This window comes from Gymnoscopelus microlampas (genome assembly GCF_963454915.1).
Source record: "Gymnoscopelus microlampas genome assembly, chromosome: 16".
In the NCBI taxonomy this organism is placed as follows: Eukaryota; Metazoa; Chordata; class Actinopteri; order Myctophiformes; family Myctophidae; genus Gymnoscopelus; species Gymnoscopelus microlampas.
This window is the reverse complement of record NC_139953.1, coordinates 49,337,911-49,409,999: the sequence shown is the minus strand read 5'-3', so window position 1 is coordinate 49,409,999 and position 72,089 is coordinate 49,337,911. Positions and strand designations below refer to the sequence as shown.

The following is a 72,089-nucleotide window of genomic DNA, read 5'->3' as shown; positions in this document are numbered from 1 at the left end:
ACGTGCTGTACTAGGGATAATTTTTGGTTAAAACAGAACTTATCATTTGTAAAAAAAATAAGAAAAAAAGTAATAATAATTATCATTACACTATTCTCTTTATTTTAGATCTCCCTGCTGATCTTGGCAGCAGTTTAAAATGTACGCTCTGTTTGCTCACCCTCCCCCCCACCGTCTGTGAGCTAATGGGGGCCTGCCCCTCCACCTTCCTCTCTAAGCAGAACACAAGCAGCATGTAAGTATACTCAAGATGCTTTCATGGCACCTTTAAATGTTTTGATTTGATTTATTTGGTTTATTTTATTTAGCACAATTGTAAAAGCCAGTAGAAAATATATGCACAAGAATACAAAAACTGCCGGTTATTGGCTTAGGAATGAGACAAAAACAGAACAATCCAGTGAATTCAAGGCCTCATGGGGTGTGTAATTGATCAATCTGGGAACCCATCGCCAAATAAAAAAGGAAAGACAACGCCCTCTGCTGTTTTTTGGGGCGGTGTAACCGCCCCCTATAAGTGAGTTTTGGACACTGAACAATCCTGCACCGTGATTGGCCAATAGTCTACAACGCAGTCTACAACCCTAACCCTTCCACAGTCAATGCAAATCTATACTTTTGCAAAGTCAGCCAATCACATTACAGCTAGTGTCATCACCACTAGCTGTAATGTGATTGGCTGACTTTGCAAATTCAGGACTGTGATTGGCTAGCGAAACACATGACACATGTGCAGCCCTATGAATAGCAGTATGGACTTAAAGAAAAGTCATTTATCCTTTTTTTTAAGTGAGTCATGTTGTGATGACCACACACCGCCCACTTCACACTGGGTGTGATTTTTTTTTAAGTGAATCACTTCCATCACTGTGATGACCATTGTGACCACACCGCCCACTTCACACTGGGTGTGATTTTTACTCTTTCACTTAGCTCTGGGGGGAGCAAAATGGAGCACCCGTGCGCAAGGAAACCGGGGTTTTGGTCTGCCTTCAGCCTTTCACTTCCGGTGGTGCGACTATGTTTTCATTCCCACTAACAATATTTCTACACAGAATACTAACCCCACTTCTCCCAGAGAACATGGATGGTTTTGGTTATAAGCCCACTTGTTTCTATGATGAAAGAGCAAGTTAAAATGTGAATATCTTTCCGTGGTTTTGTCGGCTTCGAGGATGCTATTGTTAAATGAGTTTCGGTTTGTTTCTAGTGGGGAAGGATCGGCAGACACGTAAATCCCGCCCACTACATTTGATTGGGTAAAGCACGGCCTGCTTCCTGATCTGAAGGCACGCCCACTTGTAGGCCAGTGCGTACACGATATGACGAACCCCCCGACAGATTCAAGCGGAGAGCAGAATCTGTTCTTGAGAGATTAGTAATTGATAGACAATAAGAATTGTTTTGGGTGAACTATTCCTTTAAAGACTAATGTTTTAAAACAAGTTGACTGTACAGTATTTGCTTTCCTCCTCTCTAGCTGTAATGGAACAAGCTCTGACCATGAGAAAACTGTGGAAGAACTGAAGCAATATATTGGAGGTATATATTCATGTTTTACAAACTTGTCACAGTCTCTCAGGGAGACATGTAGGTTTTCCCAGAGTTCACAAGAGTCCCAGTGAGAAAGTTGAGCTGCTTTCAACTTCAGCTACAAAGCTACAAAGCTACACAGCTATAAATGCTGTTTATCTGCCAGTGTGAACACAGCATAAAGGTGCTGTACTAGGGATAGTTTCTGGTTAAAACAGAACTTCTCATTTGTGACTGGGGCCAGAGAAATGTTCCTCAACTCGGCCGTTTTTAAACAGTAGAAACAAAGAATCTACTTCCATATTAACACAGTTTGAATGTTGAAGGTTTCCATTCCAACAGATAGCTGTTTTAGATCGATTGTTTCAATGGCCCTATTGTCTCAGGTTTCACCCTCTGAGCACCGCCCATCTTCACACCGTGTGTCTCTGTGTTTACATGTTGGCGCCAGTGTTGCCAGGTCTGCGTATTATAATGTTCCCCCAACATTTTATTTGAAAATAGCAGATCTACAAGCTCACAACGCGTCACATCGCGAGCAACGCGCTGTGAGCGTGTAGATCTGCTATTTTCAAATAGTCGACGTAAACAGTAGGTTTAAAATGCTCGTGTGTCCCATAGTCTCTTCTTTTGGGCTTGTTTTCCTAGACCTAAAAATATTAATAATAATAATAATTATTACACTATTTTAATTGTTTTAGATGTCACTGCTGATCTTGATTTTGAGTTCTCCCACCGCTTCTGTGGAACCTGTAAGACCCTCATCAAGGACCTGTTGGAAATCCTGGGGAACAACAGATCAAAGGTGTGTGGTGAACAGCTTGATGTATCAGTCATAACCTGAAAGTGTAATGCAGATGTTAACTGATGTGTGATATGAGTGAAGTATGCAGGTTTTATTCTTTCTCCTCATGATCCTTTCTGACCCAGCACCACAAATAAGTCATGTGTGTAGCTGTCACTGCAGTGTGTTTTTTTAAATATACACTGTTATAGCTATTTGATTGTTTTGATTTCAAACTGAACCTCTCTATCTGTCTCACAGGCCGCGATAGAGAGTGCCCTGCACAAGGTGTGCAAAAAGTATTTCTCAGGCTTGAAGAAGAAAGTCTGTGACTACCTTGTTAAGAAGTTCACCCCAAAGATCATTAAATTACTTGAAGACCACCTTACACCTACAGCTATCTGTGAGAAATTGGGGCTCTGCGGCAACACCCTCCGTAAGCACTCAAGCTGATTTCAAGGCACCTAAAATTGATTAAAATGTTACAAACATGTTTTGAGGCAAGCTCAGTGAACAGGACCTGTTCTGATCATGTCATTTATATTTGGTCTATACATTCGATAAGGTAGAGGTTGATCACTCACAAGTATTTATGATTGACTTCATGTTAATGCTGCTGATTTCAGCCCAGCTTTATGAGCTGTTCCTCATGGACATGATGCTGACTGACCATGACGATGATGTGGAAGAACTGAACCAACAGCCTGGAGGTATTGTATATTCATGTTTTGAAAACTTGTTCTAGTTTGTGTTATTGTTTCCGCCAGGAGACTATGTTTTCGTTCTCGTCCTTCCGTGTGTCCACCAAGCTAACATTGGGCAAGCTTCACGTGACACGTGACAATATGTTGAAAGGGTGTGCTTTGATTGGCTAGCGAGACGCATGATGAAATAGAGGTGTGTCACTTCAAAAGATCATTTATATCTTTTGAAGTGAGGTAAGACAGGATTAATCAGGAACAGTACATTTTCTAGTTATTATCTGGTTCTGACCAATTAGGTGAATTAAACCTTATATATACAGTACAGTGTGAAATGCTGGTCCTACTATGATGCCAATTGAACCAATTAGAAATGCAGCCTCATACAGTCTCTCAGGAAGACATGTAGGTTTTCCCAGAGTTCACAAGAATCCCAGTGAGAAAGTTGAGCTGCTTTCAACTTCAGCTACAAAGTTACAAAGCTATATGCTGTGTATCTTTGTATCTACCAGTGTGAACGTGCTGTACTAGGGATACTTTTTGGTTAAAACAGAACTTATCATTTGTAAAAAAATAAGAAAAAAAGTAATAATAATTATTATTACACTATTCTCTTTATTTTAGATCTCCCTGCTGATCTTGGCAGCAGTTTAAAATGTACGCTCTGTTTGCTCACCCTCCCCCGCACCGTCTGTGAGCTAATGGGGGCCTGCCCCTCCACCTTCCTCTCTAAGCAGAACACAAGCAGCATGTAAGTATACTCAAGATGCTTTCATGGCACCTTTAAATGTTTTGATTTGATTTATTTGGTTTATTTTATTTAGCACAATTGTAAAAGCCAGTACAAAATATATGCACAAGAATACAAAAACTGCCGGTTATTGGCTTAGGAATGAGACAAAAACAGAACAATCCAATGAATTCAAGGCCTCATGGGGTGTGTAATTGATCAATCTGGGAACCCATCGCCAAATAAAAAATCACACCTGTGTGAAGGTAGCGGCGCCTTTGATATATTTTGTCATAGATATGTGTTTCTACTAGAGAAACAATATTAAATCTCTGTAAATTCATTTCAAGGCTTCCAGTGGCACTAAATAGTGCCATTGGAAGCGAATCACCAAATGCATTCCAAGGTAAGTGGCAAAAACTGATCTGTCATAGCTGATAGATTGGGTACCTAAAAAAGAATGTGGTGTCATGAATAGTAACATAGTGATGAATAGTAACATAGTGATGTCATGAATAGTAACATAGTGATGTCATGAATAGTGACCAATCAGAACGTTGACGGACCTGACCAATCAGAACGTTGACGGACCTGACCAATCAGAACGTTGACGGACCTGACCAATCAGAACCTTGGCGAGCCTGACCAATCAGAACGTTGACGCAAAAGCCAGGTATAGAGGGCTAATATCCGCTCCCGCCGCTAAAAAGGAAAGACAACGCCCTCTGCTGTTTTTTGGGGCGGTGTAACCGCCCCCTATAACACCGACCAATCCTGCACCGTGATTGGCCAATAGTCTACAACGCAGTCTACAACCCTAACCCTTCCACAGTCAATGCAAATCTATACTTTTGCAAAGTCAGCCAATCACATTACAGCTAGTGTCATCACCACTAGCTGTAATGTGATTGGCTGACTTTGCAAATTCAGGACTGTGATTGGCTAGCGAAACACATGACACATGTGCAGCCCTATGAATAGCAGTATGGACTTAAAGAAAAGTCATTTATCCTTTTTTTTAAGTGAGTCATGTTGTGATGACCACACACCGCCCACTTCACACTGGGTGTGACTTTTTTTTTAAGTGAATCACTTCCATCACTGTGATGACCACTGTGACCACACCGCCCACTTCACACTGGGTGTGATTTTTACTCTTTCACTTAGCTCTGGGGGGAGCAAAATGGAGCACCCGTGCGCAAGGAAACCGGGGTTTTGGTCTGCCTTCAGCCTTTCACTTCCGGTGGTGCGACTATGTTTTCATTCCCACTAACAATATTTCTACACAGAATACTAACCCCACTTCTCCCAGAGAACATGGATGGTTTTGGTTATAAGCCCACTTGTTTCTATGATGAAAGAGCAAGTTAAAATGTGAATATCTTTCCGTGGTTTTGTCGGCTTCGAGGACGCTATTGTTAAATGAGTTTCGGTTTGTTTCTAGTGGGGAAGGATCGGCAGACACGTAAATCCCGCCCACTACATTTGATTGGGTAAAGCGCGGCCTGCTTCCTGATCTGAAGGCACGCCCACTTGTAGGCCAGTGCATACGCGATATGACGAACCCCCCGACAGATTCAAGCGGAGAGCAGAATCTGTTCTTGAGAGATTAGTAATTGATAGACAATAAGAATTGTTTTGGGTGAACTATCCCTTTAAAGACTTATGTTTTAAAACAAGTTGACTGTACAGTATTTGCTTTCCTCCTCTCTAGCTGTAATGGAACAAGCTCTGACCATGAGAAAACTGTGGAAGAACTGAAGCAATATATTGGAGGTATATATTCATGTTTTACAAACTTGTCACAGTCTCTCAGGAAGACATGTAGTTTTTCCCAGAGTTCACAAGAGTCCCAGTGAGAAAGTTGAGCTGCTTTCAACTTCAGCTACAAAGATACAAAGCTATATGCTGTGTATCTTTGTATCTACCAATGTGAACGTGCTGTACTAGGGATACTTTTTGGTTAAAACAGAACTTATCGTTTGTAAAAAATAAAATAAATAAAAAAGTAATAATAATTATCATTACACTGTTCTCTTTATTTTAGCTCTCCCTACTCATCTGAGTGTAACATGTTTGCGCTGTTGGCGCACCTACCCATTCTGGTCCTGTATGTGGGTAGGGGCCTGCCCGGGCTTACCCTCCTTCTACCTCTCTAAGCAGAACACAAGCAGCATGTAAGTATGATCAAGATGCTTTCATGGTACCTTTACATTTTTTGATTTGATTTATTTGGTTTCTTTTATTTAGCACAATTGTAAAAGCCAGTACAAAATATATGCACAAGAATACAAAAAATCACACCCAGTGTGAAGTGGGCGGTGTGTGATCATCACAACATGACTCACTTAAAAAAAAGGATAAATTACTTTTTTTTAAGTCCATACTGCTATTCATAGGGCTGCACATGTGTCATGTGTTTCGCTAGCCAATCACAGTCCTGAATTTGCAAAGTCAGCCAATCACATTACAGTTAGTGGTGATGACACTAGCTGTAATGTGATTGGCTGACTTTGCAAAAGTATAGATTTGCATTAACAATGGAAGGGTTAGGGGTATACAATGCGTTGTAGACTATTGGCCAATCACGGTGCAGGATTGGTCAGTGTCCAAAACTCACTTATAGGGGCGGCTACACCGCCCCAAAAACTGCCGGTTATTGGCTTAGGAATGAGACAAAAACAGAACAATCCAATGAATTCAAGGCTTCATGGGGTGTGTAATTGATAGACAATAAGAATTGTTTTGGGTGAACTATTCCTTTAAAGACTTATGTTTTAAAACAAGTTGACTGTACAGTATTTTCTTTCCTCCTCTCTAGCTGTAATGGAACAAGCTCTGACCATGAGAAAACTGTGGAAGAACTGAAGCAATATATTGGAGGTATATATTCATGTTTTACAAACTTGTCACAGTCTCTCAGGAAGACATGTAGGTTTTCCTAGAGTTCACAAGAGTCCCAGTGAGAAAGAAATCCTGACATTTCAGCAACGTTCTACCAGGCAAATAGATGAAACAGAGATTGACAGTCACAACAGAATGCACAATGTCCGTACATAACTCAGTTAGCCGTATGTAACTACTGTAAGTTACTTGAGCACAACCAAGCAGTGGTGGAAAGTTACTAAATACATTTACTTAAGTACAATGTTGAGGTATTTGTACTTTACTTGAGTATTTCCAATGTCCAATACTTCTACTCCACTACATGTATTTGAAAACTTTACTTACTAGTTACTTTGTAGATTTTGATTATTATTACAAAACATCCATTAACCACTTCAGCCCTATATACATATCGGCCCTTTGAAAAAGCCGATCTACAAGCTCACAATGCGTCGCGATGCGACACATTTTGAGCTTGTAGATCTGCTATTTTCAAAAGATTTGTATACATTTTAAAACTTGAAATGGGACATACTGCACAATGAGTACTTTTACTTTTGGTACTTTAAGTATATTTTGATGCCAATACTTTTGTACTTTTACTCAAGTACATTTTGAATTCCGGACTTTTACTTGTAACAGAGTATTTCTATATTGCAGTATTGATACTTTTACTTAAAAATTGAGTAATTTTTCCACCACTGTAACCAAGTAACTTTATGGAAAACGTAATGTTTAATGTTTCTTGACAAAACCTCAATGAGATTGTTGATACATATTGTGTGAAAAAAAACTGCTCCACCACCCGCTGATTTAAAATCAACATCAACTAAAATTGCATGAACCTGAAAACCAGCTACTATCTAAAAAAGAGACATTCAATAATTAATGCATTTTCTGGAAGAATGTCCATTTACTTATATTAAACCTCATATTTAGCTTTTTTGTTTTTGATGCATTCCTGAGACAATCATTTGATGAGCGGGTGTATTTCCAGTAGGAGACACAAGAGACTACTTTGAGTCTCCTACCCGGATACATTAGCATCTTTCCACCGGTCATCAAATTATTGTCTCAGGAATGTGACAAAAACAAATAAATCTCCATGAATTCAAGGCTTCATGGAGTGTGTAATTGATAGAAAATAAGTCCTTTTTTTTGGGTGAACTACTCCTTTAACCACTTAAGCACCATAGACTTCATTAGAAAGAATCAAGAAATTAAATGAAATTATCATGAAGATTGATTGATACGTATGCTGTGAAAAACACACCTCCTGATTTAAATTAGAAGAGACATTCAATAATGAATGCACTTTTTTTCTGGAAGAATGTCCATTTGTTTATATTAAACCTCATATTTAGCTTTTTTGAGACAACCACTTATCTGTCTGTCTGTCTGTCTGTCTGTCTGTCTGTCTGTCTGTCTGTCTGTCTGTCTGTCTGTCTGTCTGTCTGTCTGTCTGTGTGTGTGTGTGTGTGTGTGTGTGTGTGTGTGCGTGTGCGTGCGCGCGCGCACGCGCATGCATGCATGTGCGTGTGCGTGCGCGCACACACACACACACACACACAGACAGCATGCGTGCATGCATGCATGTGCGTGCGCGTGTGCGCGTGCGTGCATGCATGTACGTGCATGCATGCCTGCGTGCGTGCGTGCGTGCGTGTGTGTGTGTGTGTGTATGCATGCATGCATGCATGTATGTACATGCATGCCTGTGTGTGTGTGTGTGTGTGTGTGTGTGTGTGTGTGTGTGTGTGTGTGTGCATGCATGTATGTATGTACATGCCTGTGTGTGTGTGTGTGTGTGTGTGTGTGTGTGTGTGTGTGTGTGTGTGAGGGGTTTGATTTGTGAACGGGGGTAGCATTGTCTTTAAGCCCCATAGACTTCATTAGAAAAAAATCAATACATTAAATCACATTTTAATTTGAATTATTTTAGATGTCTTTGCTGCCTTCGACGATGATGAATGTGGCAGCATCATGTGTTCCCCATGTAAGTTTGTCATCAGTCATGTTCTGAAGGAGGTGGAGAGCAATAAAACAAAGGTGAGTTGTGTGCATGTCTTGATGTATCTGGCTGTCATAGCCTGAAAATGCAATGCAAATGATCACTAAATATGTCTGCAGCGCTGTAGCTGTTACACTGTTTTGAACCTCTGTATTTCTCACAGGAGGGAATAATCCATGCACTTGACAACGTGTGCTCCACGATGCCCTCCTACTTTCAGAAAACGTGTGAGCGTCTGGTTGTGATTGACACTGACGAGTTGTTTGAGACATTTAAACAGAATGTTACTCCCAAGGCTATCTGCATCGCGCTGAAGTTCTGCAAGGCCAGCATGTAAGTGTGCTCAAGATGCTTTCATGGCTGTTTTGATTAGATGTATTTGGTTTCTTTTATGTTAGCACAATTCTAAAAGGCAGTGCAAAATATATGCACAAGAATACACAAATAAAGTGTCACGAGGACGTAAGAAACCCAGAAGGGCATCTGGGGGCTTAAAGGAGTAGTTCACCCCAAAAAATGATGTATTTTGTATTAATTATGGAGAGTTTACTTTTTTTGTCGCATTCCTAAGACAATAATGTGATTCCACCGCCGGTTATTGGCTTAGGAATGAGACAACAACTGAAAAATCTGAATTCAAGGCTTCATGGGTGTGTAATTGATAGAAAATAAGACATTTTTTGGGTGGACTATCCCTTTATTGACTAATGTTTTAAAACAAATTGACTGTACAGTATTTGCTTTCCTCCTCTCTAGCTGTGATGGAACAGACTCGAGGGACGGCGTGACCCAAACACCGTAGACGGCACGCCATGGCCGAGTGGCATCGCCATAAACCACTCCCACTGACCTTAACATCTACGTTACTGTTCTCTGACGGCCGCTGTCACTTTAAAGTGACAGGCATCTAAACATAGTGTTTCTATTTTAGTGGTGAAGGGATGGTATAATTCAAGGGTCTTCAACAGAGGGTCCGGGACCCCTAGGGGGTCCTCAGAGATACTGCAGGGGGGGGGAATCTTTGTGTGAAAGGACTTTTCATTTTTTACTTTTACATTAACCACTTGAACCCTCGCAGTCCTATTCTGGGGGGGGGGGGGGGGGGGACATTAGCCGAAAATGGCAGATCTACAAGCTTGTAGATCGGCAATTTCCGGCGAAAGGGTTGTTGTACAGGGGAAAAAAAGAGCAGACCGAGTACCGAGTGTATAAGGTCAAATTTACTAAGTATTGAGGGTTTAAGAAGTGGTTAAATGTCACATTTAACATGAATCCAACACGTGGTGGGGGGTCCCTGCTTCATCTCTCTCTCTGGTAAGGGGTCCTTGGCCTGAACAAAAACGTTGAAGACCCCTGGTGTATTCACATTAATGAAGTAAATGAATGTCTTGATTGACCGTGGCTGTGGTGGTGTGTTGGTGCGTACGGGTGACAGAGGGGATGAAGAGAGAGAGAGAGAGAGAGAGAGAGAACGACTATATCTTCTGTATCCATGTTTGGGGATGGGGTAATGGACAGAGCTCAAATGTTTTAACGACTATTAAAACAGGCTGAAAACCCACCTCTTCAGGAAACACTACCCTTCCTCTGTGCCTGGCTTACTTGTTGTTAACTAGTTGTACGAACTCTTGTTTTATTGAAAGATTGATAGAATGCACTTAATGCTTCTGGTGATTAGTAGTTTGGTTGTTGAATACACTTATTGTGAGTCGCTTTGGATAAAAGCGTCTGCTAAATGACTGTAATGTAATGTAAAACAATGTTTTAAAAACCAGAAAGAAACTGATGGATCCTGTCACGCCAGCACACACTAATGCATAGCCTATATATGCAAATCTAATGTCTTTTCTTCTTTCTGTTTTTATGTCTTTATTCACTATATGGCACTAGAATAAAGAAATGCATACAGTTATGTCTGTCTGTTATTGTTGGGTTGTGTGTGATGTGGAAAAAGTACTCAAATGTTTTCCTTCAGTAAAAGTATCAATACTGCAAGAAATAACTCTGTTACAAGTAAAAGTCTGAAATTCAAGACTTACTTGAGAAAAAAGTACAAAAGTATTTGGTATCAAAATGTACTTAAAGTACCAAAAGTGGAAAGTACTCATTATGCAAACCCCCCCCCCCCCCTCCCCCCATCTAAAAGTATGTTGAGACCCCTGTACCAGATTTGTGTTCAAATGTTTCAGAAAATATTCAAAGATAGTCACTTTTTTTCCAAGATGTCTTTGTGTCCGATGCTCATATGTGGCCTATAGTCGCTTCTTTTGGGCTTGTTTTCATAGTCCTATTAGTTGCTTATTTCTCTCGCAAAATCTGGCAACACTGATTGTCCCTTCATCAGGAAGAGGACTCTTTCTGCTCCACTTCAGCTCCGATGGGGCTTCAGTCCTCTTTCCTCTACCAAAGTGGTCTTGCCCTTTAACTCTGAGAGTGTACAAATGGAACCAAATGGACCCGTAAGGGTCCATTTGGTTCCATTTGTACACTCTCAGAGTTACAGACCTGTTATGGTCATTCAGGGCTAGCTCGTTATGTGTTTCTGGTAATATTATTGCCCACTCATTTTGTATGTCCGTTGCAAGAATTTTGACAAAAAAAAAAACAGCCAGCATGGTGATGACGTCTGGGAAGTAGAAACATAAGTTTCCCGGGCTGGCTGCCGTTCTGTTTTAAAATATCACAGAAACACACAGAAAATGGCTGACCGCTTGAATGTTCTCATCAAAAAGGGGTGTTTTCTGCACTTCATGGTGAATATCACGGCTTCACTTGTATTTTAGAAAACTTACCGTGATGTTTATAAGCTTCAATTATAAACCAACATGACCTGTCTATCTTGGGAATTACACTTGCTACGGCCAAAAGTCTTAGTCTAGGCAGAATTTCTAGAATGTGCCAGAAAAGTGTTTTTTTTTTTTCAAAGTGCTGAACTGAAGGCAAATCATGTTGATTTTAGGCGTATTTCATTCAAACTCCTCTTGTGTGTTGGCTAGTGAGGTGCGGCCTAGTGAGACGTAATGTACTTCAACAAGGACAGCTGACGTACAAGCTCACAACCGCGTCGCGGATGCGACCGCTGTGAGCTTGGCGGTCTGCTATTCTCGGCGCGTGCAGTGGCGTGCACAGACATTTTGAGGGGCAGGTGCTCAAGTAAATTATACTTTTTTTTGTTTACTTGGTCTGCTCTTTTTTCCCTCTACACGTATACCTCTTTGCCAAAAATAGCAGATCTTGTAGATCTGCTATTTTTGGCTAAAGTTCTCCTCAGAAAAGGGATGCTAGGTTTTGAGTGGTTATGGTAAAAAGAAAAATCATATCGCATAAAGATTTGGCGGACCCCCTGTAGTAAATCTGAGGACCCCCTAGGGGTCCCGGACCCCCTGTTGAAGACCCCTGCTGTAAACTGAAAAAAACAAATTTGGGGCAGGTGCTCTAGCACCACCTAGAGTCTATCTGTGCACGTCCCTGGGCGCGTGCTCTGCGTGCGACACCTTGGCGGGACGGAGCATAAATTAGGCTTGACGGGCTGCAGCTGCGCGAGCAAGAGCAGGTTCTGGTGCCGTGATCATAGAGCGCCTCCTCCGTTCTTATGACAGACACTGGAGGAGGGGTTTGGGGGAAAACTGCTTTGAGTTATCATTATTTACACACAACACAAACCAAGAAATATATATATTTCAAGAGTGAGAGATCACAGTAACAATCCTAAGCATTCTTCCTCCATACTGGGAGAAAAACAGCATCTGAAAGTTTGATGGGAAGCATTTTTACACGTGATGCTGTGACCACTTTAACATTGCATCTTATGAGCGGTGGGGTTCATTTGGTGCCGGCCTATTTGGTGCCCTTTCTATCATATCGTCAGACTGGCTACAGTGGCTAGGCCAGGGGTCTTCAACAGGGGGTCCTCAGACTTAATACAGGGGGTCCGCCAAATCTTAGTGTGATATGATTTTTTTTTTACCTTAACCACTTGAACCCTAGCATCCCTTTTCTGAGGAGAATTTTGCCAAAAATAGCCGATCTACAAGCTCACAACGTCTCTGCGCGGCTATTTTCAAAATATTAAGCATAATGGGTATGGGTACTTAAAGTGCATTTTGATACCAAATACCAAATACTTTTGTACTTTTACTCAAGTAAATCTTGAATTTCAGACTTTTACTTGTAACAGTTATTTCTACATTGCAGTATTGATACTTTTACCTAAGTAAAACATTTTCCCACCACTGCATCACACACAACCCAATAATAACAGACAGACGACATAAATTTATGCATTTCTTTATTCTAGAGCCACATAGTGAATAAAGACATAAAAACAGAAAGAAGAAAAGACATTAGATTTGCATATAGGCTATGCATTAGTGTGTGCTGGCGTGACAGGATCCATCGGTTTCTTTCTGGTTTTTAAAACATTGTTTTAATAGTCGTCTTCAAAACATTTGAGCTCCGTCCATTACTACCACATGCGGTCCCCACCTTCACTTAATGTGGCCCGCAGGTTAATATCAGTATATTATAATAGTATCAGAATATATCAGAATAGTGATATATTATTGATTTCAGCTGGTATGAATCCAAACACGACCTCCTCCATCATCAAAGTTGCATCACCCCTGACAGCTTGTAGATCAGCCATTTTCGGCTAATGTTCCCCCCCAGAATAGGGATGCGAGGGTTCAAGTGGTTAAAGGACGACTTCACCGCTTTTCAACCTATCTTCATATAATAGGTCCTCACTAATACTCATGATAAAATGGTACCATTTTTTTCTACTCTGTCTGTGTCTCAGAGGAGGACTGTGGACAGTTCAGAGTCCCGTCTACCAGTGACATCATCAATGGGGAATCCAAGCTAATAGAAACTGCAGGCTTTCTATTCCTGGAAAGTTGCAATGCAATAAAAGAAGCCATTGTTCTCGTGTTAATACAAATCTAAATAAAAAATGTGAAATCTTGTTGAAAAAAAAAATCCTGCCTAACGATGATGTCACTGGTAGACGGGTTTCTGGACTGTCCACAGCCCTCCTATGAGACACAGACCATGTAGAAAAAAATTGTACGATTTTATCATGAGTATTAGTGAGGACCAATTATATGAAGATAGGTTGAAAAGCGGTGAAGTCGTCCTTTAATGTAAAAGTAAAAAAGAATAGTCCCTATCGCACAAAGACCCCCCCACTGTTGAAGACCCTTGAATTATACCTTCCCTCACCACTAACATAGAAACACTATGTTTAGATGCCTGTCACTTTAAAGTGACACCGGCCACAGATGTTAAAGACCTGGAACACATCTGTGTCACTTTAGGTTTCTTTGGCTATTCAAAAATAGCAGATCTACAAGCTCATAGCGCGGCACCGAGTGCCGCGCTATGAGCTTGTAGATCTACAATTTTTGAAAAAATCTTTTTTTTTTTTTTTTTTTTAAACTGATTCAGAAAACATTTTTAAGAATCGCCTCAGGTCTTAAAGGGTTAATGTCACTGGGAGTGGTTTATGGCGATGCCACTCAGCTATGGCGTGCCGTCTACGTTTTTTTGGTCTGGCTGGTCTGGCCGTCCCTCCAGCGGTCACACTCTGTTCCATCACAGCTAGAGAGGAGGAAAGCAAATACTGTACAGTCAACCTGTTTTAAAACATTAGTCCTTAAAGGACCCAAACAATGACTTATTTTCTATCAATTACTCACCCCATGAAGGAGATTCAAGGAGATTTTTTAGTTTTTGTTAAATTCCTGAGACAATAATTTGATAGCATCAAAATAGCATTACAAAAGCATGAAAGAAAAAATCGTCTCCACCGTTCAAGAAATGATTGGCTTAGGAATGGAACAAAAACAAAAAAAATATCTCCATGAATTCAAGGCTTCATGGGGTGTGATAGAAAACGCATAGAAAATAAGTCATGTTTTGTGTGAACTATTCCCAGAAGTGAACTAAATCCCCAGAAGCCCTTCTGGGTTTCTTGCCTCCTCCTGACACCCTTTATTTTTGTCTTTTAATGTTGTGCTAAATAAAAGAAACCAAATAAATCATATAAAAAAATGTAACCATTAAGAGAAACACATGTGTGTCATTTTAAGATTTATTTGGCAATTTTGCGGAAAATGTGTGCAAATCTTTGAATATATTATATGTATATTTATAAAGCATTTGTACAGTATTTTGTTCCAGTAACCTCCAGAAGCAAAGATTTTAGTTCAAAATGTTCACAGATTTGCACACATTTTCACGATTCTTCAAAAATAGCAGATCTACAAGCTCGTAGCGTGGCGCTATTTTTGAATATCCAAAGCATAAAATAATGATTATAGCTCAAATCTAAAATGACACAGTATGCGTTCTCGGATTGAATGGCTTAAAGCAGTGGTTCTCAAACTTTTTCATGTCAAGGACCCCCAAATTGACATTTATTAGCCCGCGGACCCCCATTTGAAAAGACATGCCAAAGGACCCCCATAAGAGAAGATTTTTACGGCTCTAGCAGTGATTCAGTTTGACATGCATTAGGGCTACGGACCCCCCATTTAATGGCATTTCTATCTCTGGGACCCCAATTTATATTGTAAAATCAATGTTAATTTAACTCTGAGAGTGTACAAATGGAACGGGTCCATTTGGTTCCATTTGTACACTCTCAGAGTTACAGACCCACAAGGGTCCATTTGGTTCCATTTGTACACTCTCAGAGTTACAGACCCATAAGGGTTCATTTGGTTCCTAACTACCATTTAGCTGGGGACCCCCTGGAACTCCCTCAAGGACCCCTGGGGGTCCCCGGACCAATGGCGTAAAGGTGCCATGAATAAAGCATATCCTGAGCACACTTACGTGCTGGCCTCCTTGCAGAACCCCAGCGCGGTGCAGATAGCCTTGGGACTGACATCCTGTTCCACTAGCTGAACCATCTTGTCAATGGAAGTCTCAAGCAGATGCTCACACATGTTGGTGAAGTAGGAGGGCAACTTGACGCACGCTCTCTCAACGGCATGGATTATTGCCGCCTGTGAGAAATACAGTGGTGGTGTAAAGCAACTAAGTACATTTACTCAAGTACTGTACTTAAGTACCGTTTTGAGGATTTTTTTTTTACTTTACTGGAGTATTTTTCAAATTTTCTGTACTTTTACTTCTACTCCACTACATCTCAGAGGCAAATATTGTACTTTTACTCCACTACATTTATTTGAAAACTTTAGTCACTAGTTACTTTGCAGATATAGATTATTACGTTGTAAAACTAAAGTTTTCAAATAATTGTAGTGGAGTAAAAAGTACAATATTTTCCTCTGAGATGTAGTGGAGTAGAAGTAAAAGTACAGAATTGTACTTAAGTACAGTACTTGAGTACATGTACTTAGTGACTTTACACGACTGATGACAGATGCATCAAGATGCAAACGACTCACCTTAGCTTTATTGTTCCCCAGCTCCTTCAAAGCAGCCGTGATGACGAACTTACATGTGGGACAGCTGACACCGGATTCATCATCGCCGAAGGCAGCAAAGGAATCTAAAATAATTAAAATTACAATTACATTTATTTTTTTGAATGTTTCTAATGAAGTCTATGGGGCTGTCTATGGCGTTGGTTCTCAAAGTGGGGTCCGGGGACCCCCAGGGGTCCTTGAGGGAGTTCCGGGGGGTCCCCAGCTAAATGGTAGTTAGGAACCAAATGGACCCTTATGGGTCTGTAACTCTGAGAGTGTACAAATGGAACCAAATGGACCCGTTAGGGTCCATTTGGTTCCATTTGTACACTCTCAGAGTTAAATTAACATTGATTTTACAATATAAATTGGGGTAGCAGAGATAGAAATGCCATTAAATGGGGGTCCGTAGCCCTAATGCATGTCAAACTGGGGGTCCAAGAAATTAAAATGGTTGAGAATCACTGCTAGAGCCGTAAAAATCTTCTCTTATGGGGGTCCCTGGCATATCTTTTCAAATGGGGGTCCGCGGGCTAATAAATGTCAATTTGGGGGTCCTTGACATGAAAAAGTTTGAGAACCACTGGTCTATGGTACAGACAATGCTACCCCCCTTAAACAAATCAAACCCCTCATACACGCACGCACGCACGCACGCACGCACGCACGCACGCACGCACACACACACACACACACACACACACACACACACACACACACACACACACACATACACAGAACAAAGTTTGTAAAACATGAATATATACCTCCAATATGTCGCTTCAGTTCTGCCACAGTATTCTCATGGTCAGTCAGCCTCATGTCCATGATGAACAGCTCGTCAAGGTAGGCTGCATGGAATCAGCACAGCGTTAACGACAAGTCAATCACAAACACTTCTGAGTGGTCAACTCAGAAGTATTTATGTCAAGTGTTACATATTGAAAACTACAAACTCTTCAGGAAAGATAGGAACAGAAACGGGGGTGGTGTTTGCATGTATGTTCATACTGACAATGTCTGCATCCTTCGGGAAGACCTGATGGATGAAAACATTGAAGCTGTGTGGGTCGAGATCATTTTTAAACATGCCAAACCTGTGCTAGTCGGTACCATATACAGACCTCCTAACCAGACTGATTTCTATGATAGACTTGATGAATGCTTAGCTAAAGTGGACCATGCGGAGACGATTCTTCTTGGTGATTTTAACACTGACATACTCCGCAAGGAAGCGTCAGTGTATAAGTCATTCAAGGCGTGTTGTGATCGGCATTCACTCCACCAGCTGATCACTCAGCCCACAAGGCTGTGTGTTTCCTCTCAAACTACCATAGATCTCATTCTAACAACGGACAAGGAAAAAATCCTAAATAGTGGTGTTTCCACCTGTGGCATATCTGATCACAACATGATCTTCTGCACCAGAAAGAAACGTAAACCTAAGACCGGTTACCACAAAACAGTCACAATCAGAGACCTCAAAAATTATAAGAGTGAGGACTTAGATCACAGACTGGAGGAACAGGATTGGTCCGACGTTCTAAACAGCACACAGGTAGACGAATCCTGGCTTTGTTTCAAAACCAAATTCATTCAAATTTTGGACAGTGTGGCTCCCATGAAAACCATCAGGGTCAAAACCCGCTCGGTACCATGGATGAATTCGGACATCCTTACTGCCATGAAAGTCAGAGACAAAAAGTGTTCTGAGCTTCATAAAAGTAGGATCAAACTAGCCAAATGTTTTAACAAAGGTCTCGAATCCCACGTAGCTAAACTTGAAAAGGAAAAAAACAAGCTAAGAAACAAGGTAAATAGCATGCTCCTGTTAGCAGAAAAAAGCTACCTCGATGACAAGATTGAGGAAAATAAAAAAAAAACACGAGAGCTTTGGAGGCTACTCAAGAACCTCCTAGGCTGCAGCAAAAAATTGAAAACCAGGCTTTCAAACTTAAGCCTCAAGGTGAATGACACTCTCATTTCATCCAAACACGAAGTGAGTAAAATCCTCAACATATTCTTCACGACCGTAGCCTCAGATTTGGTTGAAAAACTTCCTCCACACTCTGGGAGATATGGTGAGGAGTATGTTGTCTCATTTTACGAAAAACAGGGTGTTTGCAAAGATGACTTTAAACTCTCCCCTGTGAAAACAGAAGAGGTGTTTAAAAAATTGAGTGCTCTTCATCAACACAGAGCCACAGGCCTCGACAATATCCCCCCCAAATTTCTAAAAGACTCAGCCGCCTCCATTGCTCCAATCATTACCCACATATTCAACCTCTCCACCACACAGGGACAGGTCCCCAACGACTTCAAAAAAGCAAGGGTGACCCCTCTGTTCAAAAAAGGAAACCAATTAGACCCTGGCAACTACCGCCCTATTTCTATTCTAAGCTCCATCTCGAAAGTCATGGAAAAAATAGTCTATGAACAGGTCGACAAGTATCTTGCCGAGAAAAATCTAATCTACAAATTCCAATCTGGCTTCAGAACAAACCACTCCACTGACACATGCCTTCTCTATTTGAACGACTCTATCAAACAAGAGATTGAAAAGGGCAAATATTGCGGCATGGTCATGCTGGACCTCCAGAAGGCTTTTGACACCGTTAATCACCCGATTATGATCAATAAGCTCAGAGCAATAGGTTTTGATGACACGTCAGTGAACTGGATGAGATCCTACCTGGAAGGGAGGGAGCAAGTGGTGGAAGTAAACGGCACCCAGTCCCCCCCCCTCCCAGTGACTTGTGGTGTTCCCCAAGGAAGTATACTAGGACCCTTACTATTCCTGATGTATGTGAATGACATGTCGTCAGCCTGCGACTGCAACCTGTTCCTGTTCGCAGATGACTCGGCCCTGCTAGTCTCGGACAGGGACAGGCTGCAGGTTGAGAAAACTCTCAGCTCTGAACTCAACAAGATCTGCATCTGGCTCTCCGACAACAAGCTCTCATTACACCTGGGCAAAACGGAATGCATCCTCTTTGGGTCCACTCCTAACCTCAGAAAGGCAGAGAGCTTCACGATCAAAGCGGGTGATGATATCATCAAAAGAAAAAACGAAATTACCTACCTGGGCTCTATCTTGGAGGCTGACCTCTCTGGTGACAAAAATGCTGAAAAAACGATCAAAACGGTCCACAAAAAAACACGCTATTTGCGGAGTATTGATCGTAAAGTCAGTAAGAAGACTCTGAAGACTCTTGCAGTGGCCCTCATACAAGGTCATTACGATTATGCATGTACTTCATGGTATCAGAACACCACCAAGGCCTTAAAAACAAGGCTCCAAACATCCCAAAACAAACTTGTAAGGCTACTTCTTGGCCTCAACTACAAAACCCATCTAACCCCTGATCATTTTGATAGGATTGGATGGCTTAGGGTTGCGGACAGAGTACAGCAACTTGCTATGGGCCTGGTCTTCAAGATATATCACAACATTGGGATCCCCCTGTATTTGTCAAAATACTTCCAAAATGTTAATGATGTCCACGATCACAATACCAGAGGCAGCTCCACAAACCTTGTCCAACCCTTTTTTGGCTCAACAAAGGGAAGTAACTCGTTCTCATGCTATTCATCAAAAATGTGGAACGCCCTACCAAAAGGAGTAAAGGAGTGTAAAACCCTACTCTCTTTCAAAACAGCCCTAAAGATACACCTTCAGGAGGCTGCAATTGGAAAATGGCCCCTGTCTAAGTCCTAACCTAACCTACCCCCCTACCCCCCCCCCCCTCTCTCCTTCTCCTTTTGTACATATTTCTCACTCTTCATACCAGTAACCTGTAAACTGATTGTATGACATTCTATAGTAGTTGTGTATATCTGTCTGTCTCTTATATGTCATCATGATTTGTGTGCATGGGGAACTCATTTGAAACAAGCTCTGTGCTTTTATGAGTCTTCCAGTTTAGTAGACCTTGTATTGTGAATTTGTACTTCCATGTACTGTTGTTCTCATGTCTTACTAAATAAAGTACATCAATCAATCAATCAATATTTGATCCATACGATCCAGTCATTTATTTATTATTTATAAGTGTTTATCTCGATTGTGCGGATCAAATATGCATTGTATAATCAAAACAGTTCCTGTTCACCGAGGTTGCCTCAAAATACATTTTTAACACTTTAATCGATTTAACCCATCATTTTTAGATTTGAGCTAAAAAAGCATTATTTTACACTTTTGGCTATTCAAAAATAGCAGATCTACAAGCTCGTAGCGCGGCACTCTGCTATTTTTGAAAAATCTAGAAAATGTGTGCAAATCTTTGAATATATATATAGTTTTTTAAAGCGAACATTTTTAACTCAAAGTTTTGCTTCTGGGGGGGTCCCTGGAACAACATTTTGGGTGGTCCTTGACATGAAAAAAGTTTGAGAACCACTGATATTATAGCAACATTAAAACTTTTTTTTTAAAACTCGGTGCCGCGCCATGAGCTTGTATATCTGCTATTTTTGAATAGCGCTCTAAAAGGCACAGGGCCGCTTCTCCCTACACGCACACTACGCAGGTTGCGTGGGGCCCCGCCTACCCGCCGATCAAAAGGCCCCCCTCTCCGCCCCCTCCCTTCAGCAGAAAATAACGTGCATTACTGCGTTCACATCAGCGCAGGCTGCGCAGCGCAGCACTGCTTGGCTTGAATGAGACAACTGCTGCAGGCTGTCTGATTGGCTGTCACTGGCACGCTCTGGCGTGTGCTGTCTGCTCCCCCCCCCCCCCCTCCCCTCTCAGTGACAGTGAGAGAGTGTTATGGTTAGAGCGGTTAGCGCGCGTTGGTTTAAAAAATAAAGAAAGCTCACTCACTAGACAAAATGAAACGCATATACCCCTCTGGATACGAGAAAAAGAAAAAGGGAAAACGTCAGACGGAGCTGAGACAACAGCAATCAGGTAATTAATACAACTGTAACAGTTTACTTGTCTTGCAATTGCAATAATGTGGTTGTTGTTGTTGTTGTTGTTGTTATGTGCTGCACTGTGAAGCCAGTGAGCCATGCTGTTGTTGCTGTGTTTGTAGCCAGCGTGCAATTGCCTTTGTTGTCGGGTTAGAACAGTCTGTCAGCTGTAGTCTGCTAAGTTGCAGTGGCAATGTGGTGGTTGTTGTTGTTGTTAAGTGTTGTACTGTGTGTGTGAGCCAGCAAGCCATGCTGCTTCTGCTCCTCCTGCTGTCGTTTGTTTTGTAATCTGATATCTCTCTCTAGCCAAAGAAATCTAAAAATGACACAGATGCGTTCCAGGTCTTTAAAGGGTTAATCGATGTAAGGTGCCGTGAAATCAGCTCAGAGTGCTTACAGAAGGAGTTGTCGCCGCAGAGCCGCAGTTTCTTGCAGATAGACGTGGGATCGGAGTTCTCTGCGATTATTTGAACAAGCTTTTGGGTGAACTTCTTCACAAAGAATTGACAGAATTTTATCGCAAATAAGTTTTTGAAGAACTTCTTGCACACCGTGCCCAGGGCTCTCTCTATCGCGGGCTGTGAGACAGAGACAGAGAGGTTCAGTTTGAAATGGAAACAATCCAATATAGCTACAACTGTGTAGATATGTATTTTATCACACAAACAGTGACAGCTACACACATCGCACGTTTATTTGTGGTGCTGGGTCAGAAAGAAGAGAAAGAATATAACCTGCACACCAGTGTTCATTATGTCGACTAAAACTGTGACGAAAAATGTTTGTCGACTACCTCTTATCACTGACAAATACTAAATAAAAACTAAGCTATGATGACGAAAACCATGACTAAATATATTGACATTTGCATCAACACATTAAAATAGAAAAACAATGTTAGTGCGGGACTAGTGGAGAAGAGATCCAGTAGAACTAAGACAAATCATTTTATGCTTGGTTGTGTGCAGGTTTGTATCTTGTAGATCTGCCATTTTCGTCACACAGCCGAGTATAAATCAGGCATTTCACACCATCACTAAAATGCATTATAGTCGCCTAAAACGGAAACCCATGCCTTTTTTTTACCTAAAACTTTTCACTTGACTAAAATATGACTATGGAATTTTATTCAAAAGACTAAAACTAAATCAACTAAATGTGCTGTCAAAATGAACACTGCTGCACGCTCATATCACACATCAGTTAACATTTGCATTAGGCTTTCAGCAGGGACGTGCACAGATAGACTCTAGATGGTGTTTTTTTCCCCCCAGTTTACAGCAGGGGTCTTCAACAGGGGGTCCGGGACCCCTAGGGGGTCCTCAGAGTTACTACAGGGGGTCCGCCAAATCTTATATGTGATATGATTTTTCTTTTTACCATAACCACTCGAAACCTAGCATCCCTTTTCTGAGGAGAACTTTAGCCAAAAATAGCCGATCTACAAGCCCACAACGCCTCGCAGCGCTTCTTTCGGTAAAGAGGTATAGGTGTAGAGCAGGGGTGGGCAACTTTGTAGATGGTGAGGGCCACAAAATTTCCTCAATCACTCTGGGGGGCCGCATTGTTTATCGGCAGGGGGGCCGCATTGTTTATCGGCAGGGACCCCCCACCCCCCGTTGACAAAACCCCTCCCATTGGCAAACCGGTCCGGGGGCGGTGCGCCGGTTCGGACCAAAATGCCAGGGCTGGATTTTGGTCCCAGCCCGCCCGTTTATCGGCACTCTCGCCAGTAGTACCCCATTACTCAAAAAGCCCATAATAGTCACATATGTCATAAATAAGGGATATTAACTATTATTATTTGTTATAACTTTGTTTTTATTTAGCATTTAGTAGGCCTCTCCCCGACTAAGGATTTGTTTAGTCGAATCTAATTGGCGACTAATTGCCAATAGTCGACTGGCAGTCGACTAATGCAAAAAAAAAGAAAACTTTTTTTTTTTTTTTGGGCCAAAATACATTTTATTTCAAAGGGCCAAGTCTACACAGTTTGTTTTGTGTCTCCAGCAGAGTTTATAGTGTCTCTATCTCTCTCTGGAAGAGGTTGCACATGAACTCTGCAGCCGCACTGAGGCGCTCCAACACAAACAATACCAATACAAAGACGAGGAATAAGAAGAATAAAGTAGAAGTTACGTGTGGTTGCAGGTGTAGACTTGGCCAAAAAACATTTTTTTTTTATTTTGGCCTGGGGCCGCATTAAGTGACGGGCCGCCAGTTGCCCATCCCTGGTGTAGAGGGAAAAAAAGAGCAGACCAAGTAAGCACCTGCCCCTCAAAATGTCTGTGCACGCCACTGGCTTTCAGGTTATGACTGACAGATCAATCTGCACACCACACACCTTTGACCTGTTGTTCCCCAGGATCTCCAAAACGCCCTTGATGATTGTCTGACAGATTCCACAGCGTGAGATCCCGTCCTCGTCGTCAAAGCCAGCAGTGAGATCTAAAAAAACTAAAATAGTGAAATAATTATTATTATTATCCATTGTTTATTTTTTTTTATTTTTTTACAAGAGTAGTTCTGATTATTAACCAAAAAGTATCCCTAGTCCAGCACCTTTAATCTTTCCCGTATGGATTAATTGGATCAAGTGTAAATTACATTATCAAAACTCAAATGAAGTAATTAACAACATTAGCCAATCGTCCCTCTCCTACCTGGATCCACTGAACAGCCTCCTGTTCCTTCACCGTCTTTCTTCAGGACTTGCAGCTTGTTCTCACTTCTCGCAGGAACGAGAAAAAAGCATAGAAGGAAAAAGAGGAGAATGTAGACAAAGTACGAGAAAAAGCGAAACCAATTTCCCTTTTCCAGGGTCGTTAATTTATGTTTTACAAAGTTCCGTATCAGTTTTAAGTCCTGCCTCAGAGTTGGGTTCTGCAACGGTAAATTGTTTTCAGTGGGAGCGCCTTCTGTTTGCCCTATTTGCTCTGAGTCCTGCATCGGTGAATTGTTTTCAGTGGGAGCACAATTCGAACAAAACGAACAATTTGGTGAAGCGCCCTCCATTTTTAGCAGTATTAATTTTGTTGACTAAGTCTAAGACTAAAAAACGATTTTTAAGACTAAAAGAGATTTTGATAATTAGTCCACTAATTTCAGATGACTGAAAATATGACTAAAACTAAATGATGTGTTTTTTTTTAGACTATGACTAGCCTAAATCAGAATTTGCTGCAGTGTTAATTTTGTTGACTAAGACTAAGACTAAAAAAACGTATGGTGTGTTATTCAAAAGACTAAGACTAAATCAGAGTTTTAGACATGAACACTGAGAGTCTATTCTATGAAGAGAAGTGCAGTGCTTTGGGTGGAACACTGTACTTATCACTGTCACTTTCCCTCAGCTGTCCAATCACAGTGGAGGAGGGGCGGGACACATTTGAATAGCCTACCCCTAAACCAGTGGTTCTCAACCTGTGGGTCGGGACCCCAGGGGGGTCCCCACATGATTTTGGGGGGTCCCCATATGACAGTACAGTGACAATTTATGGACTTTTAATACCTAATACAAAAAAAATGTAAAAAGACCATTACTGCATCAAAAGTAATCAATAAACTACAGTATAAAAACTGGTCAAACATCGGCCAAATTTTCAAATAATATAAGAAAGAAGCTAAATAACTGATCTATAAGCTTGCAATGCGAGGCGTTGTGAGCTTATAGATCGGCTATTTTCACAATGTTTATCCGTGGAACCGAGTCAAACTAAATGTAATGCCTCAACATTCCAAGTGCTTGTCGGGGTGGGGGGTCCCCAGTCCAAATATGATTATTTCTGGGTGTCCCCAGTCGAAATATGATTATTTCTGGGGGTCTCCAGTTCAAATATGATTGTTTTGGGGTCCCCAGTCCAAATAGGATTATTTGGGGGGGTCCCCAGTCCATATATGATTGTTTTGGGGGGTCCCCAGTCCAAATATGATTGTTTGGGGGGTCACGGTCTGAAAAGGTTGAGAACCACGGCTCTAAACCATAGAACATTAAATAAAATCTGCTTCAAAGTCGTTGTAAATGTTTTAACATGAAAAAATAAGCCAATGTGGACGTGTTTTAACCCAAATAGCCCTATAACCCAACCCTAATGATTGTTGTTATGTTGTTTATTCATTATTATACAAAGATAAATAAGTGACTTATAGGGTAACAGAAGTCCTGACGTCACTCCCTCATCTCATGGGTTACGTAAGTAATTTCTCTATGGAGAATAACATTGGGTCATCTTAGAATCGTCTCATATAAGAATTGTGGTCCAAAAATAAACAAACTGTCTCTGCGATATTGTCAGGGAGGAGGTTCTGTATCGTTTATGATAGTCACTCACTTATATACAGTCTGTTTCGGGTGAAAATTGCATTCATTTGGAGGCGGTAACATTAGCGTTTTCTCACCATCAGTTGATGCTTCATATCCATAAGAGTCAAACAGCAAGGTTCATTTGTTTATTTTTGGAACACAGTTCTTATTTGACACAATATTAATTTCCTGCCTTGAAATGACTATGGAAACTTTGTCTTTCCCTTCAAAGCGTAGGAGGGCTTTCTTGGCAAGATGGATGTTTGATTGATTGATGATGTACTTTATTTAGTAAGACATGAGAACAACAGTACATGGAAGTACAAATTCACAATACAAGGTCTACTAAACTGGAAGACTCATAAAAGCACTGAGCTTGTTTCAAATGAGTTCCCCACGCACACAAATCATGATGACATATAAGAGACAGACAGATATACACAGCTACTATAGAATGTCTTTGATGCTGTTTGACAGGAACTGTTTTGCTGATGCTTTCCCCAATGGTGTGTCATCTTCCGTATGGTAAGTAGTTGGGGGCTTTGCTAACCTGGAATCTCTTCCGTGTGGCCTCCTAGCGAGATAGACAGTCAGCTCATCTTTGATCCTGTTTGACAGGAACTGTTTTAATGAAACTTTCCCCTAATGGTGAGAAGCCTCAAGCAGTTGGAGGGTTGCCACCGGTCAACTTAGAAAGGTATTCCGAGAGTCTAAGATGTTTGTGATGTCCAGAAATTAATCTATTACCATGGTGCAGTCGTGCAACCTTTCCTCATTAGCGTCATTTTCATAAATGATGCAGAAATACGATACAAATCAGAAAATTACTGCATTTCTCACCTTTTACAACTTAGAAAGATGATATCAGACCCTCATAGACTCTAAGTCTATGTGTATATATGCCCAGACATTATTACCGTGCCATGACTAAATCATGCAACCCTTTTCATTAGCATAATTGGCATAAATGATGTAATTCATAAACATGGATATAGCTACGGTAGATAGCCAGCACAAACTGGCTGACCAGGTGTGAATTGAAGTATGTGGTCAGAGATTAATCTGAAAGAAGTCATTGACCAGCACAAGTTCCCTCTTCACAGTGAGTGGTGACCTGCCATACACAGACAACAGCAGCTCATGACCAGGGACGTGCACAGATAGACTCTAGGTGGTGCTAGAGCACCTGCCCTTTGCCCTCTTGACCAGAAGTGCCCTTTTGAAAAAAATAAGAAAAAACGTTTTTTTCCCCAGTTTACAGCAGGGGTCTTCAATAGGGGGTCCGGGACCCCTAGGGGGTCCTCAGAGTTACTACAGGGGGTCCGCCAAATCTTTATGTAATATGATTTTTCTTTTTACCATAACCACTCGAAACCTAGCATCCCGTTTCTGAGGATAACTTTAGCCAAAAATAGCAGATCTACAAGCTCACAACGCCTCGCGCTGCGAGGCGTTGTGGGCTTGTAGATCTGCTATTTTTGGCAAAGAGGTATAGGTGTAGAGGGAAATAAGAGCAGACCAAGTAAACAAAAAAATATAATTTACTTGAGCACCTGCCCTTCAAAATGTCTGTGCACGCCACTGCTCATGACCATACTCAAGGAACTGCCCAACCAGGAGAGGAGAGTACTAACTGATGACTTTGGCGATGCTGCTGATCAGCAACCACAAAATACTACCAGTGATGGTTATCCCCTGTAAACTAAGAAGGCAACTCTCATGAATGGAATGGCAGTGATCGGTACAGAGAATTGGAAAGCCATCATGGATCATGTGCCCAGCGGGCTGACCACTTCACAGCAACACTGGACAGCAAGTCCAAAGAGTATAGAGAGATCCATGTAGTGTATGACCTCTACAATCTCCCATCTTTACTGAAGGAGGCCACACGGAAGAGATTCCAGGGCGGCAAGCCTCCAGCTGCTTGTCACGTGGAATGCGTCTCAGCGTCTGCCACATGAAAGACGACTCACCATTAGGGGAAAGTTTAAGTAAAAACAGTTCCTGTCAGACAGGATAAAAAAATTAGCAGTCTATCTCGCCAGGAGGCTACATGGAAGAGATTCCAGGGTGGTATGCCTCCAACTATTGGCATGCCTCCAACAATTTGATGGATGTCTTTAATGCTGTTTGACAGGAACCGTTTTGCTGAGACTTTCCCCAACGGTGTGTCATCTTCCGCATGGTAAGTAGTTGGGGGGGCTTGCTAACCTGGAATCTCTTCCGTGTGTGTGTGGCCTCCTAGCGAGATAGACAGTCAGCTCATCTTCCATCCTGTTTGACAGGAACCGTTTTGATGAAACTTTCCCCTAATGGTGAGAAGCCTTCCACGTGGCAAGCAGTTGGAGGGTTGCCACCGGCAGTGGCGTGCGCAGACATTTTGAGGGGCAGGTGCTCACGTAAATTATACTTTTTTTTTGTTTACTTGGTCTGCTCTTTTTTCCCTCTACACCTATACCTCTTTGCCAAAAATAGCCGATCTACAAGCCCACAACGCCTCGCAGCGCGAGGCGTTGTCGATAGGAAAAATGTTTGGGGGTGCACTATCCCTTTAACCCTCTACCATCATGACACACTGTATCTTTCACGCTCAATAATACATAAACTATATTATACACTGGCTCATGTTTCAACACATTTACAGAGCTTGTTGTTCGCTGTTCAACAAAGATAAGTACTGATTTATGGAACAACATTTTAACCCATTAAGACCGGGAATACATCTGTGTCATTTTAAGATTTCTTTGGCTATTAAAAAATAGCAGATCTACAAGCTCATAGCGCGGCACCGAGTGCTGCGCTATGAGCTTGTAGATCTGCTATTTTTGTAAAATAATGAACATTTTGCAAATCTTTGAATATATATATATATTAAAGTGAAACTCATATCTTTGCTTCTGGGGGGTCCCTGGAACAACACATTTTGAGATTGATTGATTGATTGATTGATTGATTGATTGATTGATTGATGCACTTTATTTAGTAAGACATGAGAACATCAGTACATGAAAGTACAATTCACAATACAAGGTCTACTAAACTGGATAACTCATTAAGCACTGAGCTTGTTTAAGATGAGATCCCCATGTACACAAATCATGATGACATATGAGAGACAGACAGATATGGGGGGGGTTAGGTTAGGACTTTGACAGGGGCCATATTTGAATTGCAGCCTCCTGAATTTCTTTAGGGCAGTTTTGAAAGTGAGTAGGGTTTTACACTCCTTTACTCCTTTCGGTAGGGCATTCCACATTTTTGTTGAATAGCATGAGAACAAGTTCATTCCCTTTGTTGAGCCAAATCTGGGTTGAACATGATTTGTGGAGATTCCTCTGGTGTTATGATCATGGACTTCATTAACGTTTAGGAAGTATTTAGACAAATACAGGGGGATCCCAATGTTGTGGTGTATCTTGAAGACCAGGCCCATAGCAAGTTGCTGTACTCTGTCCTCAACCCTAAGCCATCCAATCCTAGCAAAATGGGCATGGGTTAGATGGGTTTTGTGTTTGAGGCCAAGAAGTAGCCTTACTAGTTTGTTTTGTGATGTTTGGAGCCTTGTTTTTAAGGCCTTGGAGGTGTTGTGATACCATGAGGAGCATGCATAATCATAATGACCTTGTATGAGGGCCCCTGCAAGAATCATCAAAGTATTCTTACTGACTAGACGGCCAATCCTGTACAAAAAGTGTGTTCTTTGGTTGTCCATGGCCAAAAACATATCATTTTGACCACGCCCAGGAAGTAGGGTAGTAAGGTAGGGGAGCAGGGGGGAGCCCCATATCAAGGGGTTTCCTGTTTACCAGTGTTGCCATGTCTGCTTATAATAAGCGACTTTGGGCTTGATTCTAAAGTGTAGTTAATTATTTTGGCTTGCTTCCAAATGTCTTTTAAACCAGTGGTTCCCAATTTCTTTCTCATGTCAAGGACCCCCAGATTAATATGTATTTGTCCGCGGACCCCCATCTGAAAATATTTTGTGCCAGGGACCCCCATACAATATTTTTGTTGTTAAAATGTTTCTTTTTTCCCCAATATTTTTTGGGAAAATAGCAGATCTACAAGCTCACATGTTGCAATGAGACACGTTGTTAGCTTGTAGATCTGCTATTTTCAAATAGCTGATATGAAGTCGTAAAACTTAGCCTAGTCACTTTTTTTGGGGGGCTTGTTTTCATAGACCTGGCCGCTTGTTTCTCTTGCAAAATCTGGCAACACAATGATTACCTGCATTTACACCTGTAGCCTGCTAGGGAGGAAGTGGAGAGATATTGAATGAAGCGGCAGAAAAGGACAATGGCACCGGGCCAGGAATAAGGTGAATATGCAGGCTAATCACTCAAATGAATTGAATGACTGACAACAGTAAGTGATAATTCACGCGAGGCCTCATGGGGCGCTGGACAGTGGCGTGCACAGACATTTTGAGGGGCAGGTGCTCAAGTAAATTATACTTTTTTTTGTTTACTTGGTCTGCTCTTTTTTTCCCTCTACACCTATACCTCTTTAGCCAAAAATAGCCGATCTACAAGCTCACAACGCCTGCGAGGCGTTGTGAGCTTGTAGATCTGCTATTTTTGGCTAAAGTTCTGCTCCAGAAAAGGGATGCTAGGTTTGGAGTGGTTATGGTAAAAAGAAAAATCATATCACATAAAGATTTGGCGGACCCCCTGTAGTAACTCTGAGGACCCCCTAGGGGTCCCGGACCCCCTGTTGAAGACCCCTGCTGTAAACTGAAAAAAAACTAAATGTTTTTTTTCTTTTTTTCAAAAGGGCACTTCTGGTCAAGAGGGCAAAGGGCAGGTGCTCTAGCACCACCTAGAGTCTATCTGTGCACGTCCCTGCTCTCCCTTATCGATTGTATGGATCAAATATAAATGACATGATCAAAACATTTGTGTAACATTGTAATCAATGTATTGCGCCATGAAAACAGCTTGAATGCTTACGGAGGAAGGCGTGGCAGCAGCGCCCCCATTCCTTACAGAGAAGGAACTGACAGCTCTTGTAGCCTTTGAAGTATTTGCACACCTCACACAGGTCCTTCTCTATCGCGTCCTGTGAGACAGACGGTTCGGTTTCAAATCAAAACAATCCAACAGTTTAGATCACACATGGGCAACTGGTGGCCCCGGGGCCCACATGCGGCCCCCACCTTCACTCAATGCGGCCCACAGGTTAATATCAGAATAGTGATATATTATTGATTTCAGCTGTTATGATTCTAAACATGCAAACATGACCCGCTTTAATGACTTCAGTCTATATTAGTAGCTTAATGACTAGTATTAACATTCTATTGTCTTTTTTATATCCAATGTATTTGTGTTTAAGTTCATAACGTTAACATAAGTATAACTAAATGCATTTGAAATTAAATACAAATGTTACTTTTCAGGATTCCACTTAAAAATAGCAACAAAAAAAAATCTGGATAACAATTCAAAAGTAGCAAAAATTGCAGATCTACAAGCTCAAAATGTGTCGCACGCGTTTTGAGCTTGTAGATCTGATCTTTTTTTGCTCTTTTTGTGTTGCATAGAATGGCGAGGTACGGCATTAATTTACGAAAAAAGTAAAAGCTCGTAGATAAGAGGTGTCTGTCTGACAGTATATGCAATGTGTCCCTCTGGAGTGAGTATGTAAATGGCCCTCTGCATCATCAAAGTTGCATTACCCCTGGTGTAGATATTATGTTTTATCACACAACAGTGACAGCTACACACATCACTTATTTGTGTAAATGTACTTGGTTACTGAGCAGAGATAGAGCCTGACAGAGTAGAACAGCCCACAGTGCTGGGTCAGAAATGATCATGAAGAGAAAAGAATACAACCTGCTCATTTCACTCATATCACACATCAGTTAACATCTGCATTACGCTTTCAGGTTCAAGCTGCACACCACACACCTTTGATGCGTCGTTCTCCAGGATGTCCAAAACGTGCTCCATGATCTTCTTTCCCAACTCCACGTCAAGATCAGCGGTGAGATCTAAAACGTTTTTTTTTGTTTAACCCATTACCACTTTAACCATTATTTGGCTATTCAAAAATAGCAGATCTACAAGGTCATAGCGCGGCACTCGCTTTATTTTGGAACATTTTTACTCAAAAAATATTTTCAGATGGGGGGTCCGCGGCCAAATACATATAATATCAGCCACTGATATTATAGCAACATTTAGAAGACATTGTAGAACCCCCCAGAAGCAAAGATTTGAGTTAAAAATGTTCGCTTTAAAAATATACACAGTACAAGTACAAAAATATTTGAAATTGTAGTGGAGTAAAGTACAATATCTGCCTCTGAGATGTAGTGGAGTAGAAGTAAAAGTACTGAAAATGTGAAATACTCAAGTAAAGTCAAAATTCCTCAAAAGTGTACTTAAGTACAGTACTTGAGTACATGTACTTAGTTACTTTCCACCACTGGGGAAAACCTACATGTCTTCCTGAGAGACTGTATGCGGCCGCATTTCTAATTGGTTCAAATGGCATCATAGTAGAACCAATGGCATCATAGTAGAACCAATGGCATCATAGTAACCAATGGCATCATAGTAACCAATGGCATCATAGTAACCAATGGCATCATAGTAACCAATGGCATCATAGTAGAACCAATGGCATCATAGTAACCAATGGCATCATAGTAACCAATGGCATCATAGTAACCAATGGCATCATAGTAGAACCAATGGCATCATAGTAGAACCAATGGCATCATAGTAACCAATGGCATCATAGTAGAACCAATGGCATCATAGTAGAACCAATGGCATCATAGAACCAGCAGAAAGAGAAGGCCTGGATTTGCATTTCATACTGTACTGTACAGTATGTCCCTTCCATTGTGTTATAGAGTCATTTTTGGGGCGGTGTAGCCGCCCCCTATAAGTGAGTTTTGGACACCGACCAAAAGATTTGTGTACCCCCTAACCCTTCCATTGTTAATGCAAATCGATACTTTTGCAAAGTCAGCCAATCACATTACAGCTAGTGTCATCACCACTAACTGTAATGTGATTGGCTGACTTTGCAAATTCAGGACTGTGATTGGCTAGCGAAACACATGACACATGTGCAGCCCTATGAATAGCAGTATGGACTTTAAAAAAAGTCATTTATCCTTTTTTTAAAGTGAGTCATGTTGTGATGACCACACACCGCCCACTTCACACTGGGTGTGATTTTTTACCTGTTTTCAATTTTAAAGGGATTTAAAAAAAATGTGGGTCATTTTATCGTCTACTCATGCTTTTGGGAACACCACGGACAGTTTTTAAGTTGCTTGATTCAGTATTTACATATTTGATATTCCCTTCCTATACAAACCCATTGTAACCATGTTAGATTCATCGTAAACACCTGTATATATACAATATAATATACAATACCAGACTGTTGCTTCGGTCCTTCCACAGCATCATCGTCATGGTCAGGGTTCAGCATCATGTCCATGAGGAACAGCTCATAAAGCTGGGCTGAAATCAGCAGAATTAACATGAAGTCAATCATATGTACTTTAGAGTGGTCAACCTCTACCTTATCGAATGTATAGACCAAATATAAATGACATGATCACAACAGGTCCTGTTCACTGAGCTTTCCTCAAAACATGTTTGTAACATTGTAATCAATGTAAGGTGCCATGAAATCAGCTTGAGTGCTTACGGAGGGAGGTGTGTCCGCAGAGCCCCAATTTCTCACAGACAGTTGCAGGTTTAAGGTGGTCTTGAATTAATTTAATGATCTGTGGGGTGTACTTCTCAACAAAGTCCTGACAGCCTTTCCTGAGGCTTTTGCCTGAGAAAACCCTTTTGCACACCACGCGCAGGGCATTCTGTATCGCGACCTGTCACACAGATAGAGAGGTTCAGTTTGAAATCAAAAACGATCCAACAGCTACAACAGCGTAGAGTAAATCAGTAAATCAGTATCATAACCTATCATGTCACACATCAGTTAACATTTGCATTACGCTTTCACGTCATGACTGACGGATGGAGCTGCACACCTTTGATTCGTTCTTCCCCAGGATGTCCAACACGTGCTGGATGACTGACTCACAGAAGTCACATTTAAACCCTGTGACCCCTGGCTGGAACTCCACGTCAAGACCAGCAGTGAGATCTAAAACAAGTAAAAGAGTGTAATAATAATTATTATTCTTTTTTTTTTCTTTTTCTTTTTTTAAATGAGAAGTTCTGTTTTAAGCACAAAGTATCCCTCTAGTACAGCACCTTTATGCTGTGTTCACACTCTGTGTATCTACATGTGGCTTCCATTGAAAATTAATGTTAGACTGTATCTCTGTAGCTGTCAGTGTGAAATACATAAGTTTAAGCAACAAAATATAGTTGTTTTTTTTTTCATCAAGGTGCTAGTAAACAGACCAACAAGATCAGTCCTATCTAAATCTACATTTCCTATCCACTGCAGGGCCAAGCAAAGCAGTCTGACCGGCTTCTTGTCCCATTGCATGCGCTGGGGTTTGTTGTCTGTTGGTTGGTATGATCGGTACTCCTGAAACTCGTCCAGTGAGTCCAAAAACTAAGCCAGATTAAAATGCGCTAAGAAAAATAGAATATTGCGTTATTTTTATGTAATTAATTAATCGAAATGAATCAGTTAAAAGTCCCAGCCCTATAGCCTTAATACGTTATACTTGCCCTCTCTATACTCTTGCCCCAAATTAATATGTATTTGTCCCTATAACCCCCCATCTGAAAACATCATAGCGCGGGACTCGGTGCTGCGCTATGAGCTTGTAGATTTGCTATTTTTGAATAGCCCAAATTATAAAATAATGGTTTGAGTGGTTAGACAGCTATGCGTTCCCGGTTTTAACGGGTTAAAACAGGTATTTGTCTTGGTATTTGGCTTGGAAGCTGAGATATTGGCACTTATAGATATTACATGGTGGCCATCTTTGAAATCCAAGATGGCCGCATTCTGCCATCTTGATGACGTGGCTACCCTTCCAAAATGAAACATATGGTGATGGAGAGCATGTAGAAAAAATGTGGCGCTTTTGTGAGCCGTGTCCACATTCTAAAATCTGGTCCTAAGCAACCTGACTACAAAGATTTAGCATAATGAGTACTTTACACTTTCGGTACTTAAAGTGCATTTTGATACCAAATACTTTTGTACTTTTACTCAAGTAAATCTTGAATATCAGACTTTTACATGTAACAGAGTTATTTCTACATTGCAGTATTGATACTTTTACTTAACTAAAACATTTGAGTACTTTTTTTCACCACTGCATCACACACAACCCAACAATAACAGACAGACGACATAAATTTATGCATTTCTTTATTCTAGTGCCATAAAGTGAATAAAGACATAAAAACAGAAAGAAGAAAAGACATTAGATTTGCATATAGGCTATGCATTAGTGTGTGCTGGCGTGACAGGATCCATCGGTTTCTTTCTGGTTTTTAAAACGTTGTTTTAATAGTCGTCTTCAAAACATTTGAGCTCCGTCCATTACTACCCCATCCCTTCATCCCCAAACATCTTACATGGGCAACTGGTGGCCCGGGGGCCACATGCGGCCCCCACCTTCACTTAATGTGGCCCGCAGGTTAATATCAGAATAGTGATATATTATTGATTTCATTTATGTCCAATGTGTTTGTATTCAAGTTCATAAAGTTAACATAAGTATAACTAAATGCATTTGAAATTAAATAAAACATTTTAGTTAAAAAATAGGACAAAAACAATCTGGATTCCAATTAAAAGATAGCAAAAATAGCAGATCTACAAGCTCAAAACGCGTCGCAGCGCGCCGCGTTTTGAGCTTGTAGATCTGCTATTTTTGCTACTTTTGTGTGACATAGAATGACTAAGTACGGCATTCATTTACGAACAAAGTTAAAATACGGAAATAAGAGGTGTCTGTCTGACAGTATATTCAGCGTGTCGCTCTGGAGTCCGTGTAGAAACATAGTGGCCCTCTACAATGTAGATGATGCAACTTTGATGATGTAGAGTCTGCATCATCAAAGATGCGTCACTGACAAACATGGATACAGAAGCTATAGTCGTTCTCTCTCTCTCTCTCTCTCTTCACCCCTCTGTCACCCGTACGCACCAACACACCACCACAGCCACGGTCAATCATTTACTTCATTAATGTGATTATACCAGAGAGGGGTCTTCAACGTTTTTGTTCAGGCCAAGGACCCCTTACCAGAGAGAGAGATGAAGCAGGGACATTTAACCACTTCTTAAAGGGGAAGACCACTCATTTTCAACATTGAACTATGTCTTTAATACACCTTAGAGCTGTTCTGTGGAAATAAGAAAACCCCCCCCCCCCCCTTCTATATTGCCTAGAACTGGATAATTGATTGAGGTCGCAGGGTGTACTTTTAGCTGAGGGGGCGGAGCCAAAAGTACACCCTGTGTATATCACTGATCACATGACCTCAATCAATTATCCAGTTCTAGGCAACACAGAAGGGGGGGGGGGGGTTCTTATTTCCACACAACAGCTCTAAGGTGTATTAAAGACATAGTTCAATATTGAAAATGAGTGGTCTACCCCTTTAAACCCTCAATACTCAGTAAACTTGACCTTAAAGACTCGGTACTCGGTCTGCTCTTTTTTCCCCCTTTACACCAACCCTTTCGCCGGAAATAGCCGATCTACGAGCTTGTAGATCTACAATCTCAACGCGTTGTGAGCTTGTAGATCTGCCATTTTCGGCTAATGCCCCCCCCCCCCCCCCCCCCCCAGAATAGAGATGCGAGGGTTCAAGTGGTTAATGTTGAAAAAAAAAAAGTCCTTTCACACAAAGATCCCCCCCCCCCCCCCTGCAGTATCTCTGAGGACCCCCTAGGGGTCCTGGACCGTCTGTTGAAGACCCTTGAATTATACCATCCCTTCACCACTAAAATAGAAACACTATGTTTAGATGCCTGTCACTTTAAAGTGACAGCGGCCGTCAGAGAACAGTAACGTAGATGTTAAGGTCTCTGGGAGTGGTTTATGGCGATGCCACTCGGCCATGGCGTGCCGTCTATGGTGTTGCTGGTCTGGCCGTCCCTCCAGCGGTCACAGTCTGTTCCGTCACATCTAGAGAGGAGGAAAGCAAATACTGTACAGTCAACCTGTTTTAAAACATAAGTCCTTAAAGGAGTAGTAATAATAATTATTTCTTGTGCATATATTTTGTACTGAGTTTTAAAATGTTGAGTCAGCCTCATGTCCATGAGGAAACAGCTCATCAAGGTAGGCTGAACTAAGCACAGCATTAAAGGGACTACACCATGAATGTTAACTTTTCCTTATTTTTTGTGTGTTTTTGGTCTCCCCTTCCTCTCTTCTATCCCAAAAAATACCCCAGTTTGAGCACTTAGGCTCCACAGCGTTCACAGCATACCTGGGGTTTTATGTAAATTTGTCTCAAAACAGGCCAAACTGATTTTGCCCCGCCCGTGGCATCACAAGCGATACAATCCGTCCCATTCTTCAGTTCCAACATTATTATGTTTTTCTTTTCTTTTTTTCTTTCTTTTTGTTTTAATTTTTCCACACAGAACCAGGAGATAACATGCATACAAACTGGCTCAATAGCGCCCCGTGCCAAACAGGACAATGTGGTATTGCAGGTGAAAGTGCTTTATAAGCCAGAGAGAAGTTAGTTGGAATGAGTATATCTGAGGCTTCATTTAGGCTCAAACCTTTTGAAAAACCTTTGAGGGACATAAACAATATGATATTAAATATTAAATATATTTATTAAATTCATGGTGTAGATCCTTTAACATTAAGTCAGTCATAAATACGTGTGAGTGGTCAACCTCTCCCTTATCCATTGTATGGATCAAATATAAATGACATGATGAAGACAGGTCCTGTTCACTGAGCTTTCCTCAAAACACTTTTGTAACATTGTAATCAATTTAAGATGCCATGAAATCAGCTTGAGTACTTACCGTGGGTAAGCACTCAAGGGCAGGCCCCCACTGCTACACAGGTTTCGTAGCTGAAGGCGGCTTGACAGAGGAGACAGGTCACAGTACTCAGCTGAACAGGGCGATCTAAAATAATTAAAATAGCGTAATCATTATTATTATTATTATTATTTGTCTTTCTTTGTTTTCTTTTTCTTTACGAATGAGAGGTTCTGTTTTAACCAGAAAGTATACCTAGTACAGCATCTTTATGCTGTGTTCACACTGGTAGATACACAGATACATAAAATATATATCTTTGTATCTGAAGTTGAAAGCAGCTCAACTGTTTTGTAGCAGCTCTCTGTATCTTCATGTGGCTTCCATTGAACATGAATGTTAGACTGTATCTCTGTAGCTGTCAGTGTGAACACAGCATTAAGCTTTCCCTTATGGATTCATTGTATCAAATGTGCATTACATGATCAAAACACTATCTATTCTCTGAGCTCAATTGAAGTAATTAACAAAGTGTGTACATTGTCCCTCTCCTACCTGAATCCTCTGAAGGGCCTCCTGTTCCTTCACCTTCGCTCCCACTTGCAGAAACGACAAAAAAACATGAAAGAATTAAGAAGACAAAGCATTTGATTCTCTGTCGGTCAAGACATTATTAGCTTAGGAATGCGACAAAAAAGAAAAAAATCTCAATGAATTCAAGGCTTCATGGGGTGTGTAATTGATAGAAAATAAGTATTTTTTTGGGTGAACTACTCCTTTAAACCCCCAGAAGCCCTTCTGGGTTTCTTGCCTCCTCCTGACACACTTTATTTTGTGTATTCTTGTGCATATATTTTGTACTGGCTTTTAAAATTGTGCTAAAATAAAATAAACCAAATAAATCAAATCAAAACAATTAAATGTGCCATGAAAGCATCTTGAGCATACTTACATGCTGGAACCGCCGCAGAACCCCAGCTCTGTGCAGATAGCCGTGGGACCATAACCCCTTTGCACATCGATGACGATCTGGTTCATGATCGCAGGACTACTAACCATAGCCTCACACGCTCTCACATAGCGGCCGGGCAGAGTGGGGCAGGTGTCCTGATATGCTTTGAGTATATTCTCCTGTGAGAAATACAGAGGTTCAAAGCAGTGTAACAGCTACAGCGCTGCAGACATATTTAGTGATCATTTGCATTGCATTTTCAGGCTATGACAGCCAGATACATCAAGACATGCACACAACTGAAAGGTCCGATTCTCAGTTTTATATAATGTGTGACTATAAGTCTGTTCATATTTGAAAGTGTTCATATAATTAATGCATAAATGTTCATTTCTATTGCTTGTGCTGAGAGGAGGAGAGAGCTAAAGGGCCAATATTAGGTGGTTTGTTATTGTTACAAAGCTTCTGTGAGTTATGTGTTTGGCATTCCACAGTTATCTCTTATGCAGCCCTTAGCTCGCTGCCCCAAGTACGCTATTATCTATTACATTCAGTACTGATTACTCATAGTAGTTTGATACTTTTAAGTACTTTAGTCACGCCTCCCTGCTGTGCTTCTCTGTCTCTCCTTCTCATGTCTGCTATATAAACCAATGTAAAAGTATTTGTACTTTAGAAATGATTCAGGTCAAGCTGTACATTTACTCCTTGCGGCAAGTAAAAAGTGAAGGAGATCTCCGCTGTGTCTGTGTCTATCTTATTCCAATGTGTGATCTGAGCCTAAGGTGTTTGTAAAATGATAAAGCAATCTATCAACAACTCACATTTGTTGTCTCCTTGTTCCCTAGCCTCTCCAAAGCAGCCGTGTTGATATACTCACATGTGGAACACCTAAAATAATCATCGTCGAAGGCAGCAAAGACATAAAATAATTAAAATTACAATTTGATTTAATTTCTTGATTCTTTCCAATGAAGTCTATGAGTGGTTAAAGGAGTAGTTTATCCAAAAAATGACTTATTTTCTAACAATTACACACCCCATGAAGCATTGAAATCATGGAGATCTTTTTCAAGACAATAATTTGATGACCGGCAGAAAGATACCAATGTCTCCGATAGGAGACTGTATTTCCGGTAGGACACTCAAAGAGTCTCCTACCGGAAATACACCCGCTCATCAAATGATTGTCTCAGGAATGCGTCAAAAACGTAAAGTCTCCATGCATTCAATGCTTCATGGGGTGTGTAAGTGATAGAAAATAAGTCATTCTTTGGGTGAACTATTCCTTTAAGACAATGCTGACCCCCTTTCACAAATCAAACCGATCATACACACACGGACGCATGTACATACTCACTCACACGCACGCACGCATGCACGCACGCAGGCACGCACACACACTCATTGTATCAAATGACACTTTGTTTTTGTGTATTCTTGTGCATATGTTTTGTACTGGCTTTTAAAATTGTGCTAAAATAAACCAAATAAATCAAATCAAAACAATTAAAGGTGCCATGAAAGCATCTTGAGCATACTTACGTGCTGGAACCGCAGGACCCCAGCCCGGTGCAGATAGCCGTGGGACCATAACCCCTTTGCACATAGATGACGATCTGGTGCATGATCTGTGGACTCTGAACCAGACGCTCACACGCTCTCACATAGCGGGCGGGCAGAGTGGGGCAGGTGTCCTGATATGCTTTGAGTATATTCTCCTGTGAGAAATACAGAGGTTCAAAGCAGTGTAACAGCTACAGCGCTGCAGACATATTTAGTGATCATTTGCATTGCATTTTCAGGCTATGACAGCCAGATACATCAAGACATGCACACAACTCACCGTTGTAGGCGGCTTGTTCCCCAGCCTCTCCGAAGCAGCCGTGTTGATATACTCACATGTGGAACAGCTCATATAATCATAGTGGAAGGGATCTAAAATAATTAAAATTACAATTTGATTTAATTTCTTGATTCATTCCAATGAAGTCTATGAGTGGTTAAAGGAGTAGTTCATCCAAAAAATTACTTATTTTCTAACAATTACACACCGTAAAAAAAAAAAAAGGAAAGTCTCCATTCATTCAATGCTTCATGGGGTGTGTAAGTGATAGAAAATAAGTCATTCTTTGCGTGAACTATTCCTTTAAGACAATGCTGACCCCCTTTCACAAATCAAACTGCACAAATCAAATAAATGGACATTCTTCCAGAAAAATGCATTAATTATTGAATGTCTTTTATAATTAGATAGTAGCTGGTTTTCCGGTTCATACAATTTCATTTGATTTTGAATCAGCGGGTGGTGGAGCAGTTTATTTTTCACAGAATACGTATCACTCAACAATCTCATTGAGGTTTTGTCAAGAAACATTACATGTTATATTTTCCATAAAGTTACCTGGTAAAAGTATCAATACTGCGAAATAAAAAAAATAAAAGTCCGGAATTCAAAATGTTCTTGAGTAAAAGTACAAAAGTATTGTCATCAAAATATACTTAAAGTACCAAAAGTAAAAGTACTCATTGTGCAGAATGTCCCATTTCAAGTTTTCAAATGTATAACAATCTTTTGAAAATAGCAGATCTACAAGCTCACAATGCGTTGCATCGAGACGCATTGTGAGCTTGTAGATCGGCTATTTTCAAATGGCCGAAATGTGTATATAGGGCTGAAGTGGTTAATGTACATTTTGTAACAACAATCAAAATCTACAAAGTATTGTAATTGTAAGTAAAGTTTTCAAATAATCGTAGTGGAGTATAAGTATTGGAAATTGGAAATATTCAAGTAAAGTACAAATACCTCAACATTGTACTTAAGTACAGTACTTATGTACTGTCCACCACTGCTTGGTTTTGCTCAAGTAACTTACAGTAGTCGCACTAAATTATGAACCTCCCCTCCAAATCTGGTAACTCTAGCTCTTACGGTTTCTGAGAAAACAAGAAATGACTAAAGTCATAATATAGCCGCTAGCGGCAGGCTTTTTTTGCCCCAATCTGCCGTTGAGAAAAAAAAAATGGAAAAAAAAAACTTTTTGAAAAAACATAAAAAAATAAAAAAATAAAAAAAAACTTTTTTGAAAAAATATATGTCCTTTTGAATATGATTTGACATTCATATTATTAGCAGCTGTATTGTGTGTGTGCCCCCCCCCCCCCAACTACTCAAGTTAAAGTATCAATACTGCAATGTAGAAGAACTCTGCCAAAAAATGGCATACCTCAATATGACATTTTGCGGCTATATTATGACTGTGTCATGTCTTGTTTTTTTTATAGTGCTGTAACATGTTAAGGCCTAATCACTGTCATTCAAGCATAAATGTCTTAACATTAAAATAAAAATAAGTAACTGGTATAGGACTAGCCTACCTATTGTGGTACAAAACAAGTCCTTCTGCAGTGAATTACAACATTAGGATTGTGCAGAATTCAAGAAGCTTTATTTGTTACTGACTCATAAAGATACAAGCAGTGAAATGTTGTTGGAACTTGTACCACAGATGGTTCTACATATAATTGATATAATGAAGAGAAGAAAATATTAAGCAAGAAAATAAAATGGACAATAATAACTAAATAAAAATAGCCTACAGATATATACAGTTTTAGGAATACTCTGGGACTTGTCTTAGACAGGCATGTCATCAGTGGTGTAAAGTAACTACATGTACTCAAGTACTGTATTTAAGTACAATTTTGAGGTATTTTTCACTTTACTGTTGTATTTACAGTTTTCAGTACTTGTACTTCTACTCCACTACATCTCAGAGGCAGATATTGTACTTTTACTCCACTACAATTATTTGAAAACTTGAGTTACTAGTTACTTTGCAGATATAAATTATTACATTATAAAACATACATTAACCACTTTAGCCCTATTTTATACCAAGGCTATTTGAAAATAGCTGATCTACAAGCTCACAACGTGTCGCATCACTTCAAATGTATCTTCCAACGTTGGTTGTTGGGGGCCAGCGTGTGATCGCCTTTTCTTTTCTGTAGCTTTATGGTGTTTTATAAGATGATTAATTAGGTTGGTCGTGTTGTACCGTGTATTGACGTTGCCACCGCGTGGGACGTCTTTTAGACACGACTTGCACTGGGCTGTTGGGCTGTAGCTCTGCTTTGTGTCGGAGACACGGAGCCTCCAGCCGTGATAATAACAAACACTGGTGCGATCACATGGCCCGGCCACATGTTGGAGCCAGTGTTGCCATATTTTGTGAGAGAAATAAGCGACCAGGTCTAGGAAAAACAAGCCAAAAAGAAGCAACTAGGCCACGGGCCCACGGCACATGAGCACTGTAAACCTATTTGCAATTATGCATGGCTATTTTCAAAAACTCTTGCAATAAAATTTGGAATGTTTGGAATATTTTTTTGAAACATTCTAACTACACAAATGCTCCCCTGGGCACAAAACATTTATAAACATATTTGAGAACCACTGGTTTAAATAATAATTAGAAGCAAGCCAAAATAAGCAAGTACACAATAGAAATAAGCCCCAAAAACCGCAACGCGCAACTACCGATTTTTACAAGCAACTTTACAGAAAAAGAAGCCCAAAGGCGCTTATAATAAGCCAACATGGCAACACTGAACACTGGAACACTGGAGCCAACGTGCTGGGAGTGGGAAGGATCAAAGTGCTGGAGCGGATTACTGGAATGGAGTGCTTTAATCGGAGCGTTTTATCGGTCATTTTGCTGGAATCCGATCCGATCCGATCCACATTTTTTCATTGATAAATCGGATCGCGGCATCTCTAGTGTGTGTGTGTGTGTGTGTGTGTGTGTGTGTGTGTGTGTGTGTGTGTGTGTGTGTGTGTGTGTGTGTGTGTGTGTGTGTGTGTGTGTGTGTGTGTGTGTGTGTGTGTGTGTGTGTGTGTGTGTGTGTGTGTGGGGGGGGGGCTCTCTCCCTCTCTCTGACTCTGCTGCTAATCTCTCGCCCCTGCAAAGGAGGAGAGGCGGGTGCTTTAAAGGAAACTTACTCCCCATTGGCTTAAAGGGGGGGAAGTGTGAAGGACAGCCAGGACAGCCAATGAGACTTAGGTGTCGACCCCTGAGTGCTTAGGTGTCGAAAGTCTACTCAGACTGTCTGTAGAGACGCGCTAGCGCTAGCGTCTAAAAATACTTGAATTTGAGTTTTTCCACTTTTCCATTAAAGTGGATGGGGACATTTAATGCACTAATAAATCTATATCAATAAATTATGTAACCAATCTCTTAGCAAAATGATAGCACACGATTCCCGGTGAGGCCGGTCATTTTGACATATGGCACAAAATTGGGGGGAAAAAACTGTGGGAGGAGTAGCGGGACAAAATAAAGTTTATCTAGAAATAAAGATTAATAAAGTGGGAAGAGTACTATAGTCTGGTTGCCCTGTTAGGGTAACCACACTAATAAAATATAACAAGTTTTCAAAACATTACAAATGAGAAGTTTTAACCACAAAGTATCCTTCTAGTACAGCACCTTTATGCTGTCTTCACACTCTGTGTATCTTCATGTATTGAAAATGAATGTTAGACTGTATCTCTGTAGCTGTCAGTGTGAACGCAGCATTCACCTTTCCCTTATGGATTCATGGTATCAAATGTACATTACATGATCAAAACACTATCTATTCTCTGAGCTCAATTGAAGTAATTAACAAAGTGTGTACATTGTCCCTCTCCTACCTGAATCCTCTGAAGGGCCTCCTGGTCCTTCACCTTCGCTCCCACTTGCAGAAACGACAAAAAAACATGAAAGCATTAAGAAGACAAAGCATTTGATTCTCTGTCGGTGAAGACATTATTGGCTTAGGAATGCGACAAAAAATAAAAAATCTCCATGAATTCAAGGCTTCATGGGGTGTGATAGAAAATGCATAGAAAATAAGTCATGTTTTGTGTGAACTATTCCTTTAAACCCCCAGAAGCCCTTCTGGGTTTCTTGCCTCCTCCTGTCACTTTGTTTTTGTGTATTCTTGTGCATATATTTTGTACTGGCTTTTAAAATCGTGCTAAATAAAATAAACCAAATAAATCATATCAAAACAATTAAATGTGCCGTGAAAGCATCTTGAGCATACTTACATGGGGCAGGCCCCTATTCGCTCACAGTACGTGAGGGAGTGGTAGATGCTCAAACAGCGCAAACAGCCAAGAGCATCAGGGCCGAGATCTAAAATAAAGAGTGTAATGATAATTATTATTACTTTTTTTCTTTCTTTTTTTTTACAAATGATAAGTTCTGTTTTAACCAAAAAGTATCCCTAGTACAGCACGTTCACACTGGTAGATACACAGCATATAGCTTTGTATCTTTGTATCTTTGTAGCTGAAGTTGAAAGCAGCTCAACTTTCTCACTGGGACTCTTGTGAACTCTGGGAAAACCTACATGTCTTCCTGAGAGACTGTGACATCATAGTAGGACCAGCAGAAAGAGAAGGATTTGCATTTCATACTGTACTGTATATATCAGGTTTCATTCACCTAATTGGTCAACTAGAACAAGTTTTCAAAACATTACAAATAAGAAGTTTTAAGCACAAAGTATCCCTCTAGTACAACACCTTTATGCTGTGTTCACACTCTGTGTATCTACATGTGGCTTCCATTGATGAATGTTAGACTGTATCTCTGTACAGTGGCGTGCACAGACATTTTGAGGGGCAGGTGCTCAAGTAAATTATACTTTTTTTTGTTGACTTGGTCTGTTCTTTTTTCCCTCTACACCTATACCTCTTTGCCAAAAATAGCAGATCTACAAGCCCACAACGCCTCGCAGCGCGAGGCGTTGTGGGCTTGTAGATCTGCTATTTTTGCCTAAAGTTCTCCTCAGAAAAGGGATGCTAGGTTTCGAGTGGTTATGGTAAAAAGAAAAATCATATCACATAAAGAATTGGCGGACCCCCTGTAGTAACTCTGAGGACCCCCTGTTGAAGACCCCTGCTGTAAACTGTAAACTGAAAAACTTTTTTTTTTCTTTTTTTCAAAAGGGCACTTCTGGTCAAGAGGGCAAAGGGCAGGTGCTCTAGCACCACCTAGACTCTATCTGTGCACGTCCCTGTCTCTGTAGCTGTCAGTGTGAACGCAGCATTAAGCTTTCCCTTATGGATTCATTGTGTCAAATGTACATTACATGATCAAAACACTATCTATTCTCTGAGCTCAATTGAAGTAATTAACAAAGTGTGTACATTTGCCTTCTCCTACCTGAATCCTTTGAAGGGCCTCCTGTTCCATTCGTTCCACCTTGGTTCTCCAGGACTTCCTCACTTGCAGAAACGACAAAAAAGCATGAAAGAATTAAGAGGAAGGAGAAAAAGCGAAGCCATTTACCCATTTCCAGAGCCATTTTGTTTTTTTGACTGAGTCAAGCTTAAGTTTGAAATAGTTTTGGGTGGGAGCGTCTTCTATTTGCAGGATTCCAGAAGTGTCAGCAGAGACAGTCTGATGAAGATCTGTTCTGTGTTTTGTGTGGAACGCTGTACTTATCGCTGTCCCTTTCCCCCAGCTGTCCAATCACAGTGAAGGAGGGGCGGGGCAAACCACAAACAAAAACATCATTTCAATAGGATACCCTACACCGTAAAAAACTAACCTGTATCAAACAAGGTGGAAGCTTTTAGCATGAGAAAAAAACAGCCAATGTGGACGTGTCTTAAAGTCATACCTGCCAACTGTCCTCTTTTCACCAGGAGACTGTGTTATTTGACCATTTCTCCTGGCCGACTGTTCTTAAATTTATCCTGTTTTTCAACTGTTTTGGGGGATTCCACCCTGGAGATAAATATTCTGTGACTACTTGAAAAAGGTTTTAAAAAACATGAAACATTGCTGGCACAGTACGTACATATTCTTTTTGTTTCATTGGCACAGAATGAGTCGGGCTTTGGGGGTGCATGGGCTAAAACGTTTGGGAACCGGCACACATGCAGTCCCTGTCACTGCCTGACCCCCAGGGACGTGCACAGATAGACTCTAGGTGGCGCTAGAGCACCTGCCCTTTGCCCTCTTGACCAGAAGTGCCCTTTTTTTTGCAGTTTACAGCAGGGGTCTTCAACAGGGGGTCCGGGACCCCTAGGGGGTCCTCAGAGTTACTACAGGGGGTCCGCCAAATCTTTATGTGATATGATTTTTCTTTTTACCATAACCACTCGCAACTATAGCATCCCTTTTCCGAGGAGAACTTTAGCCAAAAATAGCAGATCTACAAGTGTGGGCTTGTAGATCGTCTATTTTTGGCAAAGAGGTATAGGTATAGAGGGGAAAAAAGAGCAGACCAAGTAAACAAAAAAAAGTATGATTTACTTGAGCACCTGCCCCTCAAAATGTCTGTGCACGCCACTGCTGACCCCTACAGTTGGTCTTGTCATCTGGTAGGGTGTAGACGAGTCATGATCAGGGGTGCATAAGACATGTGGATGAACGTGACGCTATCTGACCTAATTATTCTCCCTGCTGAACAGGAGCCCGGACCAAGCGGTATACGTTTTGAACTGCAGTCTCATTATGTTGTAATTTAGTGTGTACAGTCTGCACATGAACAGTACTCTGTGCGTACTCTTTCAGCCTCATGCGCACGCTTGTCATCTCCTCATCTGTCATTTCTCTCAGTTGTTCCAGAAACAATATTACATCTTGACCTGATGACAGTAGGTTAGGGGATTGCTTGTGATTTTGAAAAGACATATGAGCAAATATGGGTGTGGTATATGGGTGTTTGCAAAATATTTCTATTACATAAACATTTTATATAAGCTATACTTGCAAATGATATGCGTTAACCTTTCAAGACTGAGTCTAGGAGAAAGTGACAGACCACGGTACAGACATTGCAGCATGCAGGTGTCACAAACGTAAAAGTAGACTATAACAGTACTTAGGCTACATATACATATTAGCACATCATGTATGCTGCTATGTAGGCCAACTAGCCGCTCTGTAATCTAGCAAGCTAAGTTCATGTATGAACGGTCGATGATTCTCGCGTCCTGCAACATTAACTCACATGTGTAATTGTCGAGATACAATTTAGGCATGAGGATATTTTCATAGGGTGCACACGCATGCCATGTATCCACTGGTGCTGCACCTGGTGATGCAACTGAGCTATTGACCCAAGGTTCAAGGTTTTGATTTCAAATAATGCATCTGACTAGAAAGTAAGTGTTAGAGTGTTCACAAAACAGCTTCATGAAGCACGTAGGTGTGCTTGCACATAGCTGATGGTACCATCGGGTTGCTAGACAAAAGACCTCAGTGTCAGTGAACTCAATCCAGAGATGTGTTGGCCCTCTTCAGACAGCATCCAGGCTGTAAAAGTCAGGATTATCCACAGCCTCTTTGTACGAGCTACCAGCTCAGTGGCCTTGTAGTTAGAGTGTCTGCCCTGAGATTGGGAGGTCAGGGTTACTTGTACGCCAAGCTGACTCACGCTACTGGTCCGGCAAGGCGTTGTCACAGTTCGGGTGCTACCGTGGCTCCGGCCCCCCCCCCCCCTCTCGTCACTAACTCTGTGCTTGTTTTGAGCCTTGAAGCCCGCGGCGCGCCTGGCTGGTGGCCCTTGTGCCTTGTCTTGTTGCCTTTATTTAAGCCAGTTTCAGCCAGTGCTCTTCGCTCGGACATTGTACCTGTTTCGGTGTTTATCTGCCTGTACTCTGTCCTGTGTTTGGTTTCCCTCTGATCCTGAGGGTTCTGTTTCCGTCGTGGTTTCTCAGTTTGTTAAGTACAAGCCTTGTTTCCCGTTCATCTTTGTGCCGTGTCCTGCTTTTGGGTCCACCCCTGTTTAGCCTCCCGGCTCACCGTGACAGGCGTACTACTATATGTATGTATGTATATACTGTACATATAGTTTGAGTGGATATCCTGCCATGAAGTGACTATGAAAACTTTGTCTTTCCCTTGAAATGGTAAATGGTGCATTTATATAACGCTTTTATCCAAAGCGCTTTACATTGACTGAGCCATTAACCCATTCACACACACATTCATACACCGATGGCGGAGGAAACCATGCAAGACACCAACCTGCTCATCGGGAGCAATTAGGGGTTCAGTGTCTTGCTCAAGGACACTTCCACACTAACTCTGGGGGAGCGCCCCAGCCCGGGATCGAACTGGGAACCTTGCGGTTTACCAGTTCACTCTACCCGGCCACTCCACCTGATTCGGATGCTATCAATGCATTGAATGGGACATTATCACCTTTTATTAGACCATTGAATGGGCGAAGTAGGCGACCTACTTACCTACCCGCGATTTATCAGACCATTCATTGGGTGTTATCAAGACATACTGGCGGCCACTCTACCCCTGAGCCACTGTCGCCCCATGAAAGAGGAGGAGGCCTTTCTTGGCGAGATAGACATGTTTGATATTGTGATACAGGAACTGTTTTGCTGAACCTTTCCCGTTATGGTGTGTTATCTTCCATGTGGCACGTGGTTTTGAGATTTCCCACCCTAAAATGTCATATGTTTGGCTACCTGGCGAGATACGGTCAGCTCATGTTTGATATTGTGTTACAGGAATTGTTTAGCTGAACTCTTCTCTTAATGGTGTGTCGTGTTTCACGTGGCACGTGGTTGGAGGCTTGTCACCCTGGATCTCTTCCGTGTGTCCTATTTTTGGCAAAGAGGTATAGGTGTAGAGGGGGAAAAAAAGCAGACCAAGTAAACCAAAAAAAAGTATAATTTACTTGAGCACCTGCCCCTCAAAATGTCTGTGCACGCCACTGTCCCCCACTAAGGTTAGGGTTAGGGTTAGGGTTAGGTAAGCGAGGAACATAGACACGCTCCCCTCCTTGGACCTCCTGTCCAGTAGTGATGAGCGGGCCGACCCACGGGTTCCGTGGGTCAACCCGCGGCGCGGGTGGTCGAGTCAGGAAGGCAATTATGCGGGTGAGCGGGTCAGCCGCTCTCACACGCAAAAAAAACCACAACAACCCTATTTCGAACAACATGCTTGTTTATTTAGCCCATGACAATGTTGTGCTACTGTAGACATTTAAAGCGACTTTGGGTACTTAAAAGAGAGCTATATAAATCTGAGCTATTATGATGATGATTATCATTATTCCCACCGCGGGTCGCGGGGCGGGTTGAGCCATAGATTTATATATGGGTTCGCAGGGCGGGTTGAGGCGGGTTGGGTTCCGGGGCGGGGCGGGTCATGAAAAAACCCGACCCGCACATCACTACTGTCCAGTGTTGCTAGTTAGAGAAAGATAGCCACATTTTTTACCAATCTGTCAAATATCCATTTTCTGCTGTTTGCATAATTTGCATAATTAGCTAATTATCGGCAAAAACGGGAAAATCACTATAATTTTGCTTCTAATTAACTAAATAAAGGTTCCAAGAGTCTAAGACCAAGTTTGTGATAGGGCTCTCAGAACAAATTTCATGATTCAAATATACTTCGAAAGTGAAAAATATATAGATACAAAATATATGTTTGTATTTTTAATATATTATTATTCATTTTTTCCTGACTTACCAATGTGAAAACAAATGCTTTCATCATGTCACACATGATCAACAATAAAGTTTGAGCTTGCGTGTGTACTGTGTGTGTGTGTGTGTGTGTGTGTGTGTGTGTGTGTGTGTGTGTGTGTGTGTGTTTGCGTGTGTGTGGGTGTGTGTGTGTGCGTGTGTGTGTGTGTGTGTGCGTGTGTGCGTGTGTGTGTGTGTGTGTGTGTGTGTGTGTGCGTGTGTCTGACTCTGGTCACGCTACACCACGTTGGTCCAGCCCTTAAGGTTTCCCCCCATAAACTTCACTTGAAAGTTACATCTAAGAAACTTCAATAATTATGACAACAGCGAGTGTTTTTATGTAACATTTTCCGTCTTTAGCTCTGCTTCTCTCTGTCTGTCTGTCTGTCTGTCTGTCTGTCTGTCTGTCTGTCTGTCTGTCTGTCTGTCTGTCTGTCTGTCACACACCTTCACCATGTTGAGCTGTAGCCCCGCCTCAGACGATCTGCAAGCCCACACCGCGTCGCTGATGCATGATGCAACGCGGTGTGGGCTTGTAGGTCAGCTGTGTTCCCTCTAATGATGGTGTGTCTTCCACGTGACACGTGGTTGGAGGCTTGACACCCTAATGCAGTGGTTCTCAACCTTTTCAGGCCGTGACCCCCCGAAATAATCATATTTCAACAGGGGACCCTTTTGATGCAGTAATGGTCTTTTTCTTTTCTTTGGTTGCTTTTTTTTAGGTATTAAAAAGGTCTTAAAAGTCCTTAAATTGTCACTTAATTCACTGTCATCTGGGGACCCCCCCAAAATATTGTGAGGACCCCCCCTGCGGGTCCCGACCCACAGGTTGAGAACCACTGCCCTAATGGGTGTGTGTGTGTGTGTGTGTGTGTGTGTGTGTGTGTGTGTGTGTGTGTGTGTGTGTGTGCGTGCGCGTGCGCGTGTGTGTGTGTGTGTTGAACGCTAACCGCGTGAGACCTCAGGTTGAATGCTAACCCTTTAATATTGTGTTACAGGAACTGTATTCCCCTCATAAATTGACCTTTTCCCCTGATAGTGTGTTGTCTTCCACTTGGCACACATGGCACGTAGTTGAAGGCTTTTGCCACCCTGGAATCTCATCTGTCTGATGACCTGCTGGCGAGACAGAGAGAGTCAGCTCATTGTTGATGTTGTGTGAACTGTTTTGCTCAGTGGCGTGCACAGACATTTTGAGAGGCCTAATATAGATTACTCTCCTCTTATCAAAAAACAGTATTTTCAATTACTGTATATAACATTGCAATCTTGTGTTAAACGTCTCTAAATAATCAAACAAAAACAGAGCAAATACGATGCTGATCAGCAACCACAACATACTACCAGTGATGGTCATCCCCTGTAAACTAAGAAGGCAACTCTCATGAATGGAATGGCAGTGATCGGTACAGGGAATTGTAAAGCCATCATCATCACAGCAAGTCTGAGGACTATAGGGAGATCCATGTAGTGCAGGGGTCTTCAACGTTTTCAGGCCAAGGACCCCCTAGCTGAGAGAGAGATGAAGCAGGGACCCCCTGCTCTATATTGTATAAAATTGTGTTTCAGATTAACGTTTTTTTTTTTCACTTAGTCTGCTCTTTTTTCCCCTCTACACCTGTAGCCTCTTTGCCAAAAATAGCCGATCTACAAGCTCTCAACGCCTCGCGCTGCGAGGCGTTGAGAGCTTGTAGATCGTCTATTTTCGGCTAATGTTCCCCTCAGAAAAGGAATTCTAGGGTTCAAGTGGTTAATGTAAAAAAAAAAAAAATCCTATCACACAAAGATTTGGCGGACCCCCTATAGTAGCTCTGGGGACCCCCTAGGGCAGTGGTGTCCAAACTTTTTTCAAAGGGGGCCAAATTAGAAAATATGTAAACACTCAAGGGCCAGCTTGCGCGTGCGCAGAGCCTGCGCGCGATAATTTTCGTTGTAGTTGTAGGTGGATTTTGGGCGAAATTTTGTGCGATTTTCAGGCAGATTTTGGCCGTTTTGGGGTGTTTTAATGTTACTTTCACTTTTATAAATATTTGTATTTTGTTGAAGGTGCAGGCGGGCCGTTCATAATACAATTTAGGAATGAAGCCCAGGGCCGTATAAAATTTGTCCTCGGGCCGCACTTTGGACACCACTGCCCTAGGGGTCCCGGACCCCCTGTTGAAGACCCCTGATGTAGCGTATGACCTCTGCAATCTCCCATCCTTATACTGAAGGAGGCCACACGGTAGAGATGTCAGGGTGCTAATAGTCTCGCGTAGCCAGACCCCACAGAAAATGAAAAACAGCGACCTCTGCTTTTCTGATATTCTGTGGAGTCTGGCCGGAGGATAATGTTAGACTAGTGCGCAGGGAAACACCGGTTTCATGTCTGCCTATAGCGCATCACTTCCGGTTGGTGCGGCTACGTTTTCATTCCCACTAACAATATTTGTACACGGAACACTAACACCACTTCTCCCAGAGAACATGGATGGTTTTGGTTATAAGCCCACTTGTTTCTATGATGAAAGAGTAATTTAAAATGTGAATATCTTTCCGTGGTTTTGTCCGCTCCGAGGACGCTATTGTTAAATTAGTTTCGGCTAGTTTCGAGGGGGGGAGGGTGGACCATAGTGGACGGACACGTGAATCCCGCCCACTACATTTGATTGGGTAAAGCGCGGCCTCCTTCCTGATCTGAAGGCACGCCCACTTGTTGCCATTGCGCACACGTTATGACGAACCGCTCCGACAGATTCCACCGCAGGTCAGAATCTGTTCTTGAGAGATTAGGGTGCTAAAGCCTCCATCGACTTGCTTACGTGGAAGACGAGACACATCATTGGGGGAAAGTATCATCAAAACAGTTCACAACAATATCAACAATGAGCTGACTGTGTGTCTCGCCAGGAGGTCAGACAGATGAGATTCCAGGGTGGTAACCCTCCAATAAATGGCAACGTGGAAGACAACAACAACAACAACATAATTTGGGGAAAATATTAGCAAAACAGTTCCTGAAACACAATATCAAAGGCCTAGCGTTCAACCTGAGGTCACACACACACACACACACACACACACACACGCCACGCGCACACACGTTTGTATTACTATACTTATGAGGACATAAAACCATTTTATGAATGCCATTTAAAAATATATATTTTTTGCCATTTTTAACCGTAAGCCTAAAGCCAAAAAACAGCAAATCTACAAGCTCACAACGCGTCGCGCTGCGACGCGTTGTGAGCTTATAGATCGGCTATTTTTCGGTGCACGACACTGGCGCGCAACTAAGTATAAATCATGTTTAACTGTAATTCCCATCCCTAAACCTAACCTCTAGATGTCTAATCCTGACCTGAATGTTTTTCTAATTGTAAACGTATCTCTAAAAATGTTAACTATAAAACAACCTTTTGCATTGTGAGGACCGGGAAAACGGTCCTCACAATGTAGATTTCTTCAAATTCTACTATATACTATGTCCTCACAAGATTAGTAATACAAACACACACACACGCACACACACACACACACACACACACACACACACACACACACACACACACACACACACACACACACACACACACACACACACACACACACACACACACACACACAGTAGTAACAGAGTAAACAGCACATGCAAGGAGCAACATTTACTTTTTACTCTTGATTGAAACATCATTTAGTGATACAAGACATCCTGCAGATTATACTGTTATTACTTTATGGAAGCAAGGTATTATTTTAACCCTCTACCATCATGACACAATGTACCTTTGAGACACACAAACTATATTATACACTATATTATAAACTATATTATACACTGGCTCATGTTTCAACGCATTTAAAGAGCTTGTTCCGTGTTCAACAAAATTATACAGATTTGAATATGCGAGTACAGCATTGGTTCTCAAAGTGGGGTCCGGGGACCCCCAGGGGTACTTGAGGGGGTTCCGGGGGGTCCCCAGCTAAATGATGGATAGAAACCAAATGGACCCTTATGGGTCTGTATTCTCGGGTCCATTTGGTTCCATTTGTACACTCTCAGAGTTACATTAACATTGATTTTACAATATGAATTGGGGTCCCAGAGATATAAATGCCATTAAATGGGGGTCTGAAGCCCTAATGCATGTCAAACTGGGGGTCCTTGAAATTAAAATGGTTGAGAATCACTGCTAGAGCCGTAAAAATCTTCTCTTATGGGGGGGGTCCCCTGGCTTATTTTTTCAAATGGGGGTCCACGGGCTAATAAGTGTCAATTTGGGGGTCCTTGACATGAAAAAGTTTGAGAACCACTGGAGTACAGTATGCATTCATAAAAGGATCCCTGGCTAATATGCCTTATACCTTAATGCATTATAATCACCCTCTATAACTAAACAAACATATATATACCTTAAATATTTCATTTATTTTAGAAATAGTTCATGTTTTACTCCAGGGATTTGTCCATGTGTGGTTCAGCCCTACGGAATACATGAATACATTCAAACAACTAAATCAGTGGTTCTCAAACTTTTTCATGTCAAGGACCCCTAAATTGACACTTATTAGCCCACGGACCCCCATTTGAAAAGATATGCCAGGGACCCCCATAAGATAAGATTTTTACAGCTCTCGTGCAGTGATTCTGAACCATTTTAATTTCAAGGACCCCCAGTTTGACATGTATTAGGCTACGGACCCCCATTTAATGGCATTTATACCTCTGGGACCCCAATTCATATTGTAAAATCAATGTTAATTTAACTCTGAGAGTGTACAAATGGAACCAAATGGACCCGTTAGGGTCCATTTGGTTCCATTTGTACACTCTCAGTTATAGACTCATAAGGGTCCATTTGGTTCCTGTCCATCATTTAGCTGGGTACCCCCTGGAACCCCCTCAAGTACCCCTGGGGGTCCCCGGACCCCACTTTGAGAACCAATGAAATAGAACACAACTTAACATGAGTGTCCCAATGATTAAATATTAAAATATGTTTTCATTAGCACATGTATTCCATAGGGCTAGACCACACATGGAGAAGTGACATCATTATTTTCTACCTGAACCAAAAGCTCAATGGTAAAACAGAAAAGTCACAAATAAACATTTGTAGTATTTAAAGCAGGGGTCTTCAACGTTTATCAGGCCAAGGACCCCTTGGCTGAGAGAGGGATGAAGCAGGGACCCCCCCCCCCCCCCACTACACGTTGCATTCATGTTAAAATGTGTTTTCAGGCATTTAACGACTTGAACCCTTTGGCTCTGTACTTGGTCTGCTCTTTTTCCTTCTACACCAAACCTCTTTGCCAAAATTAGCCGATCTACAAGCTCACAACACGTTGTGAGCTTGTAGATCGGCTATTATTCCCCTCAGGATAGGGATCCTATAGGGTTCAAGTAGTTAATGTAAAAAAATATGATCTTATCACAGAAATATTTGGTAGACCCCCTGTAGTAACTCTGAGGACCCCCCTCGGGGTCACGGACCCCCTGTTGAAGACCACCGCTTTAAAGGGAACCCACTGTTAACTCACTTCAGGGGCGCAGCCATGGGTGGGCCTGGGTGGGCCGTGGCCCACCCACATAGAAAGCTGGCCCACCCAATCCATTTTGCAAAAAACAAACAAATTGGGGATTTAAAAAAAAAAAAAAATATGTTTTGATAAAAAATGGGTAAAATCAGGCAAAAATAAGAATTAAATAACATAACCCTAACCTAACCCTAAAACCGAAATAAAGTAACAAAAAAACGCCCAAAAACGCCCAATATCCGCCCAATAACCGTACATTTTGCACGGGTCGTGCCCACTCGCTCCTGCCTAGGTCCAGCCTATACTAGCGTTCTGGCTGCGCCACTGACTCACTTCAGATTTTCAGGACTCTGTTGGACATTTTGGGAACGGAGAAAACGTTTATCAGGAAATAGAATGAAATAACAACTAAATATAACAACTTATAATGTCACAGTCAAAACACATTCAAAACATCTTAGGTCTATCAGTTCAAGTACGTACAGTAGTGCATCAGACACATTATGAACTATTAACTGTTACAGCATAACTTCAACAACTATTAACTTCAGTGTCGTAGCTTTATGAACTACTACGGCGGTTAACCCATTAAAGACCGGGGACACATCTGTGTCATTTTTTCTATTTCTTTGGCTATTAAAAAAATAGCAGATCTACAAGCTCATAGCGCGCTATGAGCTTGTAGATCTGCTATTTTCGGAAAACAAATCGTGAACATGTGTGCAAATCTGTGAATATAGTATACATATATAAATGTTTAATTCAAATCTTTGCCTCTGGGGGGGGTCCCTTGAACAAAGTATTTTGAGATGGGGGTCTGTGGACAAATACATATCATTTTGGGGGTTCTTGACATGAAAAGGTTTGAGAACCATATTATAGCAACCTAAGTTTTTTCAAAAAAAGATTCAGAAGACATTTGTAGAATACCCCCAGAAGCAAAGATTTGAGTTACAGATGTTTGCTTTAAAAAAATGTATATATACTGTACATTCAAAGATTTGCACACATTTTAAAGATTTTTCTAAAAATAGCAGACCTACAAGCTCATAGCTGAGCTTGTAGGTCTTGTTTTTGAACAGCCAAAGTATAAAATAATGGTTTGAGTGGTTACACATATGTGATCCCAACTTCAACGTGTTAACCCTTTAAGCCCTGAAGAAGCATCTGTGTCACTTTTTGATTTGAGCTAAAAAGCATTTTTTTACTCTTTGGCTATTCAAAAAATAGCAGATCTACAAGCTCATAGCGCGGCACCGAGTGCCGCGCTATGAGCTTGTAGATCTGCTATTTTAGAAACATCGTTATTTTTTTGCAAATCTTGAGATTTTAGTTTCAAAAGCGAACATTTGTAACTTAAATCTTTGCTTCTGGGGGATTTAACAGTTTTTTGAAAAAACTTATGTTGCCATAATATCAGTGGTTCTTTTTACCATGTCAAGGACCCCCAAAATGATATGTATTTGGCCACGGACCCCCATCTAAGAATATATGTTCCAGGGACCCCCGGAGGCAAAGATTCAAGTTAAACCTTTTCTAAAACAATATATATATTAAAAGATTTGCACACATTTTCAAAATTTTTCATAAATAGCAGATCTACAAGCTCATAGCGCGGCACTCGGTGCCGCGCTATGAGCTTGTAGATCTGCTATTTTTGAATAGCCTAAAGTGTAAAATAATGCTTTTTAGCTCAAATCAAAAAGTGACACAGATGCTTCTTCAGGGCTTCAAGGGTTAAATAATGTATTCATCATATAGGGTGATGATGGTCCTGTTTGTCTCCTGAAGTCAGAAGACACCTCTGCTCTTCAGGAGGAAGACGTGAAGACGTGTCTTCTTCATGTTAACGTCAGGAACACACGTGAGCCCAGCACCCAGATGAACTCCGGAACACACCGCATCACTCCATACTGTAAGATATAAACCACATTATACATGAAATACACTCCATACTGTAAGATATAAACCACATTATACATGAAATACACTCCTGTAAACATCAAACAGAAGCGCAAGGCGGTCAAATAAGAGCAGTGTTGCTCTCATGCTCACAATGCGACGCATTGTGAGCTTGTAGATCGGCTATTTTCACAATATGTCTATGTGTTGCTCCCCTTAGTGATTAGTGATTATATGGATGAGTTGATGTGTTGCTCCCCTTAGTGATTAAATGGATTGATTAGTGATTAGTGATTAAATGGATTGATTAGTGATTAGTGATTAAATGGATGTGTTGGTACTGACCTGCAGGGCATGGAGCCAGTACCCAGTGGTGTGGTGAGAGACGCCCAGGGTGGAGATGGCATGGTGGGCATAAACCTCTGGGGTGGGCACCAGCCATCCTAATTCTCCACTGGAGGACACCTGTATGGAAAGTACTCACATGTTTTACTGAAGTATCAATGCAGAAATACTCTGTTACAAGTGCAAGTCCCAAGTATTCAACATGTACTTGAGTAAAACTAACAAAACATCTTGGCAGCAACATGTACTTGAGTACCAAAAGTAAAAGTACTCATTCATGCGTGTCGTTGTTTACGTCGTCAGATGGTTTTAATTTGAAGGTTTAACAGGATGTTCAATGTGTTTTTGTGAGTTAAGATAAAGTGACCGGCGTGCTCCATGCCGTTGTGCTGTGTTAAGTTACACATGTGACCAGGGACGTGCACAGATAGACTCTAGGTGGGGCTACAGCACCTGCCCTTTGCCCTCTTGACCAGAAGTGCCCTTTTGAAGTGTGCCCAGTTTACAGCAGGGGTCTTCAACAGGGGGTCCGGGACCCCTAGGGGGTCCTCAGAGTTACTACAGGGGGTCCGCCAAATCTTTATGTGACGTGATTTTTCTTTTTTACCATAACCACTCCAAACCTAGCATCCCTTTTCTGAGGATAACTTTAGCCAAAAATAGCAGATCTACAAGCCTACAAGGCTTGTAGATCTGCTATTTTTGGCAAAGAGGTATAGGTGTAGAGGGAAAAAAGATCAGACCAAGTAAACACAAAAAAGTATGATTTACTTGAGCACCTGCCCCTCAAAATGTCTGTGCACGCCACTGCAAGGGACGTTGTTTGGGCGGAAACGGTGCTCTTTGATTTTCACAATAAAATGATACCCAACCGCGTTTAGTTCAGTACCGCCCGTCCCCGCGAACTTATAAAGGTATATTTTTCACCCGTTTTAACCCGTCGCGTATCGCCGGGTACCCGGCCCGTTGCAGGACTCTGCCTTACGGGTCCATTTGGTTCCATGTGTACAGTCAGTCAGTGTCAGGGTTAAAGGAAAACATTATGAACGTTTGTACCTGGAAAGGAATCAGACTCTGGACAAAGATGCCGTGACGACCGTACTCATGATGCAACGCTCTGGAAAACTGTTCCATGTAACCCTGTGAGACAAGAGACACATATTCACTACTTTATGTTTTATTTACTTTAAACTGTTCCATGTAACCCTGTGAGACAAGAGACACATATTCACTACTTTATGTTTTTATTTACTTTAAACTGTTCCATGTAACCCTGTAGGTCGGACAAGAGACACATATTCACTACTTTATGTTTTTATTTACTTTAAACTGCTCCATGTAACCCTGTGAGACAAGAGACACATATTCACTACTTTATGTTTTTATTTACTTTAAACTGTTCCATGTAACCCTGTGAGACAAGAGACACATATTCACTACTTTATGTTTTTATTTACTTTAAACTGTTCCATGTAACCCTGTGAGACAAGAGACACATATTCACTACTTTATGTTTTTATTTACTTTAAACTGTTCCATGTAACCCTGTAGGACAAGAGACACATATTCACTACTTTATGTTTTTATTTACTTTAAACTGTTCCATGTAACCCTGTGAGACAAGAGACACATATTCACTACTTTATGTTTTTATTTACTTTAAACTGTTCCATGTTACCCTGTAGGACAAGAGACACATATTCACTACTTTATGTTTTTATTTACTTTAAACTGTTCCATGTAAGCCTGTAGGACAAGAGACACATATTCACTACTTTATGTTTTTATTTACTTTAAACTGCTCCATGTAACCCTGTGAGACAAGAGACACATATTCACTACTTTATGTTTTTATTTACTTTAAACTGTTCCATGTAACCCTGTGAGACAAGAGACACATATTCACTACTTTATGTTTTTATTTACTTTAAACTGTTCCATGTAACCCTGTAGGACAAGAGACACATATTCACTACTTTATGTTTTTATTTACTTTAAACTGTTCCATGTAACCCTGTGAGACAAGAGACACATATTCACTACTTTATGTTTTTATTTACTTTAAACTGTTCCATGTTACCCTGTGAGACAAGAGACACATATTCACTACTTTATGTTTTTATTTACTTTAAACTGCTCCATGTAACCCTGTAGGACAAGAGACACATATTCACTACTTTATGTTTTATTTACTTTAAACTGCTCCATGTAACCCTGTAGGACAAGAGACACATATTCACTACTTTATGTTTTATTTATTTTAAACTGCTCCATGTAACCCTGTAGGACAACAGACACATATTCACTACTTTATGTTTTATTTATTTTAAACTGCTCCATGTAACCCTGTGAGACAAGAGACACATATTCACTACTTTATGTTTGTTACACTATGAGCTATGAGCTTGTAGATCTGCTATTTTTGAATGACCAAAGTAAAAAAGGTTAAAGTGGTTATAATTATTGTAATGCTATTTTAACACATTTTGCTGGGGACCCCCTGAACCCCCCCCCCCCCCCCCCCCCCCCTCCAGGACCCCCCTCCCGTCCAGGAATCCCCTTATCCAGGAATCCCTTTAACAAAAAACCACATCACTCACACTCTTTGACACTGGAAGTGAATGATCATGTTTACAGAATGGTCTCCTACGCCCTCTAGTGTTGAACAAGGGGAATGTTTAGTCACTGTTTGTATCAAAGACCAGAGAGGTAAAACCACCAGTGGTGGAAAAAGTACTCAAACGTTTTACTTAAGTAAAAGTATCGATACTGCAAATTAAAAATGTACTTCAGTAAAAGTACAAAAGTATTGGTATCAAAATGGTCTCAAAGTAAAAGTACTAAAATGTTTGAAAATAGCTGATCTACAAGCTCGTGATGCAACGCGTTGTGAGCTTGTAGATCAGCTATTTTCAAATAGCCTAGATATAAATTAGGGCTGAAGTGCGCTGTGCGTGTGTGCGTGCGTGTGTGTGCGTGCGTGTGCGTGTGTGTGTGTGCATGCGTGTGTGTGCGTGCGTGTGTGTGCGTGCTTACGGCCATACCACCCTGAACACGCCCGATCTCGGAAGCTAAGCAGGGTCGGGCCTGGTTAGTACTTGGATGGGAGACCGCCTGGGAATACCAGGTACTGTATAAGCTTAATAAGTGTCCTGACCTGCTGGGCATGACGTTAAACTGCCCCGTTGTAACTACCATGGTCAATGTAGTACTGTAGGTGCAGTGGATGCATTTGATACTTCTGTGGACTATGTACTAGCTTGCATACAAGAAGATTTTACAAGACTTCTTGTATGCAAGCTAGTACATAGTCCACAGAAGTGAAAAGTTAAAAGACTTGAAAATTTCTCACCGGTGGAATCTACCAACAGCCCACGCTACCTGACGGCCCCTCCCTCCCGTGAACAGCTACCAGAAGAGAGGCAATAGACCCGGCGGCCTTCCAGTGGTGTGTCCGTCCGCTGTCGGAATAGCAATAGGTGGATTTCCCGGCCCATGAGAACGACTAGAGAGAACACTTTAACACCAAGCAGCAGTGCAAGACTAAGAACTTTGTTTCCTCTGGTGATCCAGCCTATAGGACATTATACCCACGGACTGGTTGTTGGAGGGTTTCCACAACTCGGGATGGATGCCCAAAGACCAGGCAGAAAGGCTGGTCAACCCATTAAGACCTGGAACGCGATGTCTTTTGGAACGTGATGCCTGGAACGTGATGTCTTTTCAACTCAAATCTTTGCTTCTGGGGGGTCCCTGGAACAACATATTTTGAGATGGGGGTCGGCGGCCGAATACATATGATTTTGGGGGTCCTGGACATGAAAAGGTTTGAGAACCACTGATATAGAAACATACGTTTTTTCAGAATACTGTTGGGATTTAGAAGACATTTGTAGAATCGGCTTCAGGTCTTAATGGGTTAACACCAAGCAGCAGTGCAAGACGTAGAACGTTTTTTCCTCTGGTGATCCAGCCTAGGACATAGATACCCACGGACTGGTTGATGGAGGTTCTCAACAACTTGTGATGCCCAAAGACCAGGCAGAAAGGCTGCTTAAAGTATTGTGCTGTCTCTGCCGCCGCATAGTATATGGCCAAGCCGCCACTAATTGTGCCCATGGAGTACTGAGTGACATGCATGTTGAATCATGAGGACATTATCCATGTATGCTTGCCCTGTGTGTGGACATAAATACATTGCTAAACTGTGTGTGTGTGTGTGTGTGTGTGTGTGTGTGTGTGTGTGTGTGTGTGTGTGTGTGTGTGTGTGTGTGTGTGTGTGTGTGTGTGTGTGTGTGTGTGTGTGTGTGTGTGTTCTCACACAGCTAGAAGCCAGCATCACGCTCCCGGCCTGCGGCAGAAAGCGTGTGGTTCCAGAGGAGAGGTTGACCACGGCTCCTCGGTGGCGCTCCACCATGCCGGGCAGCACCCAGCGCGCCAGCAGGCTGGCACACGCCACGTTGGCGCACACCGCCCGCCACAACGCCTCCTCTGATTGGTCCACCAGGTCCTGGAGGGAGAGAGGGAGGAGGGTCAAAGGTTATACTAGCAGTGATGGGAAGAAAGTAATCGCATGTTTTACGTTTTTAAGTAAAAGTATCGATACTGCAATGTAGAAATACTGTTGTTACAAGTACAAGTCCCGTATTAAAAATGGACCCGAGTAAAAGTACAAAAGTATCGGCATTGAAATATACTTAAAGTAGCAAAAAGTAAGTAAAGGTACTCATTGTGCAGAATGTCCTATTTCACAAGTTCACATTTTTTGAAAAATAGCAGATCTACAAGCTCACGATGCGACGCATCGTGAGCTTGTAGATCTGCTATTTTCAAATGACCGAAAGATATATAGGGCCGAAGTGGTTAATGTGTGTTTTGTAATAACAATCAAAATCTACAAAGTAACTAGTAACTATAGTTACTTTGGCTTGAAGAATCATGACATTTTTTGCAAATCTTTGAATATATATATATATATATATATATATATATATATATATATATATATATATATATATATATCTAAAGCAAACATTTTTTTTTTTTTTTTTTTATCCCACGATTTTGTAGCCCCTATTTTTTCACCCTGGTGCCAATGCCTAAGCGTGTAATCCTGGGCACTACCTTCCCTCTGCCAGCCTAGGGAGGCCAGGCTGAGCTCATGCCTCCTTCAATGCATGAGAGCCAACTGACCTTCTTGTCACCTGACAGGGGGGAGATTCCCCGGTAGGACGTAGCGCGTGGAAGGAACACGTTATTCCAACCAGTTCCTTTCCCCTCCATCAGGCGCCCCGGCTGGCCAGGGGGAGGCAGTATAGTGACCAGGATTACTGCATGTTTTTGTGAGGGTATTAACTACCCTAGGAGACACGGGGAGAACATGCAAACTCCACACAGAGTAGGCCCTTTCACCAACCCCACCTAGGGTATGGGCACTGATGACGCGGAGGAGAGAACACGCCCCCAGCGCCCACAGCGTCCCCTGCGGGAATCGAACCCAGGACCTTCTAGCTGTGAGGCGACAGCGCTACCGACTGCGCCACCGTGCCCCCTAAAGCAAACATTTTTTACTCAAATCTTTGCATCTGGAGGTCCCTGGCACAGCATATTTTCAGATGGGGGTCCGCAGCCAAATACACATTAATTTGGGGGGTCCTTCCAGACCCTGACCTTGTGTGAGTCCAGGGCGGGGTCCAGACAGGTGACCAGCAGACCGATGTCCTTGTCCCTCAGAGCCACCAGGACGGGTTTGGACTGGCCTGTGTGTCCCAGCAGAGAGAGGTTCACCCTGACCACCTCCACGTCCACGCCGTAGCGCTGCAGGGACAGGCTCAGGCTCAGGGCGGGGCTACTCTCCTCTCCCTCCTCCTCCTCCCCCCCCTCATCATCCCCTGATTGGCTGATGAGCACGATGTTGACGCCCCGTTTGGCCAGTTCCTCCGCGTACGCCCGGCACACCTCTGATGATGTACCTATGAGGATGATAATAATAATATTAATATTAATAATAATAATGATAATAAATGATTGCTGCACTGAACAGAGGGTCCATTTGGTGTCATTTTACTCTCAAGAGTTTATTATTGTTAAACATCAGCATTACTTCATCTACAAAAGTCAACACAATTAGAGAATATAGAAGAATTGTTATTTTGATCAAAGTTCGCCTGTTATTATCGCTCCTATTGATACCACATCAATAAAGCATGGAATTGTGACAAGTCTTGGATCTGAGAGGCTACATCTCATCAAATGGTGAAGCTGCAAAGATCACTTACTGCTACCAGGGTGTAATGGGAGAGATCTATGGCTGTGTGTATCTGGAATACATGATGAAGTATGAAGTATGTATGTCATTAATATCACACACATTCTAGGGCTAAAGGTTTAGATGTGAAACACATGTCCATAATGATAAAGATTCAACATGTGTGCAGCCTGTTTAAAAAACATAGTAGAATAACTGTTTGTTTTTAAATAAATGTAGTAATGAACACAATATCTGACAGACAGACAGACAGACAGACAGACAGACAGACAGACAGAATGAGAGACAGACAGACAGACAGACAGACAGACAGACAGACAGACAGACAGACAGACAGAATGAGAGACAGACAGACAGACAGACAGCGTGAGAGACAGACAGACAGACAGACAGGCAGGCAGGCAGGCAGGCAGGCAGACAGACAGACAGACAGACAGACAGACAGAGACACAGACAGACAGCGTGAGAGACAAACAGACAGACAGACAGACAGACAGACAGACAGGTCTCACCTAACAGGACGGCCCAGGCTCCGTACCTCTCGCGCAGCGGGGGGCCCCTCGCGCACACGCGCGGCAGCAGGTGCACGCGCAGCATGGTGCACGCGCCCCGCAGCAGCACCAGCGCGCGGCCGCACGCGTACAGCGCGCCCACCACCACCAGGGGCTCGAACCAACCGCTGATACAAGAGGACGTCTGTCTGTAGAGCAGGGAGAAGCTGTCCACCGCGGTTGCCATGACGACAACAACAAACAAACAAACTGATCTAATAAATATCGATTATAATAATAGTGTCGATATATCGATACATCGACATTAAATCATTGATAATATCGCCTCCTCCTCCTCATAGAGACACACACCTAACCCGGAAGTAGACCGACAACAACAATGACACGTGGGAACATCATGTGACAGATTAGCCCTGAAACATGAACTTGTTTCTGTTTTTTTAATGTTCTTCATTTACAGCCCGTACATCTACATAGTTGTTCACATCTACAATATAAAGTGTTGACCCCACGGCCATGGATGTAACAAGTTAAAACGCTTTCCTCTAAGTACCTGTATCTTCAGTATTGTTCAATAAAAAAGCCTTTTAATGTGACCGGCGGCCATTTTCTTACAGAGTTGTAATGTATCAGAGTGCAGTACGCCTCACAACCGATAGGGTCGCATGGTTGAAAGCGTACCGAAAATGACCATCGATAGGAGTAAAAATCTTTTTATTGAACTCGACTAGAAAGTACGCGCCCCCGACAGGACGCATGGACCGAAGATTTTTAATCATCATTCTTCTTCTCCTGTCGGGTGATATCCACGTTAATCCAGGCCCAGTTACCACCAGGCAAACTTCTGCCCGTCTGGCGAGAGAGGCAAACTTGGCCAACGAAGCTAGCGCTGCTAACGTTGCTATCGTTGCCAGCGACAACGTCGCACAACAACAACAAACCCACGCCGCTAGCTCTCGTTCCCAACAAGCCAACGCACCCTCGGACTGCATCAACACCACAGCTGTACTCGCCGCTCCACGACGCGCGACGGAGAGACGCTGCGCAACGGAAGAAACCTATCCACGGACACTTCTGGCGGTTCCAGGCGGCACAAGGACCAGGATGGACCCCCGTGGACACAGACGAAGGCCCCCCTCAACCCCCCATCCCCCCATCCCCCAAGCCCCACAGCTGGTTGCTTACCACCGAGAACCAGACGATGCCCAACCCCCCACCCCCCCCCAACCCCCACAGATGGCCGCGCACAGCGAAACAGAGGCTTTGATGGACGCTAACACCTCAACACCCCCCTCCCCCCCCGATACTGCTCCTCTCTGTGGACTATCAGTGGACAGTCATCTTTTCATTGAACAAATGAAAAAATCGTTTGGCGTTGGCTTGCACATGATACACCTCAATGTGAATTCCCTTGTAGGAGACAAGCTAACACAAATCAAGCAGATGTTTTATGATGGTAAGGTTGACATTTTAACTTTCTCTGAAACGAAACTTGATCATACGATAGATGATACTGATATTGAGATTGAAAACTACAAACTTTTCAGAAAAGATAGGAACAGAAACGGGGGCGGCGTATGCATGTATGTACATAAAGACAATGTCTGCATCCTTCGTGAAGACCTGAATGATGCAGACATTGAAGCTGTGTGGGTCGAGATCATTTTTGAAAATGCTAAACCTGTGCTAGTCGGTACCATATACAGACCTCCTAACCAGACTGATTTCTATGATAGACTTGATGAATGTTTAGCTAAAGTGGACAATGAGGAGACAGTACTTCTTGGTGACTTTAACACTGACATGCTCCGTAAGGAAGCGTCAGTGTTTAAGTCATTCAGGGGGTTTTGTAATCGGCACTCACTCCACCAGCTGATCACTCAGCCCACAAGGCTGTGTGTTTCCACTCAAACTATCATAGATCTCATTCTAACAACGGACAAGGACAAAATCCTCAATAGTGGTGTTTCTACCTGTGGCATATCTGATCATAACATGATCTTCTGCACCAGAAAGAAACGTAAACCAAAGACCGGTTACCACCAAACAGTCACGATCAGAGACCTCAAAAACTACAAGAGTGAGGACTTAGATCACAGACTGGAGGAACAGGATTGGTCCGACGTACTAAACAGCACACAGGTAGACGAATCTTGGCTTGGTTTCAAAACCAAATTCATTCCAATTTTGGACAGTGTGGCTCCCATGAAAACCATCAGGGTCAAAACCCGCTCGGTTCCATGGATGAATTCGGATATCCTTACTACCATGAAAGTCAGAGACAAAAAGTGTTCTGACTATCATAAAAGTAGGATCAAACTTGCCAAAAGCTTCAATAAAGGTCTCGAATCCCACGTAGCGAAACTCAAAAAAGAGAAAAACATGCTAAGAAACAAGGTTAATGGCATGCTGTTGTTAGCAGAAAAAAGCTACCTCGATGGCAAAATTGAGGAAAATCAAAACAAACCACGTGAGCTCTGGAAGCTATTCAACAACCTACTAGGCTGCAGCAAGAAATTGAAAACCAGGTTTACAAACATAAACCTCAAGGTGAATGACACTCTCATTTCATCCAAACGGGAAGTGAGTAAAATCCTCAACATATTCTTCACGACCGTGGCCTCAGAGTTAGTTGAAAAACTACCCCCTCACTCTGGGAGTCATGGTGGAGAGTATGTTGATTCATTTTACGATAAACAGGGTGTACGCAAAGACGATTTTAAACTCTCCCCTGTGTCAACAGATGAGGTGTTTAAAAAATTGAGTGCACTCCAACAACACAGAGCCACAGGTCCCGACAACATCCCCGCTAAATTTCTAAAAGACTCAGCCGCCTCCATTGCCCCAATCATTACCCACATAATAAACCTCTCCATCATACAGGGACGGGTCCCTAACGACTTCAAAAAAGCAAGAGTGACCCCTCTGTACAAAAAAGGAAACCAATTAGACCCTGGCAACTACCGCCCTATTTCTATTCTTAGCTCCATCTCGAAAGTCATGGAAAAAATAGTCTATGAACAGGTTGAAAAGTACCTTGCCGAAAAAAATCTAATTTACGAATTCCAATCTGGTTTCAGAACAAACCACTCCACTGACACATGCCTTCTCTATTTGAACGACTCTATCAAACAAGATGTCGACAAGGGCAAATATTGCGGCATGGTCATGCTGGACCTCCAGAAGGCTTTTGACACCGTTAATCACCCAATTATGATCAATAAGCTCAAAGCAATAGGCTTTGATGACACGTCGGTGAACTGGATGAGATCCTACCTGGAAGGGAGGGAGCAAGTGGTGGAAGTAAACGGCACCCAGTCCCCTCCCCTCCCAGTGACTTGTGGTGTTCCTCAAGGAAGCATACTAGGACCACTACTGTTCCTGATATATGTGAATGATATGTCCTCAGCTTGCGACTGCAAACTGTTCCTGTTCGCAGATGACTCGGCTCTGCTGGTCTCGGACAGGGACAGGCTGCAGGTTGAGAAAACTCTCAGCACTGAACTCAACAAGATCTGCATCTGGCTCTCCGACAACAAACTCTCATTACACCTGGGTAAAACTGAATCCATCCTCTTTGGGTCCAACCCTAACCTTAGAAAGGCTGAGAGTTTCACGATCAAAGTGGGTGAAAATGTTATCACAAGAAAGGAGGAAATTACCTACCTGGGTTCCATCTTGGAGGCAAACCTCTCAGGTGACAAAAACGCTGAAAAGACGATCAAAAAGGTCCACAAAATAACACGGAGGATGTGGAGGCTTGTTCGTAAAGTCAGTAAGAATACTCTGAAGATTCTTGTAGGGGCCCTCATACAAGGTCATTATGATTATGCATGCACTTCATGGTATCACAACACCTCCAAGGCCCTAAAAACAAGGCTCCAAACATCCCAAAACAAACTTGTAAGGCTACTTCTTGGCCTCAATTACAAAGCCCATCTAACCCATGCCCATTTTGCTAGGCTTGGATGGCTTAGGGTTGAGGACAGAGTACAGCAACTTGCTATGGGCCTGGTCTTCAAGATACACCACAACATTGGGATCCCCCTGTATTTGTCAAAATACTTCCAAAATGTTAATCAAGTCCATGATCATAACACCAGAGGCAGCTCCACAAACCATGTTCAACCCAGATTTGGCACAACAAAGGGAATGAACTCTTTCTCATGCTATTCATCTAAAATGTGGAATGCCCTACCAAAAGGAGTAAAGGAGTGTAAAACCCTACTCACTTTCAAAAATGCCCTAAAGATACACCTTCAGGAGGCTGCAATTCAAAAATGGCCCCTGTCCAAGTCCTAACCTACCCCATGTCCTAACCTAACCTACCCCATGTCCTAACCTAACCTACCCCCCCCCCCCCTCTCTTTCTTTTTGTACATATTTTTCACCCTTCATACTTCATACCAGTAACCTGTAAACTGATTGTATGACATTCTGTATAGTAGTGTGTATATCTGTCTGTCTCTTATATGTCAACATGATTTGTGTGCATGGGGATCTCATCTTAAACAAGCTACGTGCTTAACTGAGCTATCCAGTTTAGTAGACCTTGTATTGCGAATTTGTACTTCCATGTACTGTTATGTACTGCCATGTACTGTTCTCATGTCTTACTAAATAAAGTACATCAATCAATCAATCAAACAGAAGATACGGGTACTTAGACCCAGGCGATTTAACTTGTAACATCCATGGCCGTGAGGTCAGTACTTTATATTATAAATGTGAACGTTAATGTAGATGTACGGGCTGTAAATGGAACGTTTTAAAAACCAGGAACAAGTTGTTGATGATATAAGGGTCATGTTTCAGTGCTAGTGTCAGGGCTAGTCTGTCACGTGACTGGCTGTACATTCGTGCCAGGGCTAAACTAATACATTTTATATCCTTTATTTATATGTGTTACTGAGTTCAATTATATATGTTATAATGCATGTTTTATACATGTATAATAACTTTTATTACTGATGTATTTATATCAATAAATAAACAACTTCATATCCCACAATGCATCCTGGTGTTTGGCTCGGCGTTGCCACGTTTGCTTATTATAAGAGAGTGTACAAATGGAACGGGTCCATTTGGTTCCATTTGTACACTCTCAGAGTTACAGACAGTGCCGGTGCTAGGTAATTTGGCGCCCTAGGCAATATTTTTCCTGGCGCCCCCCCCCCACCCCCCACACCGCCACCGTTTTCTGCCACAGCGCCACCTAGATTCTGGGGGAAAAAAAAAAAAAAGTTTTTTTTCTTTTTTTGCGCCCCCACCCCTAGTGGCGCCCTAGGCAACTGCCTACTCTGCCTAATAGGGCGCGCCGGCTCTGGTTACAGACCCATAAGGGTCCATTTGGTTCCTGTCCATCATTTAGCTGGGGACCCCCTGGAACCCCCTCAAGTACCCCTGGGGGTCCCCGGACCTCACTTTGAGAACCAACGGTATAAGGTACAAGACAAGTGGTAAGATGAGACTTTATAGTCGCTTCTTTTATTAGGCTCGTTTTCGTAGACCTGGCCGCTTGTTTCTCTCACAGAACCTGGCAACGGTGTTTGGTTTCCGTGGTAACGCTAATCCTCTGTTCGGTGTGTATCGGTGACACACAGTGAGTAACAACATGTGTTACTACTCTGTTTATTATGTTTATGCTCTTATTGTTTATAATGTGTGTGTAGATATTAACACATTCATACATACACGGTGGTCTGTGTTGCAAGCGCGCGCGTGAATTAATGAATGAGGAAGATAAGCTAAAGCTAATGCTAAGTGTAACAAACACACACACACACACACACACACACACACACACACACACACACACACACACACACACACACACACACAGTCAGCGTGACAGAAAGCACGGGCGCACAACCGCGTGCACGTCGCACGCACCTCAAGCTTTGAGGCTCACGCACGCGCACCACGTTGATAGACCCCCTGTGGTATAGAGGGGGGGGGGGGGCTGTCCATTTAGTACACTGGTTTTCAACCAGTGGTCCGGGGACCACCAATGGTCCTTGAGGGAGTTCCAGGGGGTCCCCAACTAATGATGGATAGGAACCAAATGGACCTTTATGGGTCTGTAACTCTGAGATGGGTCTGTAACTAGAGTGTTTGTACACTCTCAGAGTTACATTAACATTGGTTTTATAATATAAATTGGGGTCCCAGAGATAGAAATGCAGGTAGAAATGGGGGTCTGTAGTCTAATGCATGTTAAACTGGGGGTCCTTGACATTAAAATGGTTGAGAATCACTGCTAGAGCCGTAAAAATCGTCTCTTATTGGGGGTCCCTGGCATATCTTTTCAAATGGGGGTCCCTGGGCTAATAAGTGTCAATTTGGGGGTCCTTGACGCGAAAAAGGTTGAAAACCACTGCATTAGTAGTACACTCTCAGAGTTACAGACCTGTAAGGGTCCATTTAGATTCTAAATGGACCCTTACAGGTCTGTAAATGTTAGAACCTCCTCAAAGACCCCTGGGGGTCCTCATAGCGTGGCACCCAGTGCCACACACTCACTCCAGAGGGACACATTGCATATATTGTCAGGCAGACAGCTCTTATGTCTTGTATTTTTGTGAATTAATGCGACGCTTTTTGAGCTTGTAGATCGGCTGCTGTTTTAGAATTGGAATCCTGTTTTTTTTTGTTTTTGCTATTTTTTAATTGGAATCCTCAAAAGTAACATTTTTATTTAATTTCAAATGCCTTTAGTTATACTTATGTTAACTTTATGAACTTAAATACAAATACATTGGACATAAAAAAGACAACAGAATGTTAATACTAGTCATTAAGCTACTCATATAGACTGAAGTAATTAAAGCGGGTCATGTTTGCATGTTATGAATCATAATAACAGCTGAAATCAATAATATATCACTATTCTGATATTAACCTGTGGGCCGCATTAAGTGGAGGTGGGGGCCGCATGTGGGCCCCGGGCAGGGGCGTCACTACCGGCCCATGACGTTTGGGGCCCCTCCCCACCCAGAAAAAAAAAAAAAAAGAAAAAAAAAGTGATATATTAAAAAATAAATATTGAATTAAAAAATAAACCTGGGTGGGCCCTTAACATTGTAAGTGTTAAGTAGTTGTTACAAAACCGTTGTTTATGTGCCCGAAATCCATCACAAACCCGCAGAAAAAGTATCAGAAACCACTAATAACCGCAAAATTTTCGAAGCGCGTGCGCGCAGTCCGGGCGCACAGCGGGCCCTCATGCGCGTTCATGAGGGCCCGCTGTGACCACCTCGCGTCGGGGCCTACTATTGCCTCGTTACGCGACTGGCCCCGGGGCCACCAGTTGCCCATTAACCCATTGATACCTGGAACGCTTCTGTGTCACTTTAGATGTCTTTGGCTATTTTTGAAAAATCGTGAAAATTATTTTTTTATATCTTTTTCCGAAAAATTGTTAGGATTTTGATTTTTTTAGACGCGGCCTCAGGTCTCAATGGGTTAATGCACTACAACACTGTCCCTCTATGTGTGTGTTTAGCCTGTTTACTGTAAGTCGCTCTTATAGGACTTTTATGGCACGACAAACAATTTGCGTCATCATGAGATGTGTGTTTTATTTATCTCTCCTCCCGTCCTCCAGGGGACGGTGTGTCATGTCTCAGCTGTCAGCCGAGGAGGAGGCGGAGCTGGCGTGTCTCCTCAGACAGCTGCTGCAGAGCGTTCAGGATCGCATCGCTGGCGCCCCCTCTGTCCAATCGGCCGAGGAGATACTGCTGCACCTGGAAGAAACCGACAAAAACTACCACAAGTACGAAAATAAAACCCTTAAAAAACTACCACAAGTACGTAGATAAAACCATTTTTTTTCTGGCCAAGGACCCCATGTGTAATGTCT

General features: G+C 42.0%; 3 protein-coding genes across 3 annotated transcripts in view; 1 reads left to right on the top strand and 2 right to left on the bottom strand.

Annotated features, from left to right (window-relative positions):
• Window positions 1–14,102: 14,102 nt before the first annotated feature.
• On the bottom strand, window positions 14,103–23,947 carry LOC311063072 (prosaposin-like; the record flags this gene model as incomplete). The annotated part of the gene is made up of 7 exons (XM_084082282.1): window positions 14,103–14,243; window positions 15,483–15,655; window positions 16,061–16,164; window positions 16,849–16,932; window positions 21,396–21,576; window positions 23,343–23,455; window positions 23,662–23,947. The coding sequence occupies 7 exons, from the start codon at window positions 23,945–23,947 to the stop codon at window positions 14,180–14,182; spliced, it is 1,005 nt and encodes a 334-aa protein (XP_083938408.1). The 3' UTR covers window positions 14,103–14,179.
• A 32,969-nt stretch (window positions 23,948–56,916) lies between these two features.
• Window positions 56,917–64,589, bottom strand: hsdl1 (hydroxysteroid dehydrogenase like 1). Its single transcript, XM_084082655.1, has 6 exons — window positions 64,229–64,589; window positions 63,119–63,420; window positions 61,770–61,958; window positions 58,505–58,588; window positions 57,449–57,568; window positions 56,917–57,114 (listed from the first exon to the last, which is right to left on the bottom strand). Exons 1-6 carry the CDS (start codon window positions 64,452–64,454, stop codon window positions 57,043–57,045), a joined length of 993 nt encoding a protein of 330 aa, XP_083938781.1. The 5' UTR covers window positions 64,455–64,589; the 3' UTR covers window positions 56,917–57,042.
• A 5,217-nt stretch (window positions 64,590–69,806) lies between these two features.
• Window positions 69,807–72,089, top strand: part of tbc1d32 (TBC1 domain family, member 32) — a 92,549-nt gene continuing 90,266 nt past the window's right edge. The window contains exons 1-2 of the mRNA XM_084082278.1: window positions 69,807–69,830; window positions 71,835–72,002. Of these exons, the coding sequence (XP_083938404.1) occupies window positions 71,848–72,002 (155 nt within the window). The 5' untranslated portion in view covers window positions 69,807–69,830; window positions 71,835–71,847. The remainder of the gene's footprint in view (window positions 69,831–71,834; window positions 72,003–72,089) is intronic.

Bases quoted from the DNA above. Each gene is read 5' to 3' on its own strand.
- hsdl1 (XM_084082655.1), bottom strand. From the start codon at position 64,454: ATGGCAACCGCGGTGGACAGCTTCTCCCTGCTCTACAGACAGACGTCC. The intron at 63,421-64,228 runs GTGAGACCTGTC...TCATCCTCATAG, and splicing joins AGCCTGGGCCGTCCTGTTAG to GTACATCATCAGAGGTGTGC. The intron at 57,115-57,448 runs GTCAGTACCAAC...TATATCTTACAG, and splicing joins ACTGGCTCCATGCCCTGCAG to TATGGAGTGATGCGGTGTGT.